This window comes from Sinohyriopsis cumingii, unplaced genomic scaffold (assembly GCF_028554795.1).
Source record: "Sinohyriopsis cumingii isolate HCF-2022 unplaced genomic scaffold, ASM2855479v2 utg001820l, whole genome shotgun sequence".
NCBI classification, from domain to species: domain Eukaryota; kingdom Metazoa; phylum Mollusca; class Bivalvia; order Unionida; family Unionidae; genus Sinohyriopsis; species Sinohyriopsis cumingii.
In genome coordinates, this window is record NW_028316063.1 from 28,116 (window position 1) to 100,204 (window position 72,089).

Sequence of the window (72,089 nt, forward strand, 5' to 3'; positions counted from 1 at the left end):
CTGACCCAAGGGGGTCTGTAATGCTAATTCCCATTGTACGTAATGTATCCCCCTTAACTACTCACACTACTCCACATTCACAGAAAACAAACACACATGAGTGTAGGGAAAAGGGGATTGATAAAGGAAAAAAGACACAAACATACGTACGCGCACTCACACAAACAAAAATAAACACACATCAATGTTTGTCAAAATAAAATCAAACTCAAATCCCTATTTTACCTATGATATACGTGTGCGAGTGCGTGAGTGTAGGTTTTTACTGTAAATATCAAAACCAAGAGACACTTACGTTTTTCTTTCTGGTATATTATCTGGTAAAAATTTACAATCCAGTGTCACAATACATCACTTTAAAAAGTTCACAAACGTCTTCTTTGTTTTTTCACTCTCCTTTTCCTGAATTTCTTCACTGTCACACGTTTTTTCTCTCTTCTTCCTCACTTTCTCGTCTTCTTTTCTTCTCTGTCTGGACGTGTCTGGGTTCTTCCTCTTCTTCCTGCTCGGAAACCTTCTCTTCCTCCCGCTCCTGTTGTTTCTTAGGGCGGTCTGAAGACCAGTGTCATATCTTGACCTTTGTCTTTTTTGGACGCCTGTCTTGCTTTGATAGTGTGGACATTCAGAAGACCAATATCCTTTCTTCTTACAGATATATCAAGTATATTAACTTTTATCTTGAAAGGAGGAGGAGTAGTCCGTCAGCTTCTCTGCAGAAAACTTTCATAAGACACCAAGCACTGCTCTTAAATCTTTCTGCTAAGATTGAGAGTGAAATGAATACTTTGAGGGAAGAGACTAACCCTTTATATGGGAAAGATGCGGGCCATACATTGAAATAAAGGGGACCATGGCGTGTATAAAATAAGTCATTTAACGTTTTGCAATCAAGATGAAACGATCAACATTTCGTGAAGAAAGGAGAAGAAAGTAAGAGTCAGAAACGTGAGCTATCGCCTCGCACAGTAGCTGAAGTTTTGGCTCAAATCCATGCCAGTGATTTTAAAGATGACATGAGCGAGCCAGAATCCAGACCCAGAGAGTCAAAGTTAAACCAAAGTCCACCCCCAGTAAGCCCTGAATACTACTACCACATTTGAAAGACGGACAGAGGCTTCTCTAGAAAATAGCACAACCGTCTGTCATGTGACCATTTTGAATTTCGCGCTAGATATGGTTAATACCAAATACTGGTAAGTGTCTAAAGTGTACGAAGGTGTGTTCTGCAAAGATTTGTATGCAGCAAAATTGCACATTTTAATAAACATGTTGTATCAAATCAACCTGATACCGTCCATCATTATCAACACAATTTGGGGATGGGAGTTGGTCGATTTATCAGACTAGCGTAAATCATCTCGCTTCCAGCTGCTGACTGGAATCAATATAGGTTAGCTTGTATATGCAATACGCAGCAACTTCAAAGAGTAGGTTTGCGTTTTATTTATAACAGTTTGGTAATTTAATGAACTCCGAGATCAATGACAATTTGTTTTATATTCCCATTCCTATTAATTTGTAAATTGTACTGCTTATTTGGGAAGAGGTGTAGCTCAAACTGGCATTGCATGGGACCGTGCTCCCTGTGTTGCAGGTTCGATACCCACCGCCCATTCCAGCCCTTTGTCGGCTGCCTCAGTGTCTTTGGGAAGGGCACGCGACTCCCATTTCCTCGGCATGATATAGCCAGTATTATTTTAATGTGCCGTTAAAACAAACTTGTCTGTCCATTGTAGTGTGTTAATTAGCAACACTGACAACTTTGGTAATACAATTTGAAGTTACTCAACCGCATGAAGTATTTTATTTGTTACCTTTATCTTTTGTTTTATGTATACTTGGAATAATTTGAACAATGTTTCCACTTTATATTTTTGACTTTTCGTATTTCACGTTTACATGTATATGGAAGGTTTTGTCTTCCTGCCTTTTGCTGGGGTTTTATGCAGATTATTATTATACATTTCGAACATCTACTTTTTACTTGGCACCCTATAGCCACTTTTGTGATGATGTGCTGTAACTCCACTGCAATGTCTTAGATTATAACCGATTAAAAACGAAAAAGACAGTTTAATTACATATATAATTTGTCGGTTCAAATTTCGTTAGTTTTATTCTTTTCTTCTGTTTTTTTTTTATTATTATTTGCACGCAGGGATTTGTTTTGCAGACCACCGACGCTGACATCCCACTCCGACCTTTTTGTTACTGTATGCTGTCTTTTTCTCGGAAAGAGGAGAGTCATCCATTATGGTTCAAGATTTTATATTGTGCTTTTCTCGTTTAACTGATTGTATTGTATGTTCATGTCATCTGATTTACATTTTTAATGCAAAGTTATTTTCTGGTTCAAAAGGCAAACCGTACTCTTCACCTGTCGGGATCTATATGCCGTTCAGGAGGGAGACTACACAATCAGTGTGGACTTACAAGATGCATATCTTCACGTCCGGCAATTTTCATACAAAAACACCGTTTACCAGTTCATGGCAATCCTGCTTGGACTCAACATCAGTCCCTGGTTTTCATACGACTGATGGAACGGGTAATGGTCAATGTCAGGACCACCTCTATAGTAGCAACATCAAACTACTTGGACAATATTCTACAAAACAACATCAGGTGAGTTATATATTTGAACAAGACATAATATCTCTTGTCACTATCCTTCTCATCCTTGGCTTCCTTATCAACAAGAACAAACCCGACTTCATTTTGTCAAGCTAGGTATGGAGTTCAACACGCGGGTAAACAGCGTATGTCTCCCTCAGGATACAAGACAATCCCTCCGCCCGAGAATTCCTTCGCCTGCTCAGTTTGATCAATGCGACAGCGGACCTCGTTGTCCTCATAATGCCTTTTTATTAGGGTGCCATGTTTGAACTTTCAAAAACTAGAACAGGAGAGTGGGTGTATCTGTAATATGTCTCTGTAGATGTAAAGACCCAAAAGGAGCAAATGCGATGTAAAAATAGGATGTATGGCAACCCAATTATGTGCCCATTACAAATGATTATGTTGTCCAAATGGAGGCTGACACTTTGCTCTTTGGATCAACCTCTCAGAATCGGCACAACTATGAGGTTCCATTTTAGAGGATGGGGCAACCTCACTTTGGGTATACATTTACCAGTACAATCTCCGGAAATCACAGTATGGATGCGAGCATAGAGGGCTGGGAGAACATCTTCCATCATTCCAAGAAGATAGCGGAGTGTTGCCCCATTCGGACCGCCATTTACACACCAACATTCTCAAGATTAAAGCCATTTCGAGAGCGTTTCAGGGGATCTATATGGGAAAGAGTGTTCTCATTCTGTCCGAGAACTTTACTGTGGTGACTACGATCAAACAGCAAAGGTGGAACCCATGCCTCAGAACCTTTTATTCTTGTTTGGAATGTTCTAAAATTGTGTCTTCAACAGGAAATTCACGTCCAGTTCATCATATTCAAGGCTGACTACATGTCTTAGCGGACTCAATGTCCCGAAAGATTCAACTAATGCAAACAGAATGTTATCTTCATCCCTCGGTTTTCACTCAAATATGTGCCCGATGGGAGTGACCAACAGTGAACCTATTTGCGACAAGGTGGAATGCCAAACTCATGACCTTTATCTCACTAGTCCGAGATCCTAAGGCTTGTGTAGTCGATATTCTTTCTATAGATTTGAACGGCCTGGACGTATACAGAAAGCAAGATAAATGGAGCGTCACCTCATCCTGATCGCTCCAGTCATACTTGACAAATCGTGGATCGACGATCTCATCAGATCTTGCAAAAGGAATCCCCAAGAAAATCAAAATATTCCCTCATCTGTTCAAGCAGTCACAATAGCAGGCGTTTAATCGCAGCCCAGAGTTGCTAGACCTGCACATCTGAATCATATTGGACAAGCTTTAAAGAACTAACAATTTTCACAACGAATGGTGAAGATTATTGCTCAAGCGAAACAGCCTTCCACTTTAAAAGCTTACAAGGAGAAAACTGAAGATCTTCACCCAAGAACACATTGCACCGCTGCAGGCATCAATACCTCAAAATAGCTACCTTTCTACTATGGTCTTTGACGAGAAACACCACAAATCACAGACAAAGGCACGGCTCCACGATGACCGACACACTTTATCATGATGGAAGACAGTTCGTCAGACAAAGCAAAGACCTATCCAATCTTCTAATTTCGAATACACACCAAAATAGCGGGATTTGGACATACTGGCTCAATAAGGTGCCAGCTGAAACGCTGCCGAGGTCCTCATTGGTTCACTTCTCAGTAACCAATGTGAGCACTATACTGTATGACTGTTGTAGTAGCAGGAATCAGAGCTATAACCCAATAGCAGTACCATTGTCAGTTATGGTGGCCATCTTCTCCAATAGTCACTGTTCAGTATTTGCTATGATTACAGCTGTAACTGATAGCAGTACAATTGTATGCTGTAAGTAGACAGCTTCTCCATTATTCACTGCACTGAAGTCAATTTTTAGGCAGGATTACACCTGTACAAATTCTGCAAAAGTGTTGATGATCAGATTAAACGGAGTAGTCGTACACTACTTTTATAATATAATGTATTGTCCGTCTTTTAAAGGAAAGCAGGGGACATAATTTCATCAGTCCCTTTAACCATCACAAACCTTAGAATAGTTTGCGATTAAGGCATGAAACTTGGTATTCTTATACATGTGTATCATCACTAAAAGGTATTTACAACATTGGGATTACTATCTTCATATAGGAAGGTGTTTTATGTACCACACTGGGATTACTGTCTTCATATAGGAAGGTGTTTTATGTACCACAGTCGGATTACTATCTTCATATAGGAAGGTGTTTTATGTACCACAATGGGATTACTATCTTCATATAGGAAGGTGTTTTATTTACCACACTGGGATTACTATCTTCATATAGGAAGGTGTTTTATGTACTCTAATGGGATTACTATCTTCATTTAGGAAGGTGTTTTATGTACCACAATGGGATTACTATCTTCATATAGGAAGGTGTTTTATGTACCACAATGGGATTACTATCGTCATATTGGAAGGTGTTTATGTACCACACTGAGATTACTATCATCATATTGGAAGGTGTTTTATGTACCACACTGAGATTACTATCTTCATATAGGAAGGTGTTTTATGTACTGCAATGGGATTACTATCTTCAAATAGGAATGTGTTTTATGTACTGCAATGAGATTACTATCTTCATATAGGAAGATGTTTTATGTACCACACTGGGATTACTATCTTCACATAGGAAGGTTTTATGCACCACACTGGGATTACTATCTTCACATAGGAAGGTGTTTTATGTACCACACTGAGATTACTATCTTCATATAGGAAGGTGTTTATGTACCACACTGGGATTACTATCTTCATATAGGAAGGTGTTTTATGTACCACAATGGGATTACTATCTTCATATAGGAAGGTGTTTTATGTACCACAGTGAGATTACTATCTTTATATAGGAATGTGTTTTATGTACCACAATGGGACTACTATCTTCACATATGAAGGTTTTTATGTACCACACTGGGATTACTATCTTCATATAGTAAGGTGTTTTACGTACCACAGTGAGATTACTATCTTCATATAGGTAGGTGTTTTATATACCACAATGGGATTACCATCTTCATATAGGAATGTGTTTTACGTACCACACTGGGTTAACTATTTTCATAAAGTAAGGTGTTTTATGTTCCACATTGGGATTACTATCTTTATATACTGGATATGTAAAATATATTAATGTGTTTAGAGAAGACCATGGTCTGGAAGTCAACATGTGATGCATTACAAATCCACTTTATTTCAACCTCTATCATTTTGGTCTGCAATTTTGGCTCCAAAGATAAAAAATATTAGCGAGTGCATCACAGACTGAATTGTCTCTACCCCATTATGGAACATCCTATGTTTCAACATAATCTTTTCTTGTGACCTACATTCCAAGGTCAAAGAGGTGAACTAATTTTGCTAAATGAGTTGTCAGTGCCCTGTAATTAGATATCTCAAGTATTGAAAATCTATTAGATGGTTTAAAAAGCATTGTGCAAAATATCAGGCAATTGACATCTATACACATGACATCACCTGTTATAAACAAGCTGATACTGGCTTAACACTTTGTAAACACCTGTTGCATGGATGGCTATTGGCCCTCTACATTTTGATATTTCATTACACTAATTGTTCAAATCACTAATTGCTGCTGGTGCTGCCACTGCTGTCAAAATAGTGACTGCTATATTAGTAAAACACTGGCTTGAAAAAGGGGGTGGGGATGAAAGGCACACTAGTAACACATGTGATTAGCATCTTTAAGTCCCAGTTCAATCCCAGGTGGACAAGGCATGTACAACATTGAGTAGTTGCTCACCAGTATTTTCCTTCTGAATTCACCACTTTCCTCCATCTTAACAGCTACAACACACTATGATCTCTGCCAATGAGAAAAATGAACTTGTATAATAAAATTGTCTTGGAATTGGCAATACAAATTGTACACTAACTCAATGATAAGGCTGTTTTGGAATGGGCAACACTAATTATACACTGACTTAATGACAAAGATGTGTTGGAATTGGCAATACAAACGGTATACTACTTTAATGCCAAGGCTGTCATGCAATTGGCAATACAAATGGTACACTGACTTGATGACAAAGCTGTCTTGTAATTGGCAATACAAACTGTACACTGACTTGGTAATAAAGCTGTTTTAAATTGGCAATAAAAGTGGTACACTGACTTAATGATAAAGATGACTTGGAATTAGGCAAAACAAATTGTACACTGACTTGATGACAAAGCTGTCTTGGAATTGGCAATACAAACTGTACACTGACTCGATGACAAAGCTGACTTGGAATTGGCACCACAAATGATACACTGACTTAATGATAAAGCTGACTTGGAATTGGCAACACAAATTGTACATTGACTTAATGATAAAGATGACTTGGAATTGGCAACACAAATTGTACACTGACCTAATGATAAAGATGACTTGGAATTCGCAATACAAATTGTACATTGACTTGATGACAAAGCAACTTGGAATTGGGCAACACAAATTGTACACTTAATTGATAACAAAGCTGACTTGGAATTGGCAACACAAATTGTACACTTACTTGATGACAAAGCTGACTTGGAATTGGCAACACAAATTGTACACTGACTTCATGACAAAGCTGATGTGGAATTGGGCAATACAAATGGTTTATATTTATGATGAAAATGTCTACACTATCCATGAAATCAACACAAAACTTAACATATATATGCTGTAAATTGTTCGCATGTTTGTGCAAAGAAATTGAAAAGATCTGCACTAAATTCAAAATAAGAATAAAAACATTCACATAGTCCAATGAGAGCAAAAGCATTTATTTTATTACCATAGAATTGCACTTGAAAATTATCACGAAGGGTACCTCTCCAAATAATGGTTTTGTGTATCACAGTGAAAGACTTATACATAAAATATAAACAAATCATAATTCATTTGTATGACACTATTTTCAAGATGACTGTCCATATATTTCTATCAAATCATCATTAGAAAATAACTGCACAATATCACAACTATCTACAATTAAATACAACTTCACAATATAAAAATATATACATAATTATAAATATATATACCTAATATTACAAAAAGTTTAAATGGCAAAGTGATAATAATGGTTCATGGAGAAAACAATTACTGCAGACAAGAGAAACGAATTAACTGACATTGTCACATCACACAACTAATTTAACTAACACTAAAATTAGTGAATAATTACACTGTTTTATAAAGTAAAGGAACCATTTTGTTCACTTTTTAATGCATTAAAAAAATACTAGTAAAATCACCAAATTTTCTTACTTTAGATACTATATAAAAATACCCCATAAAATTTAATAAATTAGAGATGTTTTATATTATTTTTAATAAAAGAAAATTTTGTTGAAATTAGCCATCTACTTCAAAGCATTCTCTTTCAACATTACAATTCAAAATCCATAATGATTTCATGAACACATGAATAGTATTTTTTCCAGATGAAGACAATTTCATCAATTACAGTGAACCTGATGTATAGCCCAACTGATCCAGAAGAGACCTGATATTTTCAACTTTTAAAAAGGTCCATTCTTGTAATCCAAAGATGCACTGATATCCATTTAATGTCCATTTTGCACACATAACTTCATTACAATTTATGAATTTGTAAGACTTTAATAGAAAAAGATTTCTTCCCAATCTCCTATATTTGTATTGGCTTTCTTTGATGCCTGTTTCCATTGAGTGAACTTAATTGTTCCAAAGTTGCATTTAACCTACACAGCCTATCAAATCTGAAGTTCTTGTAAACATTACCTGCATGCCCTAGTACACATGCAGTTCTTGTAAACCTTGGTGGAAACAAATTGTCTCCAGATGACCATACCTGGAGTTTATGCATACAGAAAAAGAACAAATAACTTAATATTATTTCAACTTTTCTCTTTAACCATTAGTTTTCATGTTTGGACAAAAAATGTTATGTTTTTGACAACAGATCTGTTAGAACAAGCTTTGTGGTAGACATATAAAACTGAAATAAGACATCATAGAGTTTAGAGAAATGCACAACAAATGTGCCAGAGAGCAAGATAAATTGAGAGAGAGAGAGAGAGAGAGAGCAGTAGAAAAGGAGATAATGTGAGTGAAATGAAGATGTGAAAGAAAGAATTCTCTATAATTCAGCCATGAGCAACTGATGTGGGGAGAAATGAAGAGATGTGAAAAATGGGATAGATGAAAAATGAATAACTGAAGGTAAGAGATAGGACAAAAGAAAGAGAAAAAGTAACACAGGATAGGGTAAGGAGAAATGAATAAGAAATAGGTAAGAGAGATAGAAATTCAAAATAGACAAAGAGAAATAGGCAGAAGATGGAAATAAGAATGCATGGAAGAGAAGGGAAAGAGAAAAGAACAAAGGAGGAAACAACTATTAATGTGTTCATATGACACTGACGTCCCAACCAATATAATGATATAGGGGTGTAGTTCTGAATAACAAGGCCATATCTCCATATAATTTTGGAAGAAAATGGATAAAATCAAATATGACCTTGAACTTCATAATGCAAAGCCTTGTACCAAATTACTGCTTTTTTGACCCAATAAAGATTTACAAATTATACATTTGCCTGAATGATCCAATTATAATGTGACTGACCTAATTTCAAACATACCCGTGTAAACCATAGATTACCCATATATGACAGTATAGGTCAAACACGCCTTGAAAAATCAATGCTCACACAATGGAACTGGTGTCATAAGAGATCAATGAAAATAAAGGTGATATGAAGCAAACTTTTAATACAAGGTTTTAATGTTTTGGAAATCTTAAATGGAGTTATATATCTCAATAAGAACTTTAATAACATTCATTGATGGACTAAAATGGAGTTTTGCATAACAGCATTCATTGATGGACTGAAATGGAGTTATATATACAATAAGAATTTTAATGACAGTATTCATTGGTTGACCAAAATGGAGTCATTTATATATATATATATATATATATATATATATATATATATATATATATATATATATATATATATATATATATATATATATACGAACTTTAATGACAGTATTCATCGATGCACTGAAATTGAGTTATGTATACCAATAGGAACTCGAATCACATATTATTTTAAAAAAAGGTGCTATGCTTATTTGACCTTTATTTGTCTCTCTCTTTATTGGCCTGCAAATGAACTGGGAGAATGCACTTTTATTCTCATTGCCTTCTGAAATTGCAAAATATTCCCTATATACTTGCTTATAAGTTGAGTCCAACTGCTAACTGCACAGACCCAGATATGCCAATGCATAATGAGCCGGCATATCCAAGTCCAGGTTGTTTATTAGGAGCAATCAGCAAAACAAACAAAACAGACCCTGACTTGATGGCACATTATGCAATGGAATATCAAGGTGTATGTTGCTTGATCTATGACTTGATTTATGGGTAACTATGAAGGGTAGTGAAGTGAAGGGTAGTGAAGTGAAGATGAAACTCTAATGTCTGCAGTAATTGTTTCGTGTTGATGTATTCCCAATACTTTTTTTTTCTCAGGAATGTCCACATTTGGTTTTAAATTGATAAAATATGTACAAATTTTACTGACATGTCATCCTTACCTAAATGAAACTGCAAAAAACAATATTTCTACAATAAATACTACCAATGCTTACCACATGTTTACAAATGAAGCATAGACTTTTAAATACAAAGAATTATTGAAAGCATAGGCTTTTAAATACACAGAATTATTGAAAGCATAGACTTTTAAATGCACAGAATTATTGAAAGCATAGACTTTTAAATACACAGAATTATTGAAAGCATAGACTTTTAAATACACAGAATTTTTGAAAGCATAGACTTTAAAAATAGAATTACTGAAAGCATAGACTTCTAAACAGAGAGAATGATAGAAAGTTATAGGCACTATTTTTACAATTTGTGAAGGTTGTATGTTTATTTCAAAGATCTGTGAAAGTTATATGTTTATTTCCATTAGGCATTTATTGTTAGGGAATTTTGTGGAGAGAAAATACTTTCTAAAGTTTTGATATTTACACTTAGCAATTCATTTTAACATATTGATATTAGTTCTTTTTGTTAGTTTTACTTGCATTTTAACAAATTACTGCAATATAAATGAAGCCATCTTATAGAAGCATAAGTCTATTTTCTAATACAAAATGCATCAACTTGACAATTTCAACTTAAGCTGGATTTTAAACTCTGAGAATGGGTATACTGTATTGGTTGAGTAACTGAAGACTCACTTTGTAGATCAAATACTGAATGGACTAGTTGGGTGAGTAATTAAGTTTATAGATCAATATATATATATATATATATATATATATATATATATATATATATATATATATATATATATATATATATATATATATATATATATATATATATATATATATATATATATATATATAAGCAAGACCCAATATAAAAATGTGCTATAAAGAATATTCCATCCTTTGAAGTAAAAAAATTAAATACTGTACAATCAAAACCATAAAGGTAAATACTTGGATTTTACATTAATGAAGGCCAATTACACTAACAGGGCAAATCTCCAAAATAAGATATGAAGAACATATGCTTTAAACACAAAAAGTGAACTTTGGGTTCCTTTTATAAAATATTTCAATAAGAACACTATCAAGCTATAAATAGATATGAAATTGACACTTTTTCTCTCTATTAGACAAGAAGAATTTGAAACACAAGAGATGTACTTTACTTTTCATATATTATATAGGTGCTTATATTGACTACAGAAATAGGAAGGTGTATATGTACATTTTATTTTTACATAGGTACCCGTTATCCAAATTTTACTGTAATTTCTTTGTTCCTGGGATAAAATGAGATGGTTATACACAATACAGCATATGCACAGAAAATTCTTTCTTAACAACTATAATTTTCTTTATACCATGAAATCACATGAATAAAATAAGCAGAATTATAATATTTCATTATTAAACTAAACTAAAAAATTATATCTTCAACAATCAACTAAATTCAATTGAATCTCTAATATATTCTTTCATAAAATAACATATATGCCTGTGCATGTTTGACAGCAGCTTCTGTTACTTTGCTAACATGGTCATCACTGATGTGGAACCACTGGCCTGGTGGTACCATGATCTCACTAACATTATCTTCTTCCATCTCTTCTACCATCTTATCACCCATTTGGAGGACATTCTCTGTGTACTGATCAAGGTATTCCTTAACAGAAACCTGATTAGTACTGAGGAAGTTGGTCAGGGAGTTGAAACTGGGCCGGACTTTAACCTATGCTGTGTAGTGGCCACCCTTCAAACCTCCTTTGTGCTCAACCACACCGTAAAGAGAATACAAGATTTTCTTCTGGCCTGGTTTTACATTCTGCAAGAAAAAACAGCCAGAGCTGAAAATCCTACTTTTAAAATTGAAGTTTGGAAGAATTTATGAAACTAAAAATGAACAAGCCAAGGAAAGTGAAAAGATTGTTTTCTATGTTCATATGCATTTTTGTATGAGTGACATCTTTTGGGAAAAAAAAAGAATTCTGCTGAGTTGCATCATCTGTATTCCACTTGGCAAAACCTCTTAAAAGACAAATAATATAAACCCTAAATTGGGATTTCCTTGTCTCAGTGCCAACTCTAACAGAGATTCCAATAGTATTGCCATACTTATATGTCATGTAAGACAAAAATGTACAGCATTTGCCTATGTCAATCATATTGGTAAACTCAGGCAAAGGTTTTGACCAAAATGTCTATGTACCAAATACAAATAATTGATTATAAAAATGCAACAATTATTTAAGTGGCTCAAATACTTAAACATCTCATCTAAATATACATAAAAATTGGTTTTTCTTTCAACATGCTAACAGGTTACTAGCACAAAAGGAATGCATGGGAATGTATATAAATGAACATTTCAAAATGCCTCTGCTGTACTTGCAGTGAGGACATAAAAAGCCACAACCCCCCTACTTACCTGGCAAAGAGCACTACAATATGGAGCCAGATCCAGGACAAAAGGAAAATCCACATGGCAGTCCAGCTTGTTGATGTTCTTGATTTCAAGCTACAATCACAAAATGATACAGGTATTGCTTAGAAACTGCCAAATAAACAAGACCTCTGTTGAGGACAATGTCATGCCTTTAATTTTGTTTAACTTGTAACTTTGCGGTGATGTTGCCAGATCCACCAGCCAAGCACTAATATATATATTTTGTTAAACAAAAATATTTTAGCACCAATAAATTTGTGGCATTTCAGTAAACTGCACAGCTTTAAACTGATAATTTTTGTCATTTTTTGTCATTTTCTCACTGGCAATAAACTAACTGAAGAAGAAATAGAAGACATATTCAACCTACTCAGATATTGCCGAGTCAGCAAAAAGTATCCCTTCTCTTAATACTAAGCTGTATCGATAGTTTGAATCTCAAATGTGATACACTACTGTCTGAACCTCACATGCGATACACTATTGTCTGGGTCTCAAATGTGATACACTATTGTCTGAGTCTCACATGTGATATACTATTATCAAAGTGTCACATGTGATACACTATTGTCTGAGTCTTAAGTTTGATACACTATTTTCTGAGTCTCAAGTGAAATTCACACAACACGATTCATATATAATGGCTTTACACATAACAGGCCCCACCACACAACAGGAATGTTACAAGCTACCTCAAAATCAGAGTAAGGCTTACCAGCTTTAATCACCTCATATGCAGTTAAAAAAAACTCATGTATTATGCATAAATAATTTTTCTTCTTTTGTAGCCTTTGAAGTCAAGATGAATAGGCTTTTTCCATACCCCAATTGCAAGTCATCCACACATTTTGCATCAGGTCTGTGATATAGAACTGTTATTTATGAAGAAATTATTTCTTTTCTTTCATTCTGTGACCTGGATTGTTGACCTTTTGACCCCAAAAATAATATTTTTTTATTTCTTTATCAAGAAAAACTTTCCTGTTAACTTACACAGGGAGGTGTTGCATAACTTAAGCTATCATGTGAGAGAAAAAAAGTTAATGGACAGATGCATGGACATTCAGGGCCTGTCAAAAGCATGTGTATAATCCTGGACTTTTGAGCCTCTCCAAGAAACCTAAGAAATGATACCAAGTCTGGTGAATTTCCATTTAGGAGTTTAAGTGGGGATAAGGTGATAGAATGATGAATGGACAGACAAAGGATTTTAAAATATCTCCACTGCCTTTTAGAGTCAGCAACCTACCTGTTCAAAGCGTTTCAAATGCAGGGTCAGTACAGCTGGTGGCTGGATTATTAGGTACTTCTTGCTTGCATCAGAGTAGGCTGTTTTTATCTCTGTATGAAAAAAATTAAGAATACATATGATCCAATTTTGTATAACCTAATTAAATTAGTTCTTTTAAAAAATGACATACAGTTAGTGATATTTTCTCTCTTAAAAAGTTTGCATGTAGTAGATAGCAGGAGCAGCACGTATGCATGCAATGGTAATCCTCATGATATTCAAATTATTTACAACACTTTCCTGACAACACAAGCATGGAGTTTGTATACATTTCAACCCCATATCCCTCTGCCCTTTCATCATGGTGGAGAGTTGAAAATTACTGGAATATGGTGCACATCTACAAACATTTCCAAACAAATCCCATGGATACAACACACAAAATTGTTGCCTGCCCGCTGGTCCAATGCCAGCCAATTTCACTGCATATTGGTGCAAAAAATGAGCAGCCAGTCTGTCTGTTGAAATTTTTAGGCATATATTTATCTTTTCATTATATTAAAAGAAATATTTTTAAAAAAGTGAAAAAATAAATAACAATTCTTTCTGAGGATTACTCATCAGTCTTGGTGACATGAGAAGCTAAATTGCTCATGTTTAATCTATGTTTGCTAGATGCTTATAACTCCAAATAAAGTCTCTTCTGCATCTATGTGATGTTTCATGACACCTACTACTTCATTCCAGTTCCCTAGATGAACATGTTGAGATATGCCTTGATGCCAACAGAGGCTAAATGACCAAATAAAAACAAAGGAAGAAAAAAACTATTAAAAAGTAATATAATAATGTGAATCAAAATTGATAGTTGAGTTGCATAATTCACTTAAAATATGTAAACAGAATGCACGACTTGACGACAATAATATTATAGTTTGTTCACCTCAAGATCATGAATGATATCTGAGACTGTAGCTCAGTGAATTATCATGCGAGCTTCTCTAAATGAAGCTGAAATTACCAATTTCTTTCAACAACATTTGTATCAACATACAGAGAAACACTATTTTGTTTAATATATCCTGAAACAGAGTGGTCTGTGTATATGTAATCAGCCATGTTGTTGCTGGAATTACAGAAATGTTCATTTTCTATGCAGGACTAAAATGTTATGGGAGCCATCGCATGCCAAGATAACAGTCCTGGTCTACTCATTAGAAAATTACATTACAAACATAAATGAAATAACAATGTAAATTAGATGATGCAGATGATGTTTGAAACAGGTAAATTTATCTACATTTCAAGGTAATGATGTTAATTACAACACAGATATCATTCAACATGCTGAGTTGAAAATACTATAAGCTGCAATCTACAGATGTGAATGCCTTTAATACGGTTCCTCTTTCTGCAATACACTGCTTTCCACAGACCCAATTTCATGAGCAGCTGTACATTAAAAGGCTGGGTCTAGTCCTCATAACTGTCCTCAATGACAAGTCAATGGAAGAGGATCCAGCTTTTTTATTTGGACTATATTCAGACTGGCCATCAATGGCCATATTATGATGACTCTAAATAACTTGTGAATTGACCTACATCAGCTGGACAGTAAGTATCATTGTCCTGGACAGTGAATAGTGGCCACGTTGTGCTGAATTAAATAAAATGTAATAAAGTTTACATATGATATCAATATTCTCTGTTTTTCATCATACTCCATGTTTCATTATATAAAGGTCCTTACTAAAGGCCAATATTCATGTCTACCTGAATTTACCATTCAGTCACTGACTACACTGTCTGATGAAATGGAGGACCAGTTACTTACAGAATGGACCATTAGTATTTTCAGGTTACTGATTCTGTATGATTGCAGGATCTTTTGGCAAGTTTCATACACTGCATGGGTATCAAGTCTCTATATCTCATGGGTATCAAGTCTCTATATCCCTTAGGTATCATGTCTCTGTATCCCATGGGTATCAAGCCTCTATATCCTATGGGTATCAAGTCTCTATATCCCATGGGTATTAAGTCTCTATATCCCATGGGTATCAAATCTCTATATCCCATGGGCATCAGGTCTCTATATCCCATGGGCATCAGGTCTCTATATCCCATGGGCATCAGGTCTCTATATCCTATGGGCATTAGGTCTCTATATCCTATGGGTATCAAGTCTCTATATCCCATGGGTATTAAGTCTCTATATCCCATGGGTATCAAATCTCTATATCCCATGGGCATCAGGTCTCTATATCCCATGGGCATCAGGTCTCTATATCCTATGGGCATTAGGTCTCTATATCCTATGGGTATCAAGTCTCTATATCCCATGGGCATCAGGTGTCTATATCCCATGGGAATCAGGTCACTATATCCCATGAGCATCAGTTCTGTATATCCCATGGGCATCAAGTCTCTATAGTCCATTGGTATCAAGTCTCTTTATCCCATGGGTATCAAGTCTCTATATCTCATGGGCATCAGGTCTCTATATCCCATGGACATCAGGTCTCTATATCCCATGGGTATCAAGTCTCTTCATCCCATGGGCATCAAGTCTCTGTATCCCATGGGCATCAGGTCTCTAGAGCCCATGGGTACCAAGTCTGTAAATATCATGGTATCAAGTCTCTCAAGACCATGGATATCAAGTCTCTGTATGTCATAGGTATTAGTTATCAATATCCAATATTTATCAGATTTATAAATCCCATCGGTATCAGGTCTAAATAACCCATGAGCATGAGATCTCTATATCTCATGGGTATCAGGTCATTATAACTCATTGGTGTCAGGTCATTATAGCCCACGGGTAACAGATCTCTATAAACCATTGATATCAAGTCTCTATATCCCATATTTATCAAGGCTCCATATTCCGTAAGTATCAGATTCCTATATCTGACAAGCGTCAATTATCTAAGTTACTGAGTTAAGATCAAATGAAGTGACTTTATATATGTATATGGACCCCAATGTATATGTATATGGACCCCAATGTATATGTATATGGACCCCAATGTATATGTATATGGACCCCAATGTATATATATATGGACCCCAATGTATATGTATATGGACCCAATTCATACATGCACAGCAGGTCAAGACCGCAAAGTCCCATGGTGTTTTAGAAAAATTACAATAAAGATGAAAGCTATAAAAAAATGTCCAGACTTCTAAACTTTTTTACACAACCTTCCAACTACCACCCACTCTCAACCCATCTCCCTGGGCAACATTGAAGATTTTAATCCTTCAGTGTCATTTAATTGCCCCCCCCCCCCCGAAACTTCATACCAACATCATACCAAAATATATCCCTCTCACTGAATTGATGTACATGGTGTTTAGGTTTCAAGGCAAAGTCAATACTGCCTCTGAAAATGTAACCTTTGACACCATCCCACCTCTCTTAGAAGGTTGCATCCAGGATCTCATACCATCACTCTCCCCACCTCGCTCAGCCTTCCAAAGCATTCTACCAGTTCTTCTCAATTGGTGTTGAAGAGTTCAGTTATATGGAGAACTGAGTAATGGACACTCATATGGATATATGATACAGATAACAAGTATTTGTAAAACAGTTACGAATATGAAACACTGATGATGGGGTAAGGATACAAGAAGTACATATATAATAACTGGGGATGGGGTAAGGATAAAAGAAGTACAAATAAAAATAGGGGATACATAAGGACAAAAGAATTACATATATAAAAACAGGGGATGGGAAATACAAGAAAAAAACAAAAGCTGGTGGTAGATGGGAGAAAAACGCTTACCTGTATGAGGATTTAACTTCTTCTTAAGCTTTGTGCAATTCTTGCAGCCAAACTTATTGTTTCCAGTCAAAAGTTCTGGAGAAGTGAACAGATTGAGACAAGACTCAAGTGAGCATTCACTGGAAGCTGAGTGATATCTTGGTGCTAGAGTCAAGACCGATTTTCTCTGCCCCTCTCTCCAGATCTCTTTACGTGACCTCACTGGCTGTGGATCTTCAAACTCTGATGGTTTCATGTACTGCAGATTGAATGAAGTAGATATATCTTCATCATTTCCAGCTTTAAGTGGAATTTCATTGTTTCCAACAGTGGCTGAGTCCATACTTCCAGTTCCTTGTGTAGATATTCCTGTATCATCTGAAACATTGGACTGACTAGAGTTGACTGGTACATCTAAATCTTTAACTTTCTCAGACTCTTCACTGGATTGGTACAGCATATTTTGAGATAAATCTTGTGAAAAACCTGAAGAACCAGTCTCACTGACACAGGAAGTGTTGGTTCCAGATGTAACATCTGAAATGACCTGTTCCCCAGTACCTAAATGTTTGTAACTAGAAGAAGACAACAGAATGCTGCTGGTAGCTGCCTCCAGTTCCATTGGCTCCTTGGAGCTTGTATCGCCACTTCCAAAATAACCATTGGCAATTGGTCCATTCATATATTCTACATGTTCAGTGACTTTTGATTTATGCATCTCTCCATTAGCAATATGACTCTCCTTGCTGGACCCATCAGTATCTTCTGTCTCCCATACTGCAACACCATTGGGAATCAAGTTGTAGATTACACTTGCATCTTTTGTTAGTGTATTTTCAGCTAATGCAGATAAGCTGATGTGAGGAGAAATGTGGACAGGACTTTGGGATGGTTCCACACCATTTAATGCACTGCCAACTGATTCAGAATCATTGGTCATGGAAGTCTCAAGAGAATGGCTATACCTGACTATGTCCATCTTCAAGTTCTCTTCTATATCAGCATCTGTTCAGATACAGAATAATGAAAACATGATACAAATATTGCCTGCAAACCATGAAATAGTGTGTCATACAACAGTAAAACAAGTATTTAACATGAAAATTACAATGTTTTTATTATGACAAAACATGATAGCACTGCTGAAAAGAAAGGGAGAATGTACTAAAGTTAGGTTAAAATAAAAGTATTTCCAAGTTACTTGGCATTCTATGACATTTTCTACCCACATATTAAAGCATTTCCAAGTTATCTGCACTCTATGACATTCTCTACACATAGATAAAAGCATTGCCAATTTATCTTGCACTTTATGGCATTCTCTACTCACCAGATGATGATCTTTCTTCCTTCATATCTTTGGTATCCTCCATTTCTCCTTCCTCCTCCTTGCCTAACTTATCCCATTCCAGAGGGACCATATCCCCCTTCACATCCTCATCCATGTCTCCTTGCTTCTCCTTGCTTTCATACTCCCCTTCCAAAAGGACAATATCAACTTTCACATTCTCCTCCCTGTCTCCTTCATCCTTGCCTTCCTTCTCCCCTTTCTCAGGGACCATATCCTCATTCAGATCATATACTTTGTCTCCTTTTTCCTCCTCATCTTCCTTCTCCCATTCCACAGGGACCATATCCTTCATCACATCCTCCTCCCTGTCTCCATCCTCATTCTTGCAATCCTTCTCCCCTTCCACATGGACTATATCTTCATTCATACAATCCACCTTGTCTCCTCTTTCCTTATCACCTACATACTCCCCTTCCACAGAGACAATATCCTGCTTGTCCTTTTCCTCCTCCTTGCAATTCGTCTCCTCTTCCACGGGGACAATATCATTTTTCACGTTCTCTTCCCTGTCTCCTTCCCCTATGCCTTCTGTCTCCTCTTCTTTAGGGGCCATATACTTATTTTGATTCTCCACCTTGTCTACTTCCTCATTCTCATCTTCCTTCTCCCATTCCAAAGGGAGAATATCTTCCTTGTCTCCTTCCACTTCCTTGCCTTCCATTTCCCATTCCACAGGGACCATATATTCCTTCACATCCTCTTCCCTGTCACCTTCCTCTATGCCTTCCTTTTCCCCTACCACTGGGGCCACATACTCATTTAAATCCTCCACTTTGTCTCCTTCCTCCTCATCATCCTTCTCCCATTCCACAGTGACCATATCCTCTATCACATCTGACTTCATGTTTCCTTCCTCCTCCTTGCCTTCATAATCTCCTTCCTCAAGGACTATATCCTCATTCAGATCATCCACATTTTTTCCTTCCTCCTCCATGGTTATCTTCTCTACTTTCTCAGGAACCATATCCTCATTCAGATCAACTACTTTGTCTCCTTCCTCATCTTCCTTCTTCCATTCCAGAGAGACTATCTCCTCCATCACATCTGCTTCCCTGTCTCCTTCCTCCTCCTTGCCTTCATTCACCCCTTCCATAGAGACTATATCCTCATTCAGTTTATCCATCTTGTCTCCTTTCTCCTCCCATTCCACAGGGACCATAATCTCCATCACATATCCTTCCTCATTCTCATCTTCATTCTCCCATTCCACAGGGAGAATATCTTTCTTCACATCTTCCTCCCTGTCTCCTTCCTCTTCCTTGCCTTCCATTTCCCATTCCACAGGGACCACATATTCCTTCACATCCTCTTCCCTGTCTCCTTCCTCTATGTCTTCCCTCTCCCTTTCCACTGGGACCACATTCTCATTTAAATCCTCCACTTTGTCTCCTTCCTCCTCCTCATCTTCCTTCTCCCATTCCACAGGGACCATATCCTCTATCACATCTGCCTTCTTGTTATCTTCCTCCTCCTTGCCTTCATAATCTCCTTTCTCAATGACAATATCCTCATTCAGATCATCCACACTGTCTCCTTCCTCCTCTATGGCTATCTTCTCTTCCTTAGGAACCATATCCTCATTCAGATCATCTACTTTGTCTCCTTCCTCCTCATCTTCCTTCTTCCATTCCATATGGACCATCTCCTCCATCACATCTGCCTCCCTGTCTTCTTCCTTCTCCCCATCCACAGGGACCATATCCTGCTTCACATTCTCATCCTTGTATCCTTCCTCCTCCTTCACTTCTTTCTCTCCTTCAACAGGGGTCAAATTCTCCTTCACATCATCCTCTCTATCTCCTTCATCCTCCTTGCTTTCTTTCTCCACTGGTACAGTGACCATATCCTCCTCCACATCTGATTCATTTTCTACTTTCTCTCTGACTTCCTTCTCCCATTCTATAGGGACCATATCCTCCTTCATGTATTTCTCCTCCTTGCCTTCCTTCTCCACATCCGAAGGGGTCATATCTTCCTTCACATTTGCATCCTTGCCTCCCTTCTCCCCTTCCACAGGGACCATATCCTCCTTCACATCCTCCTCCCTGTCTCCTTCCTCCTCCTCACCTTCCTTCTCCACTTCCAATAGGTGAATATCCTTCTTCACATCTGCCTCTCTGTCTCCTTTCTTTTCCTTGCCATCCATCTCCCATTCCACAGGGACAATATTCTCCTTCACATCTGCCTCCCTGTCTATTTTCCCTTCCTTGCCATCCATCTCCCCTTCCACAGCAACAATATCATCTTTTACACCTGCCTCTCTGTCTTCTTCCTCCTCCCCTTCTACAGGGATGATATCCTCCTTCACATCTGCCTCCTTGTGTCCTTTCTCCTCCTCACTTTCCATCTCCCCTTCCACAGGGACAATATCCTCTTTCATATCTGCCTCCCTGTCTCTGTCCTTCTCTTCACCTTCCTTCTTCCCTTCCACAAGGACAATATTATATAGAGATGCTATACTAGGTCTCTGAAATTAGAAAAAAGCAAAGCTTGCTACTAATGTACTGTCAGTGGGACTAAGAAAACTGCAGATCATAACCTCAGTATGTTCGCTGCTTTACACAGAATTTATCAAGAGAACATTCAAATGAATAGAATCAATATTAGTGTAGTCATATTACATATCTTCCAGAACCAACATACATGTATTGTGTTCCAACTGAAAGATCATTTTTATTTTAGTTAAGTATGTTTCTCCAAGAATACTTACCTGATCACACTAATGTGATCTCTGCATGATGATCTAACGGTTGACTGTGCATAACAGCCAATGGTTTCTATTAAATCTCTGAATTGTAGTGGGATTTCTCTGAGGAGATCTATCATAAGATTAAAAATTTCATTCACCTATAAGTTGTCCATGACTTGTTCATCTGAGAGCAGTTACCATAATAACTTTGCGAGTCAAGTTTCTGATTTTCTGAATGACTCTGAATCAGAACAGGTGAAGGGAAAGTGTATTCCCTAATCCCACTGCAGCTGACTGCTAAAGAATCCATGGCTCAAGCCTCTGGATATGGGACTGGAGAGAAAAAGGTTAGCAGCTTGTCCCCAAATTGCATAAATAAAATGAAGAATCTACAGTTAAAGTGACCTCTTGATTGGCAGCATTCCCACACATGTGATCACTGCAGCAATGAATGGCTTTCATTACAGCCTTCAATTTTAAAAGGTCTATATGAAGTACTTTCTCCTCTGGGCTCTAGTTGTGACTTACCATTGTCAAGTGAAGCAACAGGTGTCCCTCCTCCCCCCCCCCCATCTACTTCTGCCAACTGAATGAACTAATGTTCATACAAACCATATCACCACATTTAGGCTTCTGCAGAGGAATTCCAACGATGCGACATTACATATCTTGTCACTGTCACCGGAATTATTTTATATTTGGTCAGGTCCTGGATGGCCGAGTCGTCTAAAGTGCTAGCCTTTATCAATTGCTGATATCTCACCTATATAAATATGGATTAGAGTCTCAGGCTTGGCTAATGTGGGATGTGAAAAATCTTACCAGTAGCATCCACTTGGTTGTTGGCTGTTACCAAGTTTTCCAGGTGTAACAGCCAATCCTTTCCCTGCTACAAGGGGTAAATTTGGCCACTACACCAGATTCCTCCACCACCAGTTATACTGGCCACCATGTTTAGCCTATTTTGTGCTGAGAAATGGCATTAAATCCAAAACAACAACAGCAAAACGTTTGGTCAAGATCAGAATGTGCTTATCTAGATGTCCAGAAAAGGGGCACTACTGGGCCAGCATTGCTATTGGGAGAGGGCACAAAAAACGTAGCTTAGATGAATCACATCTGCCACTGCATTTAGTAAACCAAGGTACTACAGAAAATATTTCACAGAAACCCATTTCCTGTTTGAGATCAGCATTAAAAGCTCTATAATCCATGCAATTCATATTTGAGGGATACAAGTGACATTTAGAAGGGTTAAGAATTCCATACCCACAGAGTACAGTACAACTTAACATTTAAGAAAAATAGTAACTCACAAACTTTGAAAAATATGAAAAACTATTCACTGAATAAAAACAAAGATTACCATTCCTTTTACAAAAGCTTTAAAACACAGTTTTATACCACACTTATTGATGAATATATTAAAATGAAGATCTTTTAGGAACTTTATAGGCAATGTAGGACAATTTTATGGATAAGTTTAAATGGCAAAGAAAATGTTGACGAGTAATCACCTCATGGTTGTAAGTTGAGGGATTAGGTAAGAGTTCTTTTCCTTTCTGTACATGACATATGGATGGGGAAGACAAAAGTTTTGTTTTTATAGAACTGCTAGATTTGAGAGATGGCAGAGCTTTTTTCCTAACAATGATGCCATTAGAAATTTATTCATTGGAGAAATATCACTACTGGTATGCAGTAAACATTGATTTGTTATAATCAAGGCAGAATGTTATATTCAACACTGATAGACCAAAATAATGCGCTTAGTAATATGTTCAATATTTCATGAAATCTGGCTGAATTATGAACAGTGTTTACTGTATTAAGGCAAAACAGCACAGTCAAAAACTGCTTACAATGCAGTGAGTGTAGCTTTCACATTTAAATGTGTAACAGTTATACTTGAATGATACAACATATCTATAAAGTTGCTGCATCAAGCAAAATGAATATAACAGCTGTAAACAAAAAGAAAGATGCTGTGTAAGTCATATACAGTTGTTAAATTATTCAAAATCATTATGTTAAAGAAGGAGGAGAGCAAGAAAAAGTGCAAACTGTGTAGAGTGACTATTTTAAAACAGATGGTCCCAAGGTAAAAGAAGGATGAAAGATAGGTGAAGCTTAGCAAGCACTGCACAAGAGAGCCATATCTGATACCTTCACCATCTTTTTGCTTGCCTCCTCTTTCTCCTGCCCAATTACATCCACTGGCAAATGATTTTCAAATTCTATCCAAGTTAATTGAAGCTGACTGGACAGCAAATTCTTGCTAGCTGTTTGATTATACTTGCAACTGTGTAATTACACTTCCAACAGCTCAGCTGTTGGCCCAATTTGGTCTATGGATACAGAAAGTAAAATGAGGGATATTGGATTTTAAAGCCAAGTAGCTACCATCTAGATTTTACATAATTCATTTAACTGCAAAGGATCTTTTTAACATACTGAATACATTGGACCTTTAACCAAATAAATGTCAATCAGCAAAGCTAATGAGACTCTGGTGTCTCACACACATTGATTGTTGACATATTTACCATGTGCAGGACTTACAAATACTTAAACACCAAATATTAACATTGTTGAAACCATCCCCATTATGGCCATGAAAGAAGAGACACTTGTGTCTCATTATGCTTGCACAGGCGAGACAAATATAAGGATCTCAATAATAAGATCACTCTTGAGTTTAATTTTTTTAATTTTTTTTTATAACTTTAAGTTTCTTGAAAAGGAATTACAAAATTTGATTATCCAACACAAATTCAATACTGTGAATTCATTTAATATTTTGTATCAATCTTCTTCACATTTATCCCAAAAATGTCAATGATTAGTACTGTATAAATTTGTGGATTTGGTGTAGATTCATATTGTTTTGAAAGACGGATCAAATTCATATTTTCTAGCAACTATAAATTACAAATAAAAATTGGATCTCCATGAAAAACAGTGAATTACAAGAAAATTGGTAATGCATGAAAAATAATGAATTACAAGAAAAATTGTACTTTATGAAAAGTAGTGAATTACAAGAAAAATGGTTCTCCATTAAATATAGTGAATTAACTGCAGTTTTCACTGTAAAAAACCTCACCTTTTCTTCCTGAACAGGTAAAGACAAATTCAGAAATGGTTCTAAAGTCTGGGAGATCTAGAAAAGAAAACAAAGTTACAAAGATTTTAAAAATTTCAACTTCAGAAGAAATAAAACTACATTTATATGCAGCTGCCTAAAGAATTGGGACTCCACAGGTAAACATGATAAAATTAATTAAAGAGAAAATCCAGGGTAAGAATGTATAAAAATAAACATTCATTGGATAGAGTTCACATAATAATAATAATAATAATAATAATAATAATAATAATGAGGACTTTGTATAGTGCCATAACAATAATAATAATAATAATAATGAGGACTTTGTATAGCGCCTAATCTTTAGAAGCTCTAAGCGCTTTACAACATTTGACAATATCTATAACATAAAAACATATATAATGATATGATTACAAAAACAAACACCATGAAATTAGAAAAAATGCTGAGAATATTTAAGGTAGGAAACATTATTATGTCTTTAAGTTTGTTCTTGCAGTCGAAGTAAGAGAGTTTTAAGAGCACTCTTGAATGGGATGACTATGTCTTTGTGTCTAAGTTCAGTGGGCAATTCATTCCATGTTGCTGGGCCCTGGTATGCAATAGAAAGTTGTCCATATGACTTTGTTTTCATGGGAATAATGAGTATACGATTGTCAGAAGAGGAGTGTATGTATCTTGCTGGTGTGTACACATGGGTGAAGTCGGAAAGGTATGTTGGACTGGAGTCTGTCAGTGAAACGTAGCACAGAGAACAAATTTTGTGTTTGATTCTGGATCAAATGGATAGCCAGTGTAGGATACAGAGCAGTGGGTAGGTGTACTCTGATTGTGGTACTCTAAGTATGATCCAAGCAGCTGTGCTTTGAACTTTTTGAAGTCTCTGGAGTAGATATTGAGATGAACCAGACAGAATTGAGTTACAATAGTCCAGTCTTGAAAGTACTAATGAATACACAAGTGTTTTAGTGGCATCAAATGAAAGATAATTGCGAATGGAGCTGATGTGTCTCAGCTCAAGATATGCAGCCTTGCATATGTTCATGACATGTTGGTGCAGTGTGAGAGTACTGTCCAGAGTAACACCATGGTTTCATACTGATTTTGTGAATTTAATGTTGGTGTTGCTGATATTTATTGTTTGAGGTAAAGGATGTGAATGAGAAAGTCTTTGTGTTGTGATCAGAATGGCCTCAGCTTTATCATCATTCATCTGCAGCTTGTTTCATGTCATTCATGATTTCACATCAGAAATGCACCTCTCTACACTTTGTATGGCAGCATCAACTTCAGTTGGTGGCTAGGATTGTACATTTGGGTGTCATCAGCATACGATTGGTGAGACACTGGATGATGATCTATGACACTTGAGAGTGGCTGACTGTACAAAATGAAGAGAACAGATCCAATAACAGACCCCTGTGGAACACCACAACATATATTAACTGGGCTGGAGTGTATTCCATTTGCAGACAAAATTTGTGTCCTGTTGACCAAGTAGGACTTGAACCACAGTAAGGCTGTATTACATATAAACAATCTGAGTACAGTTGGTCCACCAGTTTAGGAGAAAACTCTTAATATCTCAGTTTTCTAGACAAAGCAGACAGTTTGCCATTCTCTTGCTGAGGGCGCTGTGTTTATGATATTTAACCAGCACTTTCAGCAAATTCTCTGTTTGTAAAGTAGTGTCAATTTATCGGTATTTTCTAATCGGACCTATTCTGAAGTTTGATAAGATCCATCTTCTCAAACATTTCCTCTCAAATAACATCCACAACTTACATCATAAACATTTCACTTAACATCTGGCACCATTTTCTTTAAAAGTACAGACCGGTTCACAACATCCTTAGCTTATCAATTAAGTGAATCTGTGAAACAAAGTTCACATTAGAAGAAACCCATCTGTTTTCTTGGAAATAGTCATATACAGTTGCTATAAATAGCAAATAAGGAAAGTACTTTTATGCTATACTCATGCAGCAGTCACCTTTTTAAGAATATTCTCAAATTTATATCAGTGGAGTTAAAGAGATGATAATAAAAATGACAAAAACAACTTTTTATTGCCAAAAGCATAATGGTTGGCATGTAAGCTAGAGCCAGTAATATGAAAATACCATAAATCAATTTAGTTTACTTTCAAGTTGTTACAATGCATGCGATGAACCAATCAAAAAGACATTATTTTTCAATGGTCACAACCAGTAGTAGTTTCTACCTTTAAAAGTTGTTATATTAGCCAAACAAGAGTCCAATGAAGAGGCTAATGCTTTCCTATATGAAACGAATGTCCATGTATCCAAGATGAAACTGCTTCTTCTGTTTAACTGCAAAGTGCTTAAAAGATCCCTGATATTCTTCAGTGAAAACAAGATTTACAAGATGGTCACTGTGGTGGCCACATGAGATGTAAAACTGGCCCCATTTTCATTTAGGACTAACTGGTCATCATAAGAAGTTTTTGGTGTAAACCCCATGTCAGTATGACCATTCATTTATGAGGACTAGCAATACCAAGATTTTCATTGTGGCAGCCATTTTGGATGTAAGACTGGAACCATGTTCATTGAGAAAAATCTAGACATCTTAAGAGTTAAATGTCAATATGATCATCCAGTCTGGGAAAGAAACGATAACAAGACTTTCAACATAGTCACTATGGTCATATTGAATGTCATGTCAGCATGATTTTCATTAATGATCAACTAACGAAAACGCCATGTTTGGATAAGTTTCTTTTTAGTAGGTGTAGCACTATATGTATCAGCATGACTGAAGTGTGGCTTTATTAAAAATCAGATCATTTAGGACTAACCAGAATTCATATGAAGTGAAAAACCCTTGTTAATTTGACCTGCATCAAGACACCTGAAATTGCAATAACAAAACATTCATGATGGCCACTAATGAGGCCATATAGGAAGTCAACTCAAGATATTTTTATTTAGGACCTCAAGACCTCAATAAAGCATTTTGATGAAAACCTAAAGTTGATGTAACCATTAATGCAGGTGTAGCAATAACAAGAGTTTCAAGATGGCCACAAATGCAGCCATGGTGGAGATCAGATCAACACCTTACAACCAACTAGACAGATACTTAAGTCTTTGGGTGCAAAGAGTTTTTGATAGACTGTTGCTATGGTAGCCATATCAGGTCTCAGATCAGCCCCATCTTCATTTGTAAACAACTAGACATTATGCAAAGTATTTTGGTCAATGAAAACCATGTTAAGGAGAAGTAACAGTAACAAAATATTCAAGATGGTCACTATCGTGGTGTCAAAGTGGTACCATTTTAAGTTAAGACCAATTTATACCTTGGGATGAATGTGTGTGTAATGTTTTCATGGCAACCCTCCATGTGGTTCAGGAGTTGCCATAACAAACTTGTGCTAACAGAAGGTCAGACAAATGACCAGTAAATGACCAGTAAAGCTAAATATATACTTACATACTGGCATTCTTCACACATTACAGTGCTAACAAGACAGCCTCCAAACAAAGCATCCACAAATGTGTAAGTAACCTGACGACCATATTCTGAAATGGAAAACATATTGGGTATATTTATATACTGTATAGAATCAATTTTGTCTGGAATATACATGTTTGCAGTTTAGACCAGTAATGTAAGTTTGAAATGTTGACTAAAATTATTTTAGCAGTTAGAAAACCAGAGTAAATTGTGGAAAGTCAATTTTTTTATGGAATTTCTTTTTACATTCTCATTCATCACAAACATCTCTCTACCACTAAAAGCCCTCCTTATACAGTATATGAATTTATATACCACTAAAAATGACCCCTATACAGTGTATGATTTTATGTCCACTAAAAATTTCCCCCATAGAGTATATGATTTTATATCCACTAAAAATGCCCCCAATTTAGTATATGATTTTGTATCCACTAAAAATTTCCCCATTACAGTATATGATTTTATATCCACTAAAATGTCCCCACCCCCAGGTGTATATGATTTAATATCCACTAAAAATGCCCCTGATACAGTATATGATTTTATGACCACTAAAAATGCCCCCTACACAGTATGATTTTATGTCCACTAAAAATGCCCCCATATAGTATATGATTTTATACCCACTAAAAATGCCCTCTACACAGTGTATGATTTTAGAGCCACTAAAAATGCCCCCTACACAGTATATGATTTTATAGCCACTAAAAATGTTCTATACAGTATAAGATTTTATGACCACTAAAAATTCCCCCATACAGTATATGATTTTATATCCACTAAAAATGCCCCCTATGCAGTATATGATTTTATATCCACTAAAAATGCCCCCTATACAGTATATGATTTTATATCCACTAAAAATGTCCCCTATACAGTATATGATTTTATAACCATTCAAATGCCCCTATACAGTATGTGATTTTAAACCACTAAAAATGCCCCCATACAGTATGTGATTTTATAACCATTATATATGCCCCAACAGCGTATGATTCTATAACCACTAAAATGCCCCCTATACAGTATGTGATTTTATAATCATTACAAATGCTCCCATACAATGTATCATTTTATAACCACTAAAATGCCCCCATACAGTATGTGATTTTATAACCAATACAAATGCCTCTATACAATATGTGATTTATTACCACTAAAAATGCCCCTTATACGCTATGTGATTTATCACCACTAAAAATGCTGCTGAGATACAGTGGGTATTTTAAAAGTTCTGAAAGTTTCATTAAAACCATTTTAGTTCCCAAAACCCATCAATACATCTGATGCAGATCAATTGACAAAATAATGGTCTTTAAGATCATCTGCTGTTGCATGCATGGTATGAAACATATTTAACAGTAACATTAAAATGTCTGAGAAAGAAAACAATTTTTCTACTGAACAAAGTACATACATTAAAATCTGGGTGTTCTTAGCCTACTCATCTCTGAAAACAAGGGCAACTAGGATAAAGTTTATTAATGCAGTTCTCTCCCTTATATTCTACAATTCTGAGGTAGAAGAAGATGACCCACATTCAGGACGATCACTATCAGTGACTGGTGAGAGAGAAAGGGCAGTTTTGAAAGAGGCAATTGACAAAGAGCCTGAATACAAAGTGGAAGATTTTACAATTTTCAAGTTATCTTTAATATACTGAAGAATCAACTGAAGCTTCATGAGGTTTGCACAAGATGGGTCCAGTATTTGTTGATGGCTCATCGAAATAGCCTCAGGCTAAAATTGCCAAAACAGCTACTCATCAAACATAAAAGAGTGACAAGAGACATTAGAATGAGAATGTCACAAGTTATGTAACTTGGGATAACATTTCTGTACCTGACTGAAGAGAAAATAAATAAAGTCTGGATTGAAGAAAATCAACAGTGACCACAAACTGCTTCACATACTTGGACTGTCAAGTAAGTTTCATAAACAATATTTTTTATGCAAAAGGCCCAGTCATACAAGTACCAGTGCCAGACTTTGCTAGTATCACATAACAATTTTGTGTCTCCAAAGTGATGCCAAAAGTTGTGGAACACTAGTGTACAACCAGTCCATGCAACAGTACACAACATATCCATCTACTCCATGACAACACAAGCAAGCCAACATAACAGGCTTCCTAAAGGAGTACAGCATTCAAATTTTGCCACATCTTTTATACAGCCCTAATTTAGCTGAATTCTGCTATGAAAGATTTGCTAAGGAGCTTGTAAGTACAGTTTTCTAGTGTATGAATAACATACCAATAAGTGAATGGCATTTATAATAATTAGATAATCAGACACAGAAAGTGTTTAGAGTTGCAAGGGGAGTAATTTGAGGAGATTCACTGATATCCTGACATGTTGCCCTGTAGTCCCTGCTGTCAACGGAAACAATGAAGGCCTAGAACTGCCAAACTCACACTTGCAAGTCAGCTGCTGATGTGAACATTGCCCAAACGCTTATGTCCAGTAAGTAAGTCACTCATGTGAACATAACCCAAACCCTTATAGTACAGAAACCCACTGACACTCACACCTGGAAGTAAGTCACTCATGTGAACATAGTCCAAACCCTTATTGTCCAGAACCCCACTGTCACTCACACCTGGAAGTAAGTCACTCATGTGAACATAGCCCAAACCATTATGTCCAGAACCCCACTGTCACTCACACGTGGAAGTAAGTCACTCATGTGAACATAGCCCAAACCCTTATAGTACAGAAACCCACTGACACTCACACCTGGAAGTAAGTCACTCATGTGAACATAGCCCAAACCCTTATGTCCAGAACCCCACTGTCACTCACACCTGGAAGTAAGTCACTCATGTGAAAATTGCCCAAACCCTTATGTCCAGAACCTCACTGACACTCACACCTGGAAGTAAGTCACTCATGTGAACACAGCCCAAACCCTTATTGTCCAGAACCCCACTGTCACTCACACCTGGAAGTAAGTCACTCATGTGAACATAGCCCAAACCCTTATAGTACAGAAACCCACTGACACTCACACCTGGAAGTAAGTCACTCATGTGAACATAGCCCAAACCCTTATGTCCAGAACCCCACTGTCACTCACACCTGGAAGTAAGTCACTCATGTGAACATAGCCCAAACCCTTATGTCCAGAACCTCACTGACACTCACACCTGGAAGTAAGTCACTCATGTGAACATAGCCCAAATCCTTATTGTCCAGAACCCCACTGTCACTCACACCTGGAAGTAAGTCACTCATGTGAACATAGCCCAAACCCTTATAGTACAGAAACCCACTGACACTCACACCTGGAAGTAAGTCACTCATGTGAACATAGCCCAAACCCTTATTGTCCAGAACCCCATTGACACTCATGCTAGGAAGTCAGTCTCTCATGTGGCTGATAGGCTGAGAGTGTCATCCATTAATCTTCACCTGGAAGAAAAAGATGCAATTCTTTCCCCATCCTGGGAAAACCACAACAAGTCACCAAAAAAGTCAACCTGAAGGGCCCAACCAAGAAATATCCTCTCATTTTCTTGGGCGGGTAATTACAATGGTCCTGGAAGGCTTATCATATGATGAAGCAAGTAAAATGAAGTATAAAATATTCATCAATGATGAAGACAGAATGAGAAATACTGTAGTATCATTTATATTTGTTGGGCTTAATTTTTGTGGCTTTGTAAAAAAAAGGACATTTTTGTGGGTACTTAAATTCAAGGTCTTGGCTGTCAAAGTTTGCATATTAGTAAGTATTTAATTTCATGGTTTAATATCTACAAATACCCAAAATAAATACAAAAAAATAAAACTATGCCGACACAAACAGTGATCACTTAAATGTTTAAAGCAATACTACCACCTGCATGAGCACAAATCAAAGACCTGGCCAGTTCAATACTTACAGTGTTTTCCACCAACTGAATAACATCAGTCAAAGCTGACATTGCCAACAACACTAAAACAATACTTCCATCTCTATGAGCACAAATAAAACACCTGTCAAGATTAATCACTTTTCGCCATGTTTTTGTTTGAGTACCCAACATCAAAGGAAGCCTACGCAACCAACAACACTAGGCCAATTGGTTGTGAAAGTAGAATTAAAGCCACACTTCCACGAGTAGTATGCTAAACAGGTCATGGACGTCATTATGGAAAAAGATGTTACTGGTGATGATCAGTACACAGTATTAGTAAACCTTGCAACCTCATTAATCAAGCCAACCTCATGAATCAAGCCAATTCATGCTGAATGGATAACTGCAGCTCATGCAACACTGAGTGAAAGATTGGACCTAATTATCAGTGGTCTTGAGAAAGCTGGACTTGTTTAATTCAGCAATTTGGGGATTATTTACCTGAAAAGCATTTGTGAGTACCATGAGACATCGATTGACAAGATGTTTACACAATGGCTTTGTCCAAAAACCTGTGAAGTGTAATCTTTAATATTTTGCTGTAATTAGTGTATAAACATAGTGTTTCATTAATAATAGTGTTCAAGAAAAAAAGCATTTTACAGGATTGTTGTTCTTTTGGATTAAAAATGCAGGGATAAAATGAAATGTGCTTTCAGAAGGATTTAAATGTTTCAACAACAGTTGTACTCGAATGATGGCTCAGTTGGAATAAGTATTAAATTTCATCTTCATAAACTATTATTTTGTATTATTTTTTCTTTCATTTTCAGTATTACTATTGCTTGAATACCTTATGATTTTTCTCTATTTTCTCCCTATCCTTACCTCACATATCACTTTAAGGATGTGAGCGCAAAATTACAGCTATCAGATACCTTACTGAACGTGTGCAATGAAACAATATAAAATGATTTATAATTCTTGTTTCATAAGGTTAAAATAAAAAATAAAACAAACACATGTAAAAGCTAATTGCTAATATTTAATAACAAGGTTAAAGTACTGAACTTGATTTATCAAATACTAGTAGCTGTGTTAATCTCTAGCAATGTAGCACTGTAAGAAAACTGGGGAGGGGGGGCATCATCCTATGTGGCTCATTTTTTGTTGGGGATTTAAATTCGTGGTTTGGGGCAACAATGAAAACCATGAAAATGGGTCCCCCACGAAAACTGATGATACTAAAGTACACAGAAATATAGCTAGAATATAATTCTCTGGCATGAAATTAACTCCATTGAATTGATGAATTAATAATTTTAAAAAATAGATTATGTATTTGTGATAGGCCTCAAGAGAGAGTGTGTTACAATGCAAATAGAAGCATTCATGATCATTCTAATCTGACATGAAATTGGTCAAGCCAAGTTGTTATCACTTCTGCTAAATGAAGCCTGGGAGGGATGGATGTACAAGATGTTATCGCCTCTGTTGCTAAAATAAACTTGGGAGGACACAATGTGCAAGATAGCTCTCTTAATGTATTATGATTAGCAAACAAATATGATAAAGAACAGATTTGCATTATAAATATATATTTAACCTAGAAAATCATGATAATCAAATGATTCACACATATAAGTACACTACATATATATATATATATATATAGAGAGAGAGAGAGAGAGAGAGAGAGAGAGAGAGAGAGAGAGAGAGACAGAAGGAGATAGAGAGAGATACTTACTCCTGACTTTCATCCTGATATCATGATCCACTGTTTGGGGATTGGAGTTTACTACCAGCTCGAAATATTTCAACACTGCAACCTGACCTCTCTGGAAGACGTAATTTGCATTTTAAAATCAAATTTGACTGGAATGAGCAGTATCAATCATCTAATTTTGATCAAGAGATACTATTTTACATAAGACCACAACAAAGAACATAACTCCAGAGAAACTGCTATTAATGGTCTTTTTCACAATCAAAAATGTAATGCATGAAAAAAATCTTTCCATTTTCTTAATTTTCTTTCCTTTGTAACTAGAGAATTTATATTAATATGGACAACATTTGTTGCTAAATTAATGTTATTTTCCTTTAGTACCATTTCTATCATTAAGACAGGGGAACAATATATAAGGGAGATAACTATCACTGGATATCATCATTTGAGTTGTCTCCCTTGATACATAATTGACATGACAGTTCAGTGGATCAATACTTTCTCAGTAAGTTTAATACATTCATAAAGTTTGTAGCTGTTATTATAATGGAATCATTTCAAGCCCAAATCTGCATGAAGCAATTGTTTTATGTCCATGACATTAAAGTTTAAAAAAACAACAAAAAAAACAAATGAAGGGAACATTTTGGCATAAAGAGTGCAATGAATGTGATTGATGAAATAAAGGTTGTTTCAATGAATGTTGATCTGCACTGTAACATTATATACCTGCCCCATGTTTAATACTCCTCTGTGAGGGCATTCTTAGGGTATGGTTGACTCTCTACATTACTGACCAAAGAGTCATAATTATCTCAGCCTTTGGTCAAGGTATGCTGGCTTGAATTAAACTTAATGAGCAGAAGCCATCATTTTCATATCAGACTTGCCATTATCATGACCTTTGATCTTTAAACCCTAGAATCTATTGGGTTTATTCTACTACCCTAAGAGCAAATCATATAAAACCACAAGCATTTCAACAACAAGGGAACATAGGCAAGCTATGACAATATTTCAGTAAGCACAAGCAAAAATGGGCAAACTGTTATGATATTTCAGTCTGCACAAATTCAGCTGTATGGCACAAAAAGTAGTGCACTTGCTAAACCTAATCCTAGCTGTATAGCACAACAGGGTCTGCTGTTGGAAAAGTATACCTATCTTGCCTATTAAAACAACAACATTGCTGTTGGAAAAATAACACAATGTCTTGTGTATGCAAAGAACAACATTCCTGTAGGAAAAGTATACCTGTCTTGTCTATGCAAACAACAGCATTGATGTTAGAAAAGTGTACCTGCCTTGCCTATTCAAACAACAGCATTGCTGTTGGAAAAGTGTACCTGCCTTGCCTATTCAAACAACAGCATTGCTGTTGGAAAAGTGTACCTGCCTTGCCTATTCAAACAACACCATTGCTGTTGGAAAAGTGTACCTGCCTTGCCTATTCAAAACAACAACATTGCTGTTTGAAACGTATACCTGACTTTTCTATGCAAGTAACAACATTGCTGTTGGAAAAGTGTACCTGTCTTGTATGTGCTTCATACGCAGGAGAAAATTAATTCTGGTCTGAAACCAATTATCAAAGGAATGTGTATTTACCTTGATTTCTTCAGATCGCATGATGTCCAGCATGTGAATTAGAAGCTCATGGCTATCATGTTGCTGCTTGCCTCTGAACATCGGGGCCCTAAGGAAAAACGAAAGCACATTAAAGTGACCAACTCAAGATTTGCAAGTAGTAGTCTTCCCTCCTGCAAAAAAAGCAAATGTTACATGCTCTAGGGCAAGACAAAGAAAGTCAAATTAACTGAACCTGACCATAACCCATTTTTTCTGTAAATTCACTGCACAAGCAAATCTTCAAGAAAATAATGTATCCATCATTTCACTTTCAGACAAGAGAAAAGAAATACAAGCCACATTACTTACAGAAAGATGTAAGAAAAAACAGACAATATTCCATGCCTTCAAGTCAGGCTCTTGAACTGTGAACATTACATACAGAGTATTTCAACACTGTGGACTATCATGCATAATTTTAACGGACTTGTACTAAAGGTAATGGACTTGTAGTAAATGTAATGGGCTTATAGTAAAGGTAATGGACTTATAGTACAGGTAATGGACTTATAGTAAAGGTAATGGACTTATAGTACAGGTAAAACGTTTCTCATTCCTCAGAAGTTTCTTGTGATGAGGTCAGTGTTTTTATGTGGAGCATTTGTATTTACTGACGTGACTGACATGATTTGTTCAGCTAATTCATCATTTTAAACATCTAAAAAAATATAAAGTAATGCTATACACAGAGACACTGAAGCTGTCATAATTACAGAGTCTCTCATCACATAAGCACTTTGAAGAAACTTTTATAGATATCTTAGACTTTGTGAAACTTGGATTACTCTTTGCAGACTTGTCCAAAGAGGGCACTAGGGTTGACAACACTGGTTCGAGTCATAGAGTTGATCTCCTGAAGGAAGTTTGCTAGTGTCATGGTAAGGGGTCTGGGTTTACCAAGGCTGATCCTAATGCTTGGCTGCAACAACAGAAAAGACATAATGAGTAAATGATACATTACACAACCTTCAATACCTAATTCCTACAAAATAAACATGCATAAAGTCAAGAGTTTAGGCAGATTTGAACCAAAACATATTTAAATAATGGAATATGAAAGAATAAGGTACTTTAAGATAAACAATAATAATAATATCTACTTGTACAGATGATGGAATAACTAACATGACAAATAGCATTCCATGTCAGAAATATTAAATGAGGTCAAGCTGATTATATATTCAAATAGTAATAAGTGTTCTGTCCAACCCAGTGTCTCACCTTCATCCCTCTGTAGATGTATATCTGACTTATACAAATTAAGTTGATGATGAGACCATGAAAGTATGACACCCATGTCGTATCATACTTTCACATGTGAGACAATAAAAACTTGTCAACCTAGTAGAAATCCTACACAGAAGACAAAATGAGGATATGTAGAATAATTCATGCATTAAAAAGACAATCTTTAAATCCATACCAAATCCATAATATAATCATCCTCATCTCTACTGCTGGAGCTGTCACTGATGTATTTCTTGCCAGACAGAAAGAGTGGTCCCCCTTCTATGTTCCTTTCCATCAAGAGGTTCTCCAGACTGTTTGTCTGAATCAAATTCTGAAAACAAAATGTCAGCATTATTTATTCATCAACAAATAATTTAATGGATTTCATGATTCTCTCTTTAGAATAGATTAGAAATATGCAAATGAGCCAGTATGAACAAAAAGTAACAATCATCTCCTTAGATAAGTCATCTGCATGTCACTGCAGCCTACATTGCTGTTGGATACTTACAAATTGTATCAGAGGAAATTTAATTAATGAATTCTGATAAAGACACCATACCTAAAAGATGGTGGTACATAATCAATAAGACAATATTAAAGCTTAAACTTTGAGTCTAAGATTTTATGTTACCGCTCAAACTAAATCTACAAAGATTATGTCAAACAGAATAATTCCTTCTGAATAAAGACAGACTTCAACACAGATTAATATGGACAGAATTTATAAAAGTGAGGGGTGAGTGAAAAAAAGGAGAGATAATGATCTAATGGATCAAGACAAAACCTGTTTTAATCGAAAATGCATTTATCAACAACAGCAAAGTAAAGGACAATATATTAGATTGTTATTTCTTTTTTGTTCTTATATATATATATATTACTCACCTGCATGGCTGCATTCAAGTAACATGTGTTCCCCACATTACGCAAACCCTGCAAGTATTCAAGTTAATAGATTTCAATGAACAGTTTGTAGTGTTTCATCAGACAATTTCAAAGTTTCGCCTAACAAAGCAATTTTAGTATTGAGCTCATCAATAACATATCCGATAATTACTACCCATCACTTGTTAGTTTTAGGGGTGTATAAAATGTTTTTAATTACTTTCGCAACTTAACAAATATGTTAACATCTGCTCTTCACACTCAGTGAATCTGGACAAACTTTTTTATTATAAAAAAAACTGCCAATCAGCAGAAGATGTGTGTGTGTGTGTGTGTGTGTGATTTTGGATTCTTAATGTAGCATTAACAATTTTTCAGTCATATCACTATGATGTCTGCAGTGTGACAGTTTTATAGTGATGTCTAGCACTGGGGCATCATGCCACAGACATGTAGTATGATGTCCCACCCAGTCATATTATCCTGACACCAGGTCAACCAGCCCTAACATTAACCTCTTAATGCAGAGTGCCAAGTGAGGCAGCTGTTAGTACCATTTTTGTCATTTTTGTAAGTCTTTGGTATGACTCAGCTGGAGATCGAATCCATGACCTTCCATATCCGAGGCAGATGCTCTAACCACTAGGCCATGGGAGTGGTATTCAGCAGAAGACATAATAAACATGTTGATAAACAATGTTCTTGTTAACAAAGAGGTTCTTTAAGGAAACAAATTTGGTTCCATACCATTACTTTCTGGCTTGATGGGCCCTTGCTCTCCTGTGAGGAATAAAGATTGAAGGATGCAGTTGGAACCGATGCTGTATGGGCTGTAACTGGGAAAACAGAAAAAGGAATATAAAAGGCTGGTTACCAATCAACTGTACAACTAGTATACATCTCTCTCTCTCTCTCTCTCTCTCTCTCTCTTTATCTGTATATATATATATATATTTCACCTGACAGTGCTAACATGGCCATAATTGGAAGTGTTGGATGTGCATCACATATATACCATCTCTATCAGTCTCTTAAACTTGTGGTTTCAGTTGTGCTCAAATTTTATAGATGTAACAAATAAAGTGAATACATGAAGGCATGTTTTGGGAAGAAGTTCTTGTGGAAAGGATTTCTATATCACTTCAAAATAGAAAATACAATGGCAGGTCATTAGTTACCTCTGCTACAATATTGTCCGTTCATATTCATTTAAAACTTTCATACTTCCCACTCCAAAAATGTTTATTGCATCATGAAACAAGAAATCACTGATTATGTAGCCAATCTTTGCTTTTACAAGTATCAAACAGTCATTATAAACATTATGATGCAGAAAATAATATAGACAATCTTGCTCCTTTTCTAACTAAAGATTTGTTTGCAATCTGTTGTACTTATATTTGAACTTTGAATCATGTAAAAATTTAAAAGTTGAATTTTAATCAGCACTATATAACATGAACTGCGCTGATGCACCAAAAACTACCTACATATTTACCTCCCCTACATACTCACCTACCGACCTACTCCAACAGACCATTTAAGGCAAAAGAAAGCAAAATAAAAAGGAAATTGTTTTCAAATAAAAGTGTACGTACTAAATGGATTTGGAAAAAACCCTGAAATTAATGGTGTTTTTTTGTGTTGCAATATTTTTTTTAAAAAAATCATTCTTCTAATAATATGTTTGAAAAAGCTACAACCACCCCTAGAAGCCATATTTTATTGGATGAGGTTCATAGGATTTGAGTAACCTTTGAGCAACAGCCTGCAGGACAAAGTTCATGCATCAATAATTACCTTGATTTGCCACTACAACCGAGGCCATGCAGGAGCATGCAGTATAGACATCACCAATCCATGCCATAACTTTCCGAGTTAATGAGCCATTTCTACCCTTTAAAGAATCAACACTGGGGACTGCAAAAGGAAAGAGAGTAAAAAAGTAAGCTTAATGGCTGAAAGTGTGGGATAAAATTAATCAGCATGAAAATCCTGCCTTCATATTTGTTATCATTATATTAATCCTCATTAAATTATGCACTACAGTATGAATACCCAATGTTGTGGCAATCTGCATCATGATGATATCAGCTTAAAATTTAACCTTCACTGGACCATATCATGTTGGTTCTCCTTCTATGTGCTCCAAGATGAAGCAAATGAAGTCCCTTCCTCTTCTGGGGATCTAATACTGACACATCTTGCTGGAGATAATGGTTGGGATGAAAATAATTTTATTCAAGTCACACTCCAAAAACTGCTTCTTTAATTTTGCATTTACAAACTTATGGCACAAGATATTACGAAAGATACCAACACTGTATGGATACAAATTTGTCATTTTTATCAATTGTTATAAATTCTTCATAAACAATTGATAAATAATCCATAAAAAATGGGTCTTTCTAAATCAAAATGTTTTAAACTTCAACAACTGCTAAAAAATTTAAAAAGGACATCTATACATGAATAGTATACAAATACTATTAGTGTTATTTTTCTTTTTCTTTTAATAGCAAGTGTGAGAAGGAAAACAATCAGCAAACACCATCAACAAATTGATCAAGGACAGAACATGTCATCTGACATGGTTAACATATCTCCTCATATGCCCTTTGCAGACAGTGCCATTGGTGTTCAATTAATATTCAAGTTTTTTAAGACCATTAGCAATCGAGTTTTATGTTAGAAGTCAAGCTCAATTTTACAGTTACAATTACTTACTTTTTACATTATGCTTGGCATTTTATAAAACCACATCAGTCATTTGCAAGTGAAAATGCACATTGCTCTATTACATTCACTTGTGGTACATGTATACACACAAGGACACTATATGTCTTGGGACACCCTCAATTCTTTTCAAAAGTAATATTTTATGACCTATACAAATTTGGACAATAAATTATAGCAGTTATATGGTAGTCTGCTCATATGTAAGCAGCCCTTAATATGTATATGTTTATTGGACTTGATTTCTATCAGAAAACATGAAGCGAATAAACCCAGATGAAACAAAAGAGCTCACAAATGAATATTGTCTTAAAAATTACAATTTATGTTAAGCCAAAACACAAGACAAAAATGAATAAATGTGGAAAGGTAATTCATGTGGCCTCCAATCATTAATGACCCTATCAACGGTGTGACTATATGTGGACTCCCCAACAGTACAAGCTAGTGTGAAAACTAATACTACTTTCCAGCTGGGACTCATCAATACATAGTGCATACATTTACATGTAAAAGTAACAATGCATAGTGCAGACCTTTCCTCAGTAATATCAATACACAGTACAGACCTTTACATACAATAGTATCAATACATAGTACAGACCTTTCCTTAGTAATATCAATACACAGTACAGACCTTTACATACAATAGTATCAATACATAGTACAGATCTTTCCTCAGTAATATCAATACACAGTACAGACCTTTACATACAATAGTATCAATACACAGTACAGACCTTTACATGTAATAGTTCACAACATATGTTGATGGATGGTGTACTAATCAATAAAACTGACTTAGAACACCTAAGAGGTATTAGAGATGATGTAATTTCTATCAGCAAAAGCAAAAAAACTGGTAAACAATCATAGCCACCTAGCAGAGGTCAAGGGAGGTAAAAGCATGGGTTGGTAAGAATTTCTTCCCTTTGTCTTTGACAATTTTGTTTTTGCTTCTCTTCTTGTGATTGCTGGATTGGATAGCTAACAGAACATCTTCCTGATGTTAATGCAATCTGGTAATGTATTCAAAAGAGAAATTGAGATCTTTGAGGCTGTTTTACCCTAAACTGGTAGGCCAATAGTGCTCATAATTTACAGATCAATAAAGTGAACATTACAAATTGGTTCCTGTTATACTTTACACTATATTATCTCTGTAAGGGATTGCATGAAGCCATGTGTTGGGAAGAAGTAATTTATAGTAATGAATCATCTTTACCTCTAGCTAACTTCTGAAGATGTTTCGTGCATTTTTCCAGCCGCTTGCTCTGGACATCTGGGATCTCTTTCTTGCATTCAAGACACCTGAAAGTTTATGCTTCCATTTTTAAATTCTGACAGAAGTAAAGTCAATATACGTTTTCATAATAAAAATAAATCCTAACATTTGCTGACCCAAACTGTTTTTTAAGTGGGTTAATAGGTATTTATTTCCTTTGAGTTTAGGATCTTCAGAAATAAGCATTACTCTACAGATTTTATTAGTCCAAGTTTAAATTTTTTAAAAATTCCAGTACCAAGTTTGACTGACATAGAATCAAATTTTATAGTCAGGCCCCACAATACAATCCAAATATGTGAATCCAGCTTTCTTGTATTCTTGACATATTTCTGTAAAATTAGTTTTAAAAAACTCATAGATAAAACCATTTTATTGCCAAAGTAAAGAGTCCAAAAATTATTTTATTGTTAAATGTCACCTAATAATATGCTGGTTAGGTAAAGTAATTTAAGCATTTATTGCAACTTCTGACATGCATAAAATGTTTTTGAAACACAAATAAATTTCTTACAAAACCATCCATGTAGTTGTATTGATGACCAGAGCATGAGAGCTGGAGCCTGCAGAAGCAATATGTCTCAATGCATGACTTCCTGGGGAGCTACTGCCACAACCCTGTTACAGACAACAGAAAATGATCATTAGAGTGAAATATATTCTTCAACAATAATTACCCATTCACAGTTATGTTAGGAGTTTATCCACAATCTCACAAATCCCTCCCTCCCAAGTTAAAACAAAATGTCAGTCATGTCTTTGGCTCATTTTACCACCTGAAGTGATAAAAAAATAACCTTATTTCTAAGGTAACTTCAAACAAGAGTTTGGATAGACAAACACAATAAACTGTCAATTACTACTGAAGACACTGTTTACAGTAAGCTGCACTTCAAAGGCAAGATTGGGTTCTCTTGATGCCTAAAGATAGTCCAAAGAAGAAAGTTGAAGGACTGATTCCCAATTAATGGGAACCTGTTCTTGAAAATCAATGCAAGATTAATCACAAGTGAAACCAAACCACTCTGGCTGAAATGCCCATAGTCTGGAACAAGCAATGAGGTGTATTACCTCAATGTATCAGACAGCTAAAATAGCTAGAACCAATTTTGGTACCAGAGAGGGGTCACTGCAGCTACAGGCAGTGGAATGAAGGGTGTATTGCAGCCACATAAGAACCCATGTGAAAGTTCACATGATGTCTATGTCTGAAATCATAGAACAGTACCTCTGAACTGCAATGGGAGCTAACTAGAGCCCTATCAAGAAGTTGTCTCTGGTACTGAGGCTTTTAACTACAGATGTGTTTCTGATCCCAACACTATCAGCAAACTCTCCATTTATCTTCACAGGTTTTCAGTGTGCTAGGTCTTTTTGCTTGACAAAATCTGTTCACCTCTAGTTCTAAGAAGAATTTCTTTCTGAGAGTTTGCTTGATGGGAACCAGACAGATTCAGCATTTCTTGGATTGGATAGAAAAACTGTATTCACAACTGCCTGACCTGGTGAGGAGAAAACAGGATCTTCTGGCAATCTCTGAATGTAAACTTCAATAGTCAAGTGATCCATGACTTTCCTTGCTTCAGGGGAGCTATTAGGATTTGATGGCATTCAAATTCAACAAATAATTTATTTCCCTTGAATACAAAGTGAAAATGAAATTATTGCAAACACAAGTCCTAATAATTAAAAGTTCTAAATAAACTTTAGCAGATATCCAAACTGAGTCCAATGCTGAAGTGTTGATGTGTCTATGATGCCCTGTGTAATGCTGATGTGCCAAATCTTTTGTTGAAACACTGTAATATAATTCCAGTTTGAATTCACTATAAATCCCAGTGAATGAATATGTCCAAGAATAATATTTTTTTATATATCCTGAGAAAAAAAATCACTAACTTAAATAATTTGTAGAAAAAAATTCCAGTCCAAATGAACACTGAGCACAATAATAATACAAATTGATTCTGCTAAAACCTTAAGCATGAATGAATATTTTTTCCAGTAACAAGATTATTTAGTCTTCTACTTGACCTCAGGTTACAATTAGCATTTTTTATTTTTTTAAAAACAAAAAACACTACCTAATTGAAAATAACCTTCTAGAAAGTTTTTAATGTTTTGCAAAATAAAATGTTAGTTACTATTAGAAAGTCTGTTAATAAAATTATAATATATAGTTTAGACAATCTCAGGTACACCAGGCAAATTGTTGGAGAATCCCAATAAGCTAGACCCAGATCCAAATACACATATTTACTTCTATTATTAATGATCCTGATATTAATGGCACAAACACAGACAATATGCTAGCTGTGCATTAGTTGTTTACAGAATAAAATATTAAAAAAAATAAAAAAATACTTCTGGTCAAGTAGAAAAGAAACTTGATTTTGGACAAAGTCCAACATACAATGTTACATTACAATAAGACACAATGAAATTTTTAAAAAATAGTAAAAGCAACAAACAAAACAATGCAATTTAAGTATACATAAAAATAGAACTATGAATGTGAAAGCTATTACCATGTCTACTTCAATTAATATGTCTAATTTCTTTAAACTTCATTGAAAAAGATGTTTTTTGATGCATTTTTATTATGTTGATCTAGTATCATTTACTATTCTACTAAACAAACGGAACACAGTAGCATATTTTTATTACTAAATATGTACCAAAGGCTCAACTAAATCCTAAAATAAAACAATGAATCAATCGCACTTTCTCAAAACTTATTTTAGACAGTTCCATCCAATGCAACACTTTGTCACATGTGGAGATAATCCATCTGGTTTAAATTGGCTTAAGGGTACATATTTTCTGTTCAATCTGAGAAAACATCTGTATTCATTTTCACTTCACTGAGCAATCACCTGAACTGTGACAGATAAATCAGGGGCTGTTAATTATCAACACATGGAGCTAGTTCCTTTAAATGAGACAGCATCATACCATGATGTACAATACAAATATCAGTAAGTACTGCTTTGTTGTGATTGTACTATGGGGCACAAAGCCATGTACAGAGTTTCTGTATCAGATTCTGGTTGACAAACTGCAAGAGGAATCTTCAGGTTCACAACAGTAGGAAATATTACTTCAAGTTTCCATCTCTTTGGCCACTGTGTTAGTGACAGAGTGATAGCTGAGAAAGTGAAACTAAAATTTGACAGAACTCTTTACATATGGAGAAAACATCAGGTTTGTTTTGAAAAAAAGCTTGGTGTGCTACCATTTTGGGTGGAACATAATCCCTCAATGTAAATGGCTTCACCATTTTACAGTAATCTTTAAGACCACTAGAAAAACTAAATGAAATCTTAATTACAAAACTAAAACTAAGCATATTTTCTTGAACATACATGATGTTGACCACTATTTTGAATCAACATGACCATCCATTCAAGGAAAGTAATGACACCGAAATTTTCAGGGCAGCCATACAGGATGTACAACTGATACATTTTTTCATTTAAGACCAACCCTATGTTGATTGAAAAATCCATTTGGGAGAGGCAGAGAAAACAATATCTTCAAAATGGACACCACAGTGGCCATACTGAGTGTCAATCTTATCATTTTAATTTAGCACTAACTAGACACAATAAGAACTCTTCTGATGAAAACCTTGTGGCAAAATGTCTAATATGATTTTCAAGATGGCAACCATGGTGGCCATACTGGATGGCAGAACATCACCATTTTAATTTAGAATCAACAAAATATGACAAGAAGTTTGCCAATGAAAACCCCACATTGATATGACACTGCATTTTGGAGGAGCAACAACAACAAGATTTTCAAGACAACAGATGTATAACATTTCCATTTGGAATCAACCATACATCATAAGATGTCTTTCAGTAAAAGCACAATGTCGATATGACCAGGCATCTACACTAAGTAGTGATAATAAGATTGTCCACATTATCATTCTGGTGGCCATACTGGAGGTCAGGCTTACACCAATCTCGTTTATGACCAACTAGCAATCATAAGAAGTCTTTAAGTGAAATTCAGATACTGCTGTTATCATTTATTTAGGAGAATTATTGACACTATAATTCAAATAAACCAAAGGGGACATTGAGGGAAAATGGACAATTCAAAGTCTCAATGAATTCTGCCCAGTGGAAACAGCAGATTCATATATACCTTTTTCAGGAAGTCAAATCTGGGGTTTTCCACGCCAATATTTAATGCATGCACAATCAATGTAGGGCAACTTTTAAGTGATTGTCATGAACATAGTGTATTTTTGTGAAGAAAGGTTCAAACAAATTTTTAAATGTTTGACATCTGTACTTAGGGTCACATTAGTTAACTTGTTTATTTTCGGATTATTCATTACCATGCGGTCATAAGGGGTGTGGGGTGGGGTGGGGGTGGAGTTTAGATGAGAGTCACGATGCAGTAACATAAAGCAATAGATACTCATTTATTGTTAAAAATACTTGATGAAAATGTACATTTCAACTCTTATACTTGTGTGCTGGCACATTATTGTTTACTACTATCTGCGGCGATCTATGATGACAAATGTTCTATTCATGTAAGAAGTGTAGGTCACTCGAGTTGCCCTACATCAAATGCGCATGACAGTACCGGATGTGGCTATGTGATAGGTTTGGCCAGCTAAAAATTATATCTGAAAATGATATATACTGCAATTACTTCACTAGGTTATACTAATTTGGTATCATTTTTATAGAAATTACCTGATATCCACTTGACTAGGTCATAATAATTTAGTATCATTTTGTAGTAATTACCTGATATCCATTCCATTAGGTCTTAGAAATTTAGCATCATTTTGTAGTAATTACAGATATCCACTCCACTGGGTTATAATAACTTAGTATCAATTTATCATGATTACCAGATAACCACTACATTATGTCATAATAGTTTAGCATCATTTTGTAGTAATTACAGATATCCACTCCACTAGGTTATAATAACTTAGTATCAATTTATCATGATTACCTGATATACACTACATTAGATCAGAATAGTTTAGCATCATTTTGCAGTACATGTAATTACCTGCAATCCACACTGCAGACAGACATATATGGTGGTGGTCTCTGACATAAAAAGCAAATTGTCAGACCCAGTGTCCTTTTCTGTGATGTCATTACAGACCAGGCCAGTCTTCAAGGACCTTAATACTTCATTGGCACATCCCTGTAATAGCAAAAGAAAGTGTATCTGATTTGTACACTGCAAAAGCATTTACACAACTATGCAACTGGGGGTAACCATTCCAATTTCAATCAATTAGCGCTGTATGGATGATGTAAGAAAACTGTCAAACAATGCTACCAAAAACTTTGGCTAAAAGAATGAAATTTCACTTGCTCAAAAAATGAATTATAACTGCCCAGGCTAGCATATTGTACTCGCCAATGCATGGAACTTTATGTATACTGTACAATTTGCCTTTCGAAAGACTTCAGACACATGAATTCAGATACTGGCTCGATAATTAAACCCTTCAGAGCAGAGTTGATGCCTTCTACATGGAGCCACCAATCAAAATAAGCATTGTTATTGCCTTCTACATGCAGCCACCAATCAAAATAAGCAGGGTTAATGCCATGTAAGTTAAGTTTACCATTCAACATAGGGAAAAACATGTGTTACCAACAAAGAAAGTTGGTACTCTGTGATCTTAAATACTGAGTAAGATTTTAATGTTTATATATGGAAACAGCTTAGTTTAATTTACTGAATGTGAATGTTTACAAAATCAATAACTGTGTTATCCAATCAGAAGATGGCTAAGTGACTCTGGAACAACCCATTCCAATTAAGTGATATATATCTATGTCTCTGCTTAAGCACACAGTTTAACACAAATTTTATGTTAATTCTTTTCTCAACATATGATTGTATTTGGTGCTGAATTTGGCACTGCTACAAAAAGGCTGAAGATCATGAGAATTACCTGTACTACTCATTCAAAACTATTACATATCAGACTGATATTGCTTACAAAAAGTACATAGTGCAGTCCTGCTGCATTATTCTTTCATCGTGTACATATTCCATGCAGCAAAGATCCTAACTGAATCATATCATAATAACAGGTAAACAACATAAAAAAAAAAAAATGTTACAAATATATGCTGAGTGAGTACTACACATTATTAACCAGAATTTGGCCAGTCCTATTTCTGCTTTAGAAGATCAGCTGTACAGCTAGCAGCCTACAATTCAGGTAACATGATTTCTCCAGTGACTGAAAGGAAAGATCTAAGAAATGAAAGAAATGACTGGAATGCTTCAACACTTGAAATGTAGTTTCTGGAGGTGTGCAACTAATTTTAATTATGTAATACGTACCTGTTGCTACTGCACAACTAGTACTTTTCCAGGTGGCAAATACCCTACCCAAATGATGAAAATGTTGTCCTCCCATTACAGTGAACCAGAAGCTTTCAGAACACTGTACCACCCCTGCCTGAGAATCCTACACATACTAAGCATGCATTATGGTGTCTTTTTATTATTTTGAGGGAGCAGCCTAACTGAGTAGGAAACATCAGTGCAGGATGAAAAGAGGAAATCAGGCAATAGCAGCAGGCAAATTTTATACCATTAAAGTCAGTTTTATCCACCAAAAACTACATTTTAATATCGGTAATAACATAACTGTTGTTATTGCATAGCTGAATTTGTCAGCTTTGAAGGGGAATGATGATCCCACAACTGATGAATAAAAAACAAACAAAGGAATACACACCCTCACAGAAGAGCAGGAAACTACTTCATGATGGAATCCACATGAGCCACTTTTTGAGTAATGGCATCTGAGCCCAGATGAAAATGCCTAAACTTTAGTGAGCTAACAAGCAGGGGCAAAAGAAGGGAAAAATAAGGTGACAGTGCCAAAATGCACCTTTCATCATATCCTCCAAAGATGAATGAATTACACTGGCCCATGAGGCAATAATGCATCCTCATGAGTTTTATCAGTAATTTAAAAATGAAAGGGAGATTCAAATTAGTAAGGGACTTTTAAGCTCAAATGATAATTAATGTAATCTAGTACAGAGAAAGGATTTAAGCTGAAACATCAGCTGAACCTTTAATAGAGGAGGAATAGATGCTTCCTTCTCCCTTTAGAGGCTGCCTAATAAAACCATACAGCCCTAACTGGATATAAGAGTCTATCCTGGTCATCCATCATGCAGATGTGGCAGAGGCTGTGGATCTCAATCAAGAGTGGTGCAACTGAAGGAAGCTGGTGTTTTCCTAAATGACCTGGTTGGCAAATAAAAGAAACTGACATAAAATACCCAATGAACTTGACACATCCCTTCTCTATGGATAGGGCATGAATCTTGCCCATTTGTCTCGAAAACACTAAGGTGCCAAGCATGATCAGGATAAGGTTCTCAAAGGAAGCTTCACCCAAATGTACATATGGGAGAAGTGGTATTTAAAAACCACAAGACATAAGAGAGATTCCATTTAGGCAAGACAGTGGTCTTTGCCATTCAAAATACCTGATAAGGTCTTTACTATTAGGGGAGAATCTGTCCTGCTGGCAGGGAATTTTGAAAACTATAGAGTGTTGAAAGGGATGCTCGATAGCCCATAAAAGTAGAAACTGAGCATTGTTTTCTACTAACCCAATCACAAAAAATTCTCCATATGGCATCACACACCTTAGATGTTGACATTCTACTGTACATGCACTTGGCAACTCTGATTGACAACTTTTCTTTGCAGAGAGATTGTCTGAGATGAGCCAAGCACAAAGGTGGAGAACCTGTGGACTGTTCTGTAGTAGAGACACCATGTTAAGAGAAGAGATCATTCCTCTGAGGTAAGGTCCCTGGATGGTCAACCAACAGATCAAGAAGATCACTGAACCATGATTGCTGATGCCACAGAGGGGCTATCAGAATGACCTAAGCCATGGAGTGCCTGACCTGTGTAGGTCATGTAGGACCTGTGGGATCATCCTGAAGGGTTGGAAGGAGTAAGTGAACAGACAATCACACTTCAGGCAGAAAGCATCTAATGCCTGGACCCTCTGGTCTGGGAATGGTGAAATGTGAAAACGGAACTTGTTGTTAAGCTACCTGATGAACAAGTCCACCATAAGAAGTTCATTAAAGTAGCAACAAGAAGCCTGCTACAGATTTGTGGAGTGATCATTCTGTAAAAACCATCTTCCCTTTCCTTGAAAGACTGTCTGCCAAACTGTTCTTCTTGCCAAAAATATGGCAGTCTCAGAGGAATATTCCTTCGGAAGTTGCCAGGTGATTGAGGTTCCAAACCTTCATGCAGTGAGAAGGTGCATGCTTGCCTCATCAACTATAGTATACTACCACTGACATGTGGAAGGAGACCATCCTTAGCAACCTCTTATTTGGTGGACACATCCTTAAAGTCCTAAGAGTTCTGCCCTCATTTCCAAAATTGTTGATAAATTCTTCCTGAGACCATGGACCATGAAGAATCAGTCACTCTGCCTCTGAATAAGCATCTTGCCCTGAATTTGATGCACTTGTGAACAGGTAAGAGTGGGGTTTGACAAGTGCATGGGGACTTGAGCCAGAAACCAGTCCCAATTTGTCCACCAATTCAGATGAGGGTGGGAATCCCAATCGAGAAGAAAATTGAACATTTAAGAGGTTCATGTGCAGTTTCAAAGCAGGGAAAAGGAGCAACTGTGGAGTACACAAGTGTAGTCTGCCTAAGTCCACTGCAGAGTTCAAAGTCCTCCTCAGGCAAAGAAAAAGACATGTTTACAATGCAGTTTTTACTTTCAGTATCTCGCAAGACACTTACTAACACTCTCTTGGTGAGACAATTCATCCCCACACAGACAAAATCTCAAGACAGATTTTGAGCTCTGATTTCTCTAAATTTGATAAAAGACCCAGCCTGGTCACTATGGAACAAAAGGGAGACATGTCCAGTGTGATGGACTCTGGATGGCCACATTGGACCAACCAATCTGTCAAAATATTTGAGGACTGGGATACTTAATGATCTAAAACTGGCTGATGCTACTCCCATGACACTGGTAAAAGCTCATAGCGCAAAGGCTGAGCTCAAAATTGCAAGACCTCCATTTTAAGCAAAACTTAGTCTTGATGGGCCTCTCAAATCCTAGGCAACTACAGATAGGATGACCACGGATAGTCCTTAAAAAGGTCTTAATGTGCTATAGTAAAACCTTCAAAGTACCCAGAGAAATATCCCTACAAAGGTGGAGAAACTCCACCAATAAGGCCATGGATAAGGACAATGCATTCCTATAAGTTTTTGCCACTGCTTTCAGCAAACAATGGAAAGCCAATGGCGACAGTGATTCCTACTTCAACAGGTTGAATGAAGTTGCCGTTCCAAGGATCTAGTGTTTTCATTGCAAGGCAAACTCAAGTCCCCATAGAAATACCCACTTAAGACACTTCAGGTGGGAGGTTTATGAGCCAAGAAGGGTAAAATCTTTGTTGCCATTGTTAGGTATATTAACTTTGCTTTGTCTGTTAGTTAGCTTTATTTTATTTTATTGCATTACAAACTATTGTATTGTAACATTGTATGTTGGACTTAACCTTGTCCAAAATTGAGTTCATTTCTACTTGACACAATCTGACTTTTTTATTTTAATCATTGTAAACAATGAATACATAGCTTAATTATTTTCCATATATATGGGGTTTTAATAAGCATTATTATTAATAAAAGAAGTCAATATGTTTATTTTGGTCAAGGAATTGGAATTTCCTAAGTGAAATATACATTATCAAGATTATTGTTTTCTAAACATCAGGATCATTCTATAAAGTTATTTCCATTAGGTAAATTTTTTAATAGAAAATGCTAATTGTGACATGAGGTCAAGTATAAAACTATATATAATGGTTTAACTGAGAGGATTTTATTGTTCATGTTTTAACATCTGGCACTTTCAAGTTGTATTATGTTGTGTACAGTTGGGATGGATTTTATTTCTTCAAATTATTGAATTCAAGTGATTATTTTCTCTGGAAATACAAAAGTACTCTGATTAAATTCTGGGATAGAGACATTCACTGGAATTTATAGTGTATTCATACATGGAATTATATTTCTGTGATATAACAAAAGACTGTTGGCACGTCAACACACTAGGAGTTATAACAGACACATCATTGCCATCAGTTTTTGGATTTACTCTGGACTAATGCCGAGTTTTATTCAGGACTTTAAATTATTAGGACTTGTGTCTGTAATTATGGATTATTTTGGGATTTAATTTGCAATAACATAAGTTCTTTTCTATCATGATAGAAGGATACAGATAAAGAGGGATATTCCAATTGGATCCATTGCCCTAATCTGGCATCTATAAACTGTTTCCCATTTTCTCATAGGATGAAAGAGTAGTCTGGAGAGAGGCTGAGTCAATCCCCTTCCCCGTACTATAGGGGCTCCAAGGAAAACTATCCAACACCCAGTACCTTATGTCTAGTGATGGGTACCTGGTGTCCACTGCCAAGTGACTGGTGCTCAGGACCCAGCCACTGCACAAGGCCTTGACAGGTGACTCAGATCTGTAGAAAGGTCCATCCCCAAATCTGACAGATTTAGATTTGAGCCATCCCTTTGTCACTGGGCTTGATTGTGTCATCAAAATATGGGCCTCTGGGACTGACAGGTTGAAAATGAGCTTCTCAATCCTTACAGATGCAGCCAATTCACAATCAGCCCCTAATGAGCTATGGGTCAGTATGATAGAGTACTGGTCCCCCCTTGCAATTTCATCAGACATGCTCTCTGCCCTTGTTGGACATGAAAGAGTGATGTTTCTCATGGAGGGGAGGGCATGCCTTGCACTTGATCCTACTGGTAAAGAGAGGGTGCTGCTCCTCCCTCTTGGGAGAGTGTGACTTACTCTCTGGCCTCACGGAATAGGGACAGTACTGCTCTTCCCTCTCAAGAGGTTGTGACTCACCCTCCACCTGTTTATAACCTCCCTTGGGAGCTGGACCACTTATCCTCATGGTTTACACAGCCCTCAGTATGTTTTCTTCTCCCGAAGGACTTTAAAACAGTATTTAAGGAGTTTTCTCCTTTTAGGTATTGACAATAATGTAATAACTTCTAGTTTTGCAGTTTTGAATTTGCAACATTCTTTTCCTGTGACCCATTTATAAATTGACACATATTTAAAATTTCACTTAATGCAGCATAACATATGGTATGCATATTATTTTCAGGTAAATTCTAAGCACCAATACAAGTGCATGTACACATGCCATGAGTACCATTCATATTTTCTTTTTTCAATCATTAAAATAAAAAATTCTTACATTAGTCAGACCGGAGTGGTTCAGCTAACAGTAAACTTCATCTTAAATTATATCAAAAAGGAAAAGAAACAATGACAAAAGTAATATATATATATATATATATATATATATATATATATATATATATATATATATATATATATATAGGTCTATAATAGAAATGGAAGAAAGAAGAATAAAAATTAACATCAATACAAATGGACCCAGAAATGAGTGCCTTCTCATGGTTTAGCCTGAATACATATGGATAAATAAAAATAAAATGAGTAGTCATTACTTTGCAGGGCATTTGTTATTCATGCATCGATATGTAATGTGTAACTGAACGCTTTTATTCAGTATTTAGAATCGGATACACGATAACTCTTTGCCACTGTGACTGACTAGGTAATCGACTTAAAACACTTCTTGGATTGCTAATTTTAAATTTTGGGTATTTATGATTAAATTAGACAACATTTTTGGTCAAGTGACAAAAGAATATCAGCTGTAAAAAATAAATTTAGGTGACTGGGCGTTTTTAAAAGGCTTGGATAACTTGGAGGCTTTCCTTTGGTGATGACCAACAAGGGAAAAAACTCTACTGATGTTAACTAGATAAATATATAATGCATAATTATGCTGATCACTTTTTTATTTTATTGAATTGAGTGTGTGTGTGTGTATATATATATATATATATATATATATATATATATATATATATATATATATATATATATATATATATATATATAATGTAGGTGAGAGTGTTTGGGAAACTTCTGTGTTGTCTTCGGGTAGTCTTAGGGTCTTTAGACCGACCGCCCATTACTCCAGATGAAGGGGGGGGGCGCTTTTTTCTATTATATACTGTAAGTGGGAAAAATTAAAACACATCAAAATAGTTTTTCTATAGGATTTGTTCCGATCGTCTAAATGATCCTGAAAATGATGACGTAAAACAATTAAAGACACAAACGTGTTGAAAGATCGGGGGAAACGTACATTAGTCCTACAATGTAAGACGTCGAACCTAATATTTGTTTTTGGGTCGACCGAGAAAAATAAACTTTGGGTAGACGTCTTATACTGTACAACATGGGAAAAATGTTGCGATATTGCCTCCATGTTTTGGGGTTTTCTATTGTCGTCTGAATTGGTATATATAGAACATTTTGACAGTTGACGAAATTAGGGAGTATGCTAGCTACGATGTCGTAGCCTCAACTTGATTTTGTTGTGGTTGAGGCTACGAACTGATCCCATATCAGGTAATGGAGCAAAAAATATCATCACTAAAGTCAGAAAAACAAACAGTGTAGAAATCAACTACATAAGTATAATCATGCTGTGAAAGAAGTTTGGCTTATTTTGAATTTATTAAGCCCTTATACGATAAAATAAATTGGCATGGTTACTCTAACCTTATACTGTACGCCATGACAGATAACGCGAGACTCTCGCCGTGACCCCTTTTCTACGTAAGGCTTGCCAGACCATATTTTGGATATTCTACGCGATATTATTATCAATCAAGTGCGAATAATCGCTTCTTGGTGAATTTCAAAGTTGCCGATAAACCCTATTTACTTTTAATGCGCAGAATTTCTGATCCAAACGGCGCCAAATTTTTACTAAGATTTGTTTACATTTCCAAATAAGGCGTCAATGTCCTTATATGGCACACAAACAAACGAGGCTGAGAACGGAAGTAATCATTATTTGAAATAATATGAAGGACGATCTAAACGAAAATATCGGCTAAAAAAGGTAAACGAGATTTTTCAACTATTTCTACAATGATTTTCGATATTTCCGGTATTAAGTAAGAGGACTACTCAATTTATTGGATTATATGCAAGGAATATGTTTAAAGTGTTATTATTAGGCTAAGAGAGCGCCGGGTGTGAATCACACCCGGCTTGCTCCATTAACACGTATATGCTCATGTTAGTACCCTGTCCACGAGGTACGAGTAAGGGTACTAATATTAGTACTAGGGAGTATGCTTGTTAATTTTTACCTGTATCGATATTCCCTATACTATTCAGTCTGCTTATTATGTAGTCAATGTGTTCATATCATATTGTGTCCATTTGTTTGTTATCTTTGTACTTAATTTAATTTACTTTCTTTATTTGTTGACTTTGCAGCAAGTTCACTTGCCTTTATTGATAATGCAGTCCATCTCGGTAAAGGTGAAAGGGTGCATAACAATTATCCGAAATGGTAACGGGTCAGAAAGGACCGGTACGGAAAAGGACCGGGTTAAAACAGACCTGGTCCAGAAAGGCCAGTAACGGGTCAGAAAGGACCAGGACGTAATAGACCCGGCTTCAAAAGGACCGTTTAAAAAATTGAATAATAATAATAATAATAATAATGACAGCTTTTCTACACATATCTATTCACTTCTAAGTCAGTGACATTTTTCCATATATTGCTAAAACACTGAGCTGCACAAATTGAAGCACTGGTCAGTGATGATGAACACCAAGAGTAGAATAAAGCACAGATAGCAAACAGCAGCCCTTTAAGGATTACACAGACTGTAGTACCGATATCAGGAAAGAATCGCGATCGCACTGTACTTTTCACACTTCCTTTACTTGTTTTCTATCTCAGATTTATTTAATATGCTAGGAAACTTTGATAATCACAACTAGGACGCGAATACAAGTCTCTACAGTCACAACTCTTTTCCATGTCTCCAGTCTCAGCAGAGTTTGATGTGTAATACTATTTTAACAGTTTTTGTAGCGATTACTGAGAAACTTACAACTGAATTAACTCAGGCGATTATCTGTAAACTTAAGATAATCACAGTTAAGACGCGAATCAGATGTGTGGTACTTGTGTTTCTTTCTTCTCTTCACTCATAACATTTCCCAGTTATATTTTGGTAGATGAACATCCGGCAAGATGTGAGAAGAAAATACATCTATAAAACATTAAGTGTTGAAAATAACACTTAGCAACGGGCACGATCAAATGAAATTCCATAACTTCTATTTTTAATGTTTTTCCTTTAACTTTGAAAATACAAAACTTAAGAAGTCATTCGGTTTTAATAGCATGAAACTATTGCTTACGATGTTAGTGATGACATGACATCATGAAGTTATTGTGACACAATATGAACAATGGGCAGTTAAAAATGATAATCGCAAGTTGTGAACCAACCTTGTGGATTACGGGCATGGTTTTGTGGTATGCTCTTCACAACTCGTTTAAATATTATGTAATCTGTGCAAAGGGAGTTACCCTTCTGGACAATAAGAAATAAGTATCGTCGGCTTTTTCCATCGCACGCTAAAAACCGCATATGAAGTAAATAACGGCCAAAAGTTTAACAATTTCAGAAGTATCAGTCAAATTGCATCCGAGTCTCTGTCAGAGATTCTAGTGGTTATAGTAGAGCATTCGCCTCGGATCTGGTAGTTCGTGGGTTCAATCTCCGGCCGAGCCATACCAAAGACTTACAAAAATGGTACTAACATCTGCCTCGCTTTTCGCTCAGCATTAAGAGGTTAGTGTTAGGACTGGTCGGCCTTGTGTCAGGATAATGTGACTGGATGGGACATCATTCTACATGTCTGCAGCATGATGCCTCAGTGCTAGACATCACTATAAACTGTCACACTACAGACATCGTAGCGATATGACTGAAAAATTGTTAAAGCTACGTTAAAATCCAAATTTGTTCTCTCTCTCTCTCTCTCTCTCTCTCACACACACACACACACACACACACACACACACACTGTCAGAGACTCCAAGATATTCGGATCGCATCGAAAAGACACGAGGATATTCTGAATGGAGGAGTGGAGGAAGGGATTCGCAGTGTTGGAAATTCGACTCACCTTTTACAAACACTTCAGATCACAGTTAAACTGAGCCATATTACTTTTCTATTCGTTTAGATCATTACTTTTATGTGTATAGTTTCGAAATTAAATGAAATCTATTAATGTAAAACAAAAATTAAGGAAACTGTAGAATGTAAAATTATATGTTACAAGAACTGATTTTTATGATCAGTGTGAGTGATGACTGATCAGTAATTAGTCTAATGATCTATCAGTTTGGAACATCGAAGGCAATCATGTTATTCATACATCCAACATACGCCTATAGCTGCTTTCATATCAGTCTGATTTATGCCAGATCTCCACTGTCCTACGTGAAGACAGGGAAGATCTGATTTTACTCAGATTGCTTTGATACCACATGGGATATTTACGAAATTTAGGCTCACGAAGAAGTTGCGAATGCATCAAACGTTCTTGTTTTCATTAGTATTTTATCTGTCAATCATTACCATTTATTTAATAATAGAAACAGCAGATGTAGTCCGAATAGATTTCAATTTATTTGTTGTTGTTTTGTTTGCTTTTTTGGTGGTTAAGGTAGGGTGTTTCTGACGAACAGTATTTTTTATTTTTCTACATCTACATCCGAGGTTTATATTTCTCTCGCATAAATTACCATGTTCTTTGAATAACGCCAGGCACTGATCGTCAGGTATTTTTATCGTTTTTTGTTGTTACAAGATCAACTCCTAACTTCATAAGTCCTGGTGTTCTTTAAAAGGGATTTCTTCAATTTAGCCATTATAGGAAAGCGGTTACATGCAAGATTTATTTATTCAAAAAAAGACTAAAGAATTTAACAACGTGCAGAAACTACGACCTTGAAAACTGAAGATTTCTCAACTGAAATATTTCAACGAGCATGGGCAATTTTACATTCTGCAAAAACTTATGTTAAAACATTTATTTGATTTACCTAAGCAAGACATCACAACAATGTAATGAGGCCATGTTTTGGAATTATTTTGTTGGACTACAAACATGCTGTAATTGAACTGTAAACTCAAGCAATTTTTCTCCATTCAGATTTTTTATTTATGAATTTACACAATACCCACACGAGACAGCGAGAACTTGGCAGACAAGTTTAACGATGAGATTCTCTTGTTATTTTCTTTCTAATGCGCGACATTAATTTTCTCGAAAATAGATAAACAAAATGTTCTTGAATTTAAAACTATTTTATTTTAATCAGTTTTGATAAGCTGTATTCTCTCAGAAAAAAACAATTTTTTAAAAACAAAATTCAAGTTTTACAAACACTTTATTTTAAATGGAACCCACACATAATCAAGAATGTGCTCAAAGTGGTAAGAAACATCCATGTCATTTGTGATAACGGACAAAAGCGTAACTAAACTACATTAAACAAGTCAAATAAAAATTGTAAGAAACAGAAAAAGTACAGCTGAAAATAAGACTAATAAACATTAACCATACGAATGGCAAAGAATAAATTAAATGGAAAAAATAAGTTTAACTACAAAATCGAGTTTTGGGTCTACAGCACTTGCACCAGTGGTTCCCAAACTTTCTTGGTTGCAACTCTAAAAAAAAAACTTTTTTTTTTAGTCTCACGATCCAGTTTCTACAGTTTGATAAGTTTTACCACTGGTGGGTTCAGAACCACTGATTAACACAGTAGAACCTACTTACTGTGCATTGTCCAAACGCCTGTTGCTGCAAGCCCTTCTTCATGGCAGTGTAATTGATGGCTTTTTTAGCATGTGCACATCCAGAAACTAAAAAAGAACATGGGTAAATATTGCTAGACAGAATGGTTTCAACATATATAGTTATACAATGAGCCTGTATATTTTAGGATACACATCTTTAACGGCTAAATTATCACGAACGAATTGACTACGTAATTGTGCATCCCTCATTCACACAAACATTTTGCTTTGGACGAATCTATTGGTCATCTATGATCAGATATTTCATTCCCACTCCATGATGCTAGACCACCAATCTTGAAAGACAATGCTTCTTTCTGTTTTAACTTACTTTGGCACATACATGAATTTTAGCTATGACAAGACAGAAATACAATGTTCCCTGTTCTAAGAAATGTGACATATTCTGATTAATGACTGATACACCTAGTGTTTTTTTAAAAATGAAAATTAATCAAATGCACATTGACACTGATTGTGAATAAATCTAGTACCTGCAGTTGCATCATTCTTCTTCCTTTTTAGAATCTTGCACGTACGCTTCTTTCTCATGCGTATATGGGTACTTGCAAATTCTCTTTCATCAAACACTCTCACCGAGAATGTGGCAACGGGTTCAAACAACTGCAAGAGAAGAATAAATAGAAACAACATCCGAGTTACTTCAGATGGTAAAATAAAGTCATCCATCAATGTAAAGATTGTGTGTTCTGCCGTTTCTTGTCGACGTTGTCTATTTACAAAAAAAAAAAAAAACAAACCGGGAAGTGTGTAATGTCTCGCTAAGTGCACTTCATGCGGGATAAAAGCACTTTTCGGGGAACAGTAATTGTATCCTAACACAATGCCATTTGTATTTCTTTATTTTCATAGAACAACTATAACTGCATGACATCTAGACAACTTTTAAAGCAGTTTAATTTATATGAATTAAATGTTAATTTATTTGAAGCAAATCAACATAAAGTTTATTGGTTGAACTTGCAAAATGGTTTCATTACCAGGGCAACACGGTGCACAGTAAGCAAAGGCAGGGTGGATCTCCAAGCTATTTCGTACAAGAGGAGACGCTGCTTATATAATGCTAGGATGTAAAGTCGGGACTGTCACATGAGTCAAAGATCATGATAAATATGGCTACTATCCATAACTGTCAAGGATCATCCATATGAATAAAGAAAGAAACTCTTAATTTGACGGGGAATCATAGAATAACTCAAGCACAGGCAATACAAGCATTGTACAAACAGCAAGTCATATAAACAGATAGGCTTTGTATAGTTTTAGAACGCAAAAAGATACGTACTGGACCATAATTCCATGAGCATCAGACCAAAATCTATTTTTGCATTGACTTCTCTCCATAAGCTCCAAGTGGACTTTATCAAATGGTTGGACAGCCATCGGTTTTAAAATGTATAATTTGTATGTTGACGCCCTAGACTTTTAACGGTAAAAGAAAGAGGCACACAAACGTCAAATTACTATATTGAACAGAAACGCAGATGGGGTCCTAAAGATCATCTACACGTCACTGAAAGATATAGAGACTACAAAGCAATGCTGTTTTGAAGTAACGAACACCAGTCACAATGCACTTAAGGTTGAAGAAAATGTTGAATGTAACAACAAGTGAAATCCAACATAAAACAAAGTTTCATGCAGCGTTAGTGTTTTAACATATGCCATAATCATTTACGTTAGTGAGGAAGCTAAAACTTTTCTTTTCTTCGATATGAAAATCTTCCGATTTGACTACACCACGTTAAGCCACAGTTTATTGTTTAAAACTGCAAACTAAAAGAGGATAGAGGATATATTAAAATTGTTTGTTTTCGCTCGTACAAGAACAAAGAAGGGAAGCAAGAACTCACGACCTTCATGGAACATCGATGTAGGCCAGACTGCTCCGATCAACTAACCAAACCACCCCGTCAAGTACATTTAACAATATAACAATACTTGAGTTGGCACGAACCTGGAATATAGCCGGTTCTGGTGTTCCATACCATTCCACATCATCATCATAATTATCTTTTTCATCATCATAATCACCAACATCATCCTCAAAGCAGCAGTGGGAGACATAGGCCACTGCATCTCTGAGCCTTCCAGGAAAGGCCATCTTGTTAAAACTTTATAAAGACCATTTCCGATGATATAAATGCATCCGACGTATGCGTGTTCTTGATGGTAGCTATGACGTGACGTCATGGAAACAATTACATCAAAGCAATCACGTCACGCCGAAAATAACGTGACCTTTACACATGTATTGTCGATGTCACATGATTCTTAAAGTTTGGTCACTCTGTGTGTGTGTGTGTGTGTGTGTGTGTGTGTGTTGGAGCGCGTGACATTATCCTTCACGGTTTTCAAAAGTTTCACTTGCTCATACTTATGTCAACCGCATGCTGTTCATACTTTGCCAAGCAAACTTTACTGAAACATTTTTCATGTTTTAGTATTCAAAATAAATTTCTCTAGCCAAGAGTGTGATGAAACTGCCCTTAAGACCAACAACTATTCTGAATGCTTACACAAAAATAGCACACGCCAACTTAAGCATTCATGCCTTGTACTTTAAATAACTCATGTGAACTTATCCAATTCCAACATCACTGCTGCTTGAGTTCTTATATCCAATATTGCCTTCACTAGCTGATGTTATTAATACCTCTCTCTCATCAGGGCAATTCCCATCATTTTTCAAAACTGCCATTGTAAAGCCTGAGCTGAAGAAACCAACACTAGACCATAACGATTTAAAGAGCTACCGCCCAGCTTCTAATCTCCCATTCATATAAAAAAATCTTAGAAAAGGTTGTTCTATCCCAGCTTGTATCTTATCTGAATTAAATAGTCTTTTCAGCAATGTACAATCTGCATATCGCCTTTGCCACAGTACTGAAACTACTTTTCTAAAAGTAGTTAATGACATTCTCTCTGCTTTGGATAGCGGAAATATTACAGTTCTCATCCTCCTTGATTTGTCTGCAGCATTTGACACAATAGACCATGGTATATTACTTCACCATCTCCAGCATGCATTTGGCTTTCATGATACAGCCTTACTGTGGTTCAAGTCCTACTTAGGCAACAGGACAGAAATTGTGTCTGCAAATGGAATACACTCCAGCCCAGTTAATCTATGTTGTGGTGTTACACAGGGGTCTGTTCTTGGACCTGTTCTATTCATTCTATACACTCAGCCGCCCTCAAGTGTCATATATCATTATCCAGTGTCTCATCAATTGTACGCTGATGACATCCAAATATACAAATCTAGCCACATAACTGAAGTTGATGCTACCATCCAAGGTGTAGAGAGGCGCATATCTGATGTGAAATCATGGATGACATGTAACAATCTGCAGATGAATGATGATAAACCTGAGGCCATTCTGATCACAACACAAAGACTTTCTCATTCACATCCTTTACCTCAAATATTAAATATCAGTAACACCAACATTAAATTCACACAATCAGTACGAAACCTAAGTGTTACTCTGGACAGTACTCTCACATTGCACCAACATGTCATGAACATATGCAAGGCTGTTTATCTTGAGCTGAGACGCATCAGCTCCATTCGGAAACATCTTTCAGTTGATGCCACTAAAACACTTGTGTGTTCATTAGTACTTTCAAGTCTGGACTATTGTAACTCAATTATGTCTGGTTTATCTCAATGTCTACTCCAAAAACTTCAAAAAGTTCAAAACACGGCTGCTCGAATCATACTTAGAGTACCACGATCAGAGCACACCTCCCTGCTGCTCTGTACCCTACACTGGCTATCCATTTGATCCAGAATCAAACACAACATTTGTTCTCTGTGCTACGCTTCACTGAAAGACTTGAGTCCAACATACCTATCCGACCTCACCCATGTGTATACACCAGCAAGATACTTACGCTCCTCTTCTGACAATCGTATGCTCATTATTCCCACTACGAAAACAAAGTCATATGGGCAGCGTTCTTTTGCATACCAGGACCCAGCAACGTGGAATGAATTGCCCACTGAACTTAGACACAAAGACACAGTGATCAAATTCAAGAGGGCTCTCAAAACTCACTTATTTCGACTGCAAGAACAAACTTTAAGACCTAATAATGTTTCCTACCTTAAATATTATCAGAATGTTTTTTTATGTTTTCTAATTTCATGGTGTTGGTGTTTATAATCATATCATTATATATGATTTTTATCTTATAGGTGTTGTCTAATGTTGTAAAGCGCTTAGAGCTTTTAAAGATAAGGCGCTATACAATGTCCTCATTATTATTATTATTATTATTATTATTATTATCATCATTATATTGTATAAATGTAGGAATTCGTAATAGAAAACTGCAGAGAGAGAGAGAGAGAGAGAGAGAGAGAGAGAGAGAGAGTATGAAATATATTGATCCATTGTCTACATCCAAATATGTCGTTTATGTCACCTGGGGTTCAGATCAGTTATTCACGTCAACAGCGTTGATCTCCTTTCGTACAAGTGCAGTAAGGAATATCTTCGTAACAAACCAAGGGTATATGCTATTTTTATTTACATCTCCGTTTATAGCTTTATTAGATCTTTGCAATTGTTTGTCTGTCGTGAGTTGGTGTTGGGAAGATGTTGCTCAAGCCGAGCAATTAACCCCATAGGACGTCATAATCTATTGAATTCACAAAACTATAGCGTAAAAGGGATTCGTTTCGTAATCTGGGCCATAATTAATTTTTTTAAATAAGGAAATCTCGGAAAATGCCCACACATGAATGGTTAACAATTTGAGATAGTAATAATTATCTGTATTAGGCGCTTCATTCATGTTTTTTTGTAAGTGGATTGAAATAACCATTTTCAAATTCGTACTGATAAGTCATGGAATGTGATGAAATAAATGCAATTGTGTGTCTTTAAGTTGATTGGTGACTAAAGAAGTTCTGCCCAGCAAGATCTATCCCCAGGGTTTTCTTTTTATAAAATATTTTACAGAAGGCGCTAAGTTGTTGTTGTTGTTGTTGTAGGGTTTAACGCCATTTTCAGCACACGATACATGGCGGCCAGTATTAATGGTGGAGGAAGAACCCGGGAAATCCCCGGAAAGAACCACCGACCCTCGAGAAGCTACTGGCAAGCTTTCTCACATACACACATTAGCCGAATCCGAGACCCGAACCTACGCAGACAGAGGTGAGACGGCAGTGATCCGTAACGGAGCGCGCTTTAGTCCACTCGGCCACTCGGGGCCCCGAGAAGGCGCTAAGTAAAATCTGGCTTGATTTGAGAGCATGATTCCAGACTGTAGGTTAGCTGTGTTAAATTAGTCAATGTATGACAAGGTATCCGTTTTCTAATCGATGGAAGATAAAATGTCGTTGCCGACAGAATGTATCTTTCGTGCAAAGAAACCCATTACCTATTAATTTGTGGAGTGACTAATTATAGCAAAACATTGCTTTCACTAAATCCGATTGAAAAATAGAATACAACAAATTTTCATTGAATGGTTAGCATCTGTCCAGTGTTTTCTGTTTAACAAAACACACGATGTAAATTGGTTATTCAAAGGTGAAAATTAGATTATGATAGATCCAGAATAATCAGAACAATTAGATAAGTGAGTAGAGATCCACACACACACACACACACACACACACACACACATTAAATGACATTACATTCACACCTATACACGTCTGGCAATAAAGTTCGAGTTAGCAATACAAATAAAGATAATATATTAATTTTAATATAGAATACTCTGACTAATCTGTAAAAAAACACCAGTTTTTAAAACAGAACGGTATTGAGTATTACATGTATATAACAAGTTAAACAGTTCCAAGGAATATCTGTTGAATTCGTAGCAGTATTTGTTCGAGCTTAAGGTAATAATAATTGCATTTCGTGGATGGTCCGTATATTAAGTATTAAAATTGCTTTTCAGCGATGGTTTGTTCATTAAGAGTGTGTCAGTGATAGGTTTTAGTACATATATAAAATACACAGAAGTCAGATTGTTGATGTTTTGTACAAATTCAAATAATTATGTTTTTAATTATTTGATTCACATACAACCAGTGGTGTAGTGTTAAAGAAAGAAGTGAGAGAACGCAATAAAGAAGTCGGGGTACACAGGTTACTCAGACGGGGTGGGGGTGGGGGGCACAATGGCGATCGCAAAAATCGTAACGCGCAAAAAGTAAGGAACACCGTTCCCACAGCATTACGCCCCTACATACAACCAGCTTAAATTTTTAAACACAGTTATCAACGTAGTTTAAAATTCAATTGTTACTAGAAGTAAAAGCAGCATTTTATTTACAAATTAGGTGCATAGACAACATGCAATAAAACAAACAAGAGCATGAAGACTAGCAAATGTATACATTAGGAGACTCACGCTGTATTTCGTAAACGTTTGTGTATGTATCAATAACGAAAAATAGCAGTATGTCTAGCTGTGATATTCCTATTTGAAAGTATAATGCAGATGCCTTCCAAGATTGGTCAACAATATTTACATATTTTTATATTTTAACAATATATATAAAAAATATAAGCACTTGTCTTTTTCCAACTGAACGGTCTCTTAGCTCCATCTACAATTTCGTATTCTAAAATAAAATAAAATTATATTCGTCTTCAACTACATTAGAACTGCTATTTTCACAGATCGTATTTTGTGTGGAATATTTTAGATAGCGACTCAGTAAACTAGGACATGAATGACTCAAATTTTCAAATACGTCTCTTAAACTTGAATGGAATGCGTTTATTATATAATACTTAATAATTACGACAATATATGCCCTTTTGAAAAGTTTGTTGCGGTAATTTACAAAGTTAAGTATGATTTCTATCGGTACCAACTGTTAGAAGAGAAAAAGAAACTATTATCAGATATCCATATTATCTACGAACTATAATGAAATCAATAATTTACAGTTCATTGCCTAGATAGGCTGCATTTTCGCCTTCAGTTTATAAAAAACATTGCTGTAACAATAATAAAACATTTGTATTCTTCCCGTGAACGGTAGGCCAGTTTACGTCCGCGACTGCGGCGGCGAGAGGATGTTAATTTTCGATGTTTTAGCTTTTGAAAGTAACATATTTTACACATGTTGCTGCATTCAACTGAAATTTGCGATACTATAGCTTATGTCCAAATTTAGTACAATTATGTGCATGGAGATCCTGTCTGCTCATGATAAGCAGAAAAGTGTTGGCGTCATAAACTGTGCGAAAGTCACGTGTCTTTAATATTAGTTGTTGCATTTAACTGAATCATTCGGATATTATCACCACAGCAAAAGTCTAAGAAAACTATTTAAAAAATTCGCTTAAACTATCAGCGGTATAGAATTACGTGAGTCAAATACAAGGGTGTTTCACTTCTCACCCATGAGACAGCTATCTGAATGGTTACTTTACTTTTCTTATCTCGCTCCGCTATCTCAGCCAAGTTGTGTTAGTCACGCTGTACACGCGCTAGAAACTACATTTATCAAGGAAAGCTACCCTTGTTGTCTTCTGCTGACGGAGTTGCTTAAGAATAAGACAAAAATCCGATACTTTGACAAATTGATATACTAATGAAACAGAAACGCATAACGTAAAACCTGCTTCTTCTAACTCTCCCCAACAGCTCCTCTTCTGCTCTGGTTGAATTAGAAATAAATATGCAGTTAGAAACGAAAGTACTGCACTTACCAATCAAAGTGGATGATTTATAAAATCTCACACATTACTCCACGAGCATATTTTTGAGGCATATCCCTGCTCCAGCAAAGAACAATATTCGCAGTATATTTCCAAGACAGATAATAACGGTTTTCCACGAACCCATATAAGCAGACAGCTTTTCACATGGATATCAGGTCAGTATTTCGGTTGTTAGGACTTTCATACACGGGACAATATAGATCACGATTCTAGTAGATCACAAACAGTTTCGTCTCTTTGATAAAAAAGCATCAAAGAGGGCGAACAGACTCTAATTAATTGACTCACTCGTTATTCCCAAAAATAAGCCTTCCTGAAAATCGCAAAAAAGGGTTCGAATGGAAAGTCGTAGTGAAAAAATGGATTGCGGTGACTAAGTGCCAAGTATGAGGCGTCGCCCTCGTTGCTGCTATTAAGTAAAAATTGTATCAAGACCGATTCGATATCGTGACCGTGAGTCATGCAAGTTTATCGTTATAAATCCATGCGGGGTTGCCCGAGCATGACTAAATACATTTTTAAAACGATTATAATCCATATCTCCGTTACACCAGGTCTGATGAATATTTTGCAACGTATGCGTGTCAACTCCGTTGAACACAGCAAGAATATTACAATTGTCTCTGATCACTTCAGGTATTTGTGTATACCGCTGGGTTACATAAATCACACCTGTTTTTATGTCTTCCTCGAGAAAATATTCTAGCTGGATTTGAATGTGTATCCAGCATCACATCACCGTACACAACTAAATTATTAATAAATCCGACAAGGTCATCTACAGATTGCGCTTCATCGATATCAGTAATAAACTCGATAACATCATAACCGCGTTCATCCAACAGCGCAGCGTTTTCATTAAAGTCTTTAAGTACATCGTAGCATCGCTGATCATCTACAGACGGTGCAACCAAGTACAACTTATCCCATTTTAACCATCTCATTATCAAATTAAGTAATAGTTGCGTTTTACCAGACCTAGATGGACCTATGATAATCATTCGCACATAATTTGGTAACGCAGCATGATGCTTGATCGGTTCTTGTTTTCTTGTCGCTGAAAAATCAATTACATCCATATAATTATAATATGGATTTATATTGTGTGAAATGTACGACGCGTACCCCCACAGGTGATGTTGTTGTTGTTGTTGTTGTTGTAGTAGGGTTTAACGCCATTTTTCAGCACGCGATAGGCTATACATGGCGGCCAGTATTAATGGTGGAGGAAGAAACCGGGAAATCCCCGGAAAGAACCACCGACCCACGAGAAGCTACTGGCAAGCTTTCTCACATATCCACACTGGCCGAATCCGAGACTCGAACCCACGCAGACAGAGGTGAGATGGCAGTGATCCGTAACGGTGAGCGCTTTAGACCACTCGGCCACTCGGCCCCACCCCACAGGTGAACTAACAACCATCACAACAAAAAATAACAGGTCAGCAGTTACAGGTAAGTGTGAACAATGTGGTACAAAGAAATTTAAGTTTATTCCCGCTGACAAGTCCGTTTAAAAAAAAAAAACAACCAAGGAGGTGATATTGCCGCCCAGTTAGCCAAATTACCGGGAACCCCATAAGCGAAATATCCAGGAGAAAAACACCTTCCAGGATACAATTAATGTGGTCCTGATACCAGACTTGATATCAGGCTTGACAGCCAAGACCAACCAAAACCAGGTGAATATCCAATAAACGCTATTGATAAAGCATGTCATGCTCATGATGTATCTTATAAAAGTAAAGATCTTCAGCAGCGGCATATCGCAGATGTGAAATTAATTCACGCGCTAAATTCCATAAAAAATCAATCTTTCAAAGAATCATTAGCTAATTGGTTGGTGAGATCTGCAATGAAGGGTAAGCTTGTATTGGGAAACGGTAATTAATCGACCGATTATTGAAATAATGGAGTCGATTTATTATTCCCCAATCGGATACTGGAAAGGTAGCTCCGTGATTAGCAAATTCGCTTCAGCGGCAGGTGTCGAACGTTCTACCGCTGAAAAATGGTTAGCCCGACAACCGATATGGCAAATTTATCTGCCGCCGCCTGAACGAATACAATACGTGCATTTTGATGTCAGCGTCCCTAATGAAGTTCATCAGGCTGATATTTTATTTTTACAACATGATATTAGACGTCGAGTAATATACAAATACGCGTTAACTGTTGTTGATGTTGCAAGTAGATATAAGGAAGCTGATCCGTTATCAACAAAGACAGCTGCGAATTAGCTTCTGCGTTTAAACTAATTTATCAACGAGGACTCGGACCACAAGGTGGTCTACGATGGCCACAGCTGCTACAGGTTGATCCTGGCAAAGAATTTCAGGATGCAGTATCATCGCTGACGAAACAACAACACGTTAAAATACGATGAAGACATACTGAAATTCACCGAGATCAGGCAATTGTTGAGCGATTTAATCGAACACTTGCTGAGCGGTTATTTGGATATCAATACGCGAAGGAAATAATTCAAGACAAAAGAGTGAGTTGCAAGATTACCAAGTGTGATAGCTGCATTAAACTATGAAATTACTCGAACAACCAGCATGAAGCCTATTAATGCAATTACAAGCGCGCATATACCAGTACAACGACGTAAAAATAGCACAAACGTCTGTCATGTGACCATTTTGAATCTCGCGCTAGATATGGTTGATACCAAATACTGGTAAGTGTCTAAAGTGTATGCAGGTGTGTTCTGCAAAGATTTGTATGCAGCAAAATTGCACATTTTAATAAACATGTTGTATCAAATCAACCTGATACCGTCCATCATTATCAACACAATTTGGGGGTGGGAGTTGGTCGATTTATCAGACTAGCGTAAATCATCTCGCTTCCAGCTGCTGATTGGAATGAACATAGGCCAGTTTGTATATGCAATACGCAGCAACTTTAAAGAGTAGGTTTCGTTTTATTTATAACAGTTTGGTAATTTAATGAATTCCGAGATAAATGACAATTTGTTTTATATTCCCATTCCTATTAATTTGTAAATTGTACTGCTTATTTGGGAAGAGATGTAGATCAAATTGACATTGCATGGGACCGTGCTCCCCGTGTTGCAGGTTCGATACCCACCGCCCATTCCAGCCCTTTGTCGGCTGCCTCAGTGTCTTTGGGAGGGGCACGCGACTCCCATTTCCTCGGCATGATATAGCCAGTATTATTTTAATGTGCCTTTAAAACAAACTTGTCTGTCTACTAAAATGTGCTAATTAGCAACACTGACAAGTTTGGTAATGCGATTTGAAGTTACTCAGCCGCATGAAGGATTTTATTTGTTACCTTCATCTTTTGTTTTATGTACACTTGGAATAATTTGAACAATGTTCCCACTTTATATTTTTTACTTTTCGTATTTCACGTTTACATTTATATTTAAGGTTTTGTCTTCCTGCCTTTTGTTGGGTTTTTTAATGCAGTTTATTATGACATTTTTCGAATATCTGCTTTTTATTTGGCACCCTATAGTCACTTTTGTGATGATGTGCTGTAATGCCAATGCAATGTCTGAGATTTATAACTGATTAAAAGCGAGAAAAACAGTTTAATTACATATATAATTTGTCGGTTCAAATTTCGTTAGTTTTATACTTTTCTTCTGTTTTTTTTATTTGCACGCAAGGATTTGTTTTGCAGATCACAGACGATGACATCCCACTCCGACCTTTTTGTTACTCATGCTGTCATTTTCTCGGAAAGAGGAGAGTCATCCATTATGATTAAATATTTTATATTGTACTTTTCTCATTTTACTGATTGTATTGTATGTTCATGTCATCTGATGTACAGTTTTAATGCAAAGTTATTTTCTGGTTCAAAAGGGAAACGGTACTCTTCGCCTGTCGGGATCAAATGTCGTTCAGGAGGGAGACTACGCAATCAGTGTGGACTTACAAGATCCGTATCTTCACGTCCGGCAATTGTCATATAACAACACCGTTTACCAGTTCATGGCAATCCCGTTTGGACTCAACATAGTCCCTGGTTTTCATACGACCGATGGAACGGGTAATGGTCAATGTCCGGACCACCTCTATAGTAGCAACATCAAACTACTTGGACAACATTCTACAAAAAACATCAGGTGAGTTAAATATTTGAACAAGACATAATATCTCTTGTTACTATCCTTCTCATCCTTGGCTTCCTTATCAACAAGAACAAACCCGACCTCATTTTGTCAAGCTAGGTATGGAGTTCAACACTCAGGTAAACAGCGTATGTCTCCCTCAGGATACAGGAAAATCCCTCCGCCCAAAAATTCCTTCGCCTGCTCAGTTTCATCAATGCGACAGCAGACCTCGTTGTCCTCTTAATGCCTTTTTATTAGGGTGCCATGTTTGAACTTTCAAAAAAGAGAACAGGAGAGTGGGTGTATCTGTAATATGTCTCTGTACATGTAAAGACCCAAAAGGAGAAAATGCCCAGTAACAAGTGGATGTATGGCAACCCAAATGTTATGTGCCAATTACAAAAGATTATGTTGTCCAAATGGAGGCTGACACTTTGCTCCTTGGATCAACCTCTCAGAATCGGCACAACTATGAGGTCCCAATTTAGAGGATGGGGAAACCTCACTTTGAATATACATTTGCCAGTACTGTCTCCGGAAATCACAGTATGGATGCGAGCATAGAGGGCTGGGAGAACATCTTCCATCATTCCAAGAAGATAACGGAGTGTTGCCCCATTAGGATCGCCATTTACACACCAACATTCTCAAGATGAAAACCATTTCGAAAGCGTTTCAGGGGATCTATATGGGAAAGAGTGTTCTCATTCTGTCCGTCAACTTTACTGTGGTGACTATGATCAAACAGCAAAGGTGGAACTCATGCCTCAGAACCTTTTATTCTTGTTTGGAATGTTCTAAAGTTGTGTCTTCAACAAGAACTCCAAGTCCAGTTCATCATATTCAAGTCTGACTACATGTCTTAACGGACTCAATGTCCCGAAAGATTCAACTAATGCAAACAGAATGTTATCTTCATCCCTCGGTTTTCACTCGAATATGTGCCCGATGGGAGTGACCAACAGTGAACCTATTTGCGACAAGGTGGAATGCCAAACTCATGACCTTTATCTCACTAGTCCGAGATCCTAAGGCTAGGGTAGTCGATATTCTTTCTATAGATTTGAACGGCCTGGACGTATACGCTTACCCTCCAATACCTCTAATTTGAATATGATTCAGAAAGCAAGATAAATGGAGCGTCACCTCATCCTGATCACTCCACTCATACTGGACAAATAGTGGATCGACGATCTCATCAGATCTTGCAAAACGAAATCCCCAGGAAAATCAAAATATTCCATCATCTGTTCAAAGTAGTAAATAGGGGCACTAGAGCGACAATGGGAATTAGCATTACAGCCCCCCCCCCCCCCGGGCAAATATAGCGACAATGGAAATTTAACATGGAGAAAAAATCGTGGGCAAATATAGCGACAAGGGAATTTAACATGGAAAAAAAATCGTGGGCCACTCTAGCGACAAGGGGAATTGAACATGGGGGAAATAAAGTGTGGGTCTATCTAGGGACAAAGAGGAATTGAACATGGGATTTTTTTTTTTTTTTTTAAATTTTTTAAATTTAAAAAAGGGGTAGGCAATTGAAAGTCATTCTCTTTTCGAGAAAGATGGGTGGCCCTGAAAAGGGCCTTTGGGTTTCTTCTTCTTCTAACTCCTTAACTTCTTCCACCAAGTCCTCGCTTTTTCCATTATTCCTTTCTTCTTCTTTTTCTCCTCTGGCATCCAGTCTGGATGGCCCAAGGCTCTAAACTTTTCCTGGACTTTGATCCAATTCTGATTTAGCCTTTCAAAATCAGCCTGTTTCTTTTTGTTTTCCTGATCTTTTC

At 36.3% G+C, this 72,089-nt stretch overlaps 1 pseudogene across 1 annotated transcript; it reads right to left on the reverse strand.

Moving 5' to 3' along the window:
• Window positions 1–11,095: 11,095 nt before the first annotated feature.
• On the reverse strand, window positions 11,096–52,637 carry LOC149771488 (uncharacterized; annotated as a pseudogene). Its single transcript, XR_016418268.1, has 20 exons — window positions 52,529–52,637; window positions 52,095–52,284; window positions 49,266–49,374; window positions 46,672–46,812; window positions 42,137–42,240; window positions 41,563–41,648; window positions 39,402–39,521; window positions 38,349–38,437; window positions 37,602–37,649; window positions 36,907–37,044; window positions 36,269–36,402; window positions 35,463–35,550; window positions 33,873–33,963; window positions 28,258–28,346; window positions 24,796–24,852; window positions 18,980–21,467; window positions 17,671–18,654; window positions 13,892–13,983; window positions 12,625–12,714; window positions 11,096–12,021 (listed from the first exon to the last, which is right to left on the reverse strand). The product of XR_016418268.1 is annotated as an uncharacterized LOC149771488 (transcript).
• Between the last annotated feature and the right edge of the window lie 19,452 nt (window positions 52,638–72,089).